At 39.6% G+C, this 72,089-nt stretch overlaps 1 protein-coding gene across 3 annotated transcripts; it reads left to right on the forward strand.

Annotated features, from left to right (window-relative positions):
- Positions 1–1,127: 1,127 nt before the first annotated feature.
- ANKS6 (ankyrin repeat and sterile alpha motif domain containing 6) lies at positions 1,128–40,159 on the forward strand. Of its 3 annotated transcripts, none has more exons than XM_067291147.1 (17): positions 1,128–1,462; positions 3,885–4,384; positions 10,346–10,390; positions 14,960–15,164; positions 17,242–17,348; positions 18,907–19,055; positions 23,862–24,072; positions 24,684–24,733; positions 25,414–25,617; positions 27,314–27,479; positions 28,234–28,403; positions 31,995–32,184; positions 33,575–33,688; positions 35,612–35,679; positions 37,070–37,186; positions 38,124–38,220; positions 39,210–40,159. In XM_067291147.1, the coding sequence occupies exons 1-17, from the start codon at positions 1,128–1,130 to the stop codon at positions 39,257–39,259; spliced, it is 2,778 nt and encodes a 925-aa protein (XP_067147248.1). In that variant the 3' UTR covers positions 39,260–40,159. The 3 variants fall into 3 exon arrangements, with proteins under 3 accessions (XP_067147248.1, XP_067147249.1, XP_067147250.1); XM_067291148.1 differs by having other exon boundaries at positions 28,270–28,403; XM_067291149.1 differs by lacking the exons at positions 38,124–38,220; positions 39,210–40,159 and adding an exon at positions 36,357–36,424 and having other exon boundaries at positions 37,070–37,148.
- Positions 40,160–72,089: the final 31,930 nt, after the last annotated feature.

The following is a 72,089-nucleotide window of genomic DNA, read 5'->3' on the forward strand; positions in this document are numbered from 1 at the left end:
AGCAACCTGTCATATTCTTTCTGTAATAACAAATTTGCAAAGTTGTAAGTCATTTTTTTATTTGTTGCAAAGATCTAGTTCTGTCCTTCCCCAGAGAACTGGTATGAGGTGCCACGAACACAGCCAGTACTCTTATTTGCTGGAGCCTTTCTCCAAGTGTATTTTGTTGGGCCCTTTGCTATGAAGGGCTTGCAGTCCATATTTGCAAGTGAATCAGAGGAAGAAAGCTATATAAAATGGAAGATATGGAAGCCACTGTCTAAAAAGTGTCTTTAAATGGCTTAATTTTAGTGGCATTTAGTGGTTTCACTACCCTGCCCATAACCTCTTCTAGTCCTCACTTCCCCAAACCCTCCACCATTGGTCCATTACAGTGTGTAACATGTTCTGCTACTGTTGTCACAGGTTTTAAGTGATTTGCCAGGACTTACAGAGACACAATACAATGTTCTAAAATGATTGGTCAACTGCACTCAGTTATTACACTGGTGCTCTGATTTTTTTTTTCCTCGCTTTAGCTGTTGTAAATCAATATAATTGAAAAAGATTTCAGGTTATCTAGGAGGCTGAAGCTAGACAGAAGACATTTGGATTATAAGGAGGTGGGGGCCAAACACATGCCACATGTCATGCCACAAGGCATCTGAGTCTTACACTCAAACTCCTTAAACTAAAAGAATAGCAGATTGGAGATGTCTGGGGGAAAATGTTTTTTTTGTTGAGGAATCACTTGGCTGCAAGTTGAGTTGAAGGAAAAATGAAGTAGGAAGGTGCAAGCACAGGCTGAGGGATAACATAACCAGAGTGGGCCTGGCACAGAACGACTGAGCTAAACTGCACAAGTCGTGTTACAAAGTGGGGGGAAAAAGGACTATGTTGGGCGAGAGTGAATGAGCTCTATAATGAAGACTTGCTGTGATGGCTAGGGGAAGAACACCACGTTACGCGGACAGGACACGTCTCGGACTGAGAATGAGTAACTGTAGCACGAAGCCGAGCCCGGCCCCCTTCATCGCCTCCTCCGGTCGGGGTGGCCCCTCCTCCCCGTCGCGCCGCAGCGCGGCCGCCGAGCCGCGCCGGGCCGCGTCGGACCGGACCGGACCGGGCCGCGCCGCGCCGCTCCGCCCATGGGGGAGTGCGGGGTGCCCGCGCCTCTGCAGCTCCTCCTCTGCGCCTGCGAGCAGGGCGACTGCGAGGCCGCCCAGCGCTTGCTGGGGCCGCCCGGCGGCGGCGGCGAGGCCGCAGGCGGTGGCGAGGGGGCGGCGGAGCCTCGCGGCGAAGGGGCTGCCGTGCCCGCCTCCCCGCCCGTGCCCGTGGACGGCACCGATGAGGCCGGCAACACGGGGCTGCAGTTCGCGGCGGCCGGTGGCCACGAGCAGCTGGTGCGGTTCCTGCTGCGGAAAGGGGCCTCGGTGCAGAGCTGCAACCACTACGGCTGGAGCCCGCTCATGCAGGCCGCCAGGTAGGGGTGGGGGTACGCGACGGGCGGACGGGCGGCCTTTCCATCCGCCTGCCCGGCCACGGGGCGGGCTCTGCTCGCCCGGCCTGCCCGCCGCTCCGCGCCTCGTCGGGCCGTGGGTTCGCGCCCACCCCGCCCCGCCAGCGGGGGCGAGGGCTGGGGGCCGCGGGGGGAAGCTGCCACCCCGGTAAGCACCCGTGCGTGCCGGACGAGCGAAATTCCCCGTTGTACGGTCCGATTAATGTATCTGTGTTTTAAAGGTGGTTATGGTAGATCTTAATAGTCACCTGTTTCTTTTCTGGAAGATGACTCTGACTTGAGAATGGGTTGTCAAGTGTAAATTTAAATAAGTGCTGAAATCGAGCGTTAACTTTTTTCTCTCCCCCCCCCCCCAATGGGTGCCTGGATTGTTAAGGTAGCATTTAAAGATGTGGTAATTAAAGCTGTAGGCATGTTTAGTTAATTCATGAGTAAAACTAGTGAGGAATCGCTGCTTTCTGAGTTTTTGAAGGTAACCTGGGCATGAAAACACTATACCTCTTTTTTCACTAGATGGAAATAAAATACATACATTACTTTATTTAATTTCTTGGGTTTTTTTATCTACCTGTTGAGAGATCTCTGATTTAAAGCATAATGAGGTAAATGGAAACGCTTCATTTCACTTGGCTTTTCCTTATTTTCCTAAATGGCTCATTAGAGCATATGGAAAATCGTTTCTTACAATTTTAATGACAAAACTGGGTATTTTTCTTCATCTATCACAATAGTTTTGGTATCACTCACTACTGTGTTACAAAAGGTTCCAGTATTGCTAATGCTTACGTTAGTGCTTATCTTCACATATATAAATACCCTGTGGATTATCATGCATATTTTGCAAAATTGGAGGACAGTGTTTTCCTGTAATAATTGAATGCTTGAGTGAGAAATGTTTTTTGGGTTTCATAACATTCATTTCATAACATGCTTGGAAAAAAAAGTTTGTTTGAAAGTCAGCATTGTCTGTTCAACCATTCACTTAAAGTCCGTAGAAAGTTCCCAAAGAATGAATCATATAGCTAGTTTTCCAGTAAGAACAAGGAGGAAAAGGTTCAATGATTTTGTTATTTTTTGAAGGTTTAAAAAAAAGGGAGGGATAAACATTATAGAAACATTATTGGATTTTTCTTCCTTAATGAAAGCCTTACACTCCTTCTCTAAAAACAATAAACCCAAATCACCATAACCCTCTAATTGTTTTAAAGAAATGAAGAAAATACAGAGTCCTTACAAACACAGGTTTCAAACTATGTACATGTTTATTTTTCTGGCTGTGTTTAGTCCTGTTGAGCAGCATGTGTGCATAACATTAACCGTGTGCACAGTAGCTGAGGATCTACCATGGTGACAGGCACAATATTAAGCTACATGGATAGACCCAAGGACTAGACAGTCCCTAGAAGGTTGCTTCTGCAACTGTGTATTTTCTGGAAGAAAGATAAGGAACTAGTCTTCTGTCTGCTGTTAGTGGTTAGTAGCATTCTGTAGCAATTCCTCAAATAACATTTGTTTTGCTGAAGTGTAGAAGAGCTGCTTTCTGGATCCAAGCTTGATTGCATTAAACAGTGCGTAAGCATATAGTAATGCACGATATCTGCATCAAGAAGCGTAAAATATATCTTATATATGTGTTATGTTTATAAAAATGTGGAATGTCTCCTCAGCTGAGGAGGGGTCAAGGGTTTCCATTTTCTCACTGGTAGCTAGCTGGTTGGGTGTGTAGCTTGCATGATTGACTGTAGCTTCCTGACAGATTACCAGAGCCTCTGATAGTCAAGTGAGTCTGGCTTAATGGTGAAATTGGAAAGGAAGGGATGGTGCAAATACAAAAGACTGTCTAACCATTTCATGAAGTGGTCTGAATTTTTTTTTTTTCCTTCAGCGTTGATTAGTTGAAATTTTTATTCCACTCATTCAATTGTGGTCAGGGTACCTAGGATCTCAGAAAATTACCTTATGCAAACAAGCTGACTTTGATTCCTGACTGTGACACAGGCCTGGAAATGAGAGGATTAAGGGTTTATGGAATTTATACTTTTGATATCCTCCTGCAGTTAAAAATGAGGCTAGCGCATTGCTGCTTTGGCCGGGACATCCTCTTAAAGCAATGTCTAGACTATGGGCATGGTCACCTATCCGGGCAAAGCAGTGCAGGAAGGCACAGGCTTCAGCTGTTGATCATGCCTCTCCAGTGAAGGTGGCCACTGTCACATGTAGTGGTGGATACATGATCCTGTGTAGTATCTCACTTCTTTCCATTAGTCGATAGGCCAATTTGGTAACCAGGTTTTCCATGTTAAGAGTATGTCAGTTTTCTGTGAGAAGCTTCTGCCACCTCAGGAGTTCATTATCTTGCTTTGCTTATCTCTGTCTGTCTGTCAAGGTTTGGACATATAAGTGTGGCTCACATCCTGCTGGAGAATGGTGCTGATCTGAATGCGCAGAACAAGTTAGGAGCCAGCGTGCTCACAGTGGCCTCCAGAGGTGGCCACGTCAGCATGGTGAAGCTGTTGCTGGAATCTGGGGCGTTTGTAGACAACTATGACCATTTTAGTACAAGCTTACTGAACAGCAGCAGAGAGGACCTACCGGATATCACCCCGCTAATGGCAGCTGCCCAGCATGGACATGAGGCAGTGGTCCGTTTGTTACTAGACTGGGGAGCTGACTGTAATTACACTGTGAAGACAGTGGGCTGGAGTCCTTTAATGCTGGCAGCTGTTAGCGGAAGGGTGAGCTTGGCCCAGCAGCTCATGGACAAAGGTGCCAATCCTGATCACCAGAATGTACTACATAAAACACCTTTTGAAATCTCTGTCGGCTTCAAACACAAAGACATGAAGGACTACCTGGAATCTGTAACAACGATCAGACCCCAGCCAGGTATGGAGCATTAATTTTTTTTGTTTTGCTTTCCTGAAGTCTTGATTATATATTTGTGAATTGAAGGGATCATTTTTTAATGAACATTATGTTAAAACATGTAACTAGACTCCTTTGATCTAGGGAGATGTTGGTGTAGAAACACCTATCTTGGGTAGGCCAGGCATACCCAACTTTGCAGATTTCCTCTATGTTAACATGACAGAATTCCTGTTCTGCAGTGAAAATTGTGTTTGAAACATTTTAAAAAGTTTTCTTTACTGTTTGTTTTTATCTTTAAAATGCATGATACAGATGCTTATTTAGGAAGAAAATGAAAAAGACCTACTTGACATGGCACTGAATTAGGGATGTCGAAAACTGGAGAGGATGTCAAAGAAAGAATATCACAAACTCGAAGAAAATGTAACAGATATAAAATCTAGAAAGCCTGCTTTACAGTGAAAGACTAAAGAACTTCAGTCTGTGTAGTTTTATAGTGAGGTGGTTAAGAGATGTGATTAATAAGGTGTCTACGTAGGCACAAAAAATCTAATAATGAAGGACCTCTTTACCTGTCAGCCAAAGAAAAATTTTGTGAGGTTAACATTAGAAAAATGCGTGCATGCATACAAATGCACATATTCTTTGCTCGTGTGTATGCAAAACTAGATTAAAAGCACATTATTTCAGTGCAGATCTCAAGTAAAATGAAGTTAAGAAATGCTGCTTTTATAGTTGCTTTAATTCTGCCTCTTAATGCACCCATTACGTGCACTGAATGAGATGAGACCAGGTAGAGAAACATTCTGTGACTCTGTGAATAAAGAATGTGTGGTGGTAGTGTAGCTGTAGCCATAATAATTTAAGGGTATAAGAAATATAAGACTTTATAGAGAGAGGTAGTATCTTTTATTAGATGATATCAAGGTTTAGGAAGAAGCGAGCTAACTTTAACTACAAATTTTTTTCATCCAGTCTAAAATAGTATATGCAGAACTGCTTGCTAAAAGATGATTATTCTGTACAGAATAGAATAATATGGTAGTACTAATTTTCTAACTTTTGTTACTAGTTTTTTTACTAGTAATTTTCTAACTTTTGAGTACCTGAATTACTAAGCAAGTTCATACAGGCATACCTCGGAGATATTGTGGGTTCGGTTCCAGACCACCGCAATAAAGTGAATATCACAATAAAGCAAGTCACATGAATTTTTTTAGTTTCCCAGTGCATATAAAAGTTATGTTTACACTATACTGTAGTCTATTAAGTGTGCAATAGCATTATGCCTAAAAAACCAATATATATACCTTAACTAAAAATACTTTATTGCTAAAAAAATGCTAACCATCATCTGAGCCTTCAACGAGTCGTAATCTTTTTGCTGATGGAGGATCTTGCCTTGATGTTGATGGCTGCTGACTGATCAGGGTGGTGGTTGCTGAAGGCTGGGGTGGCTGTGGCAGTTTCTTAGAATGAGACAGCAATGAAGTTTGCCGCATCGATTGACTCTTCCTTTTGTGAAGGATTTCTCTGTAGCATGTGATGCTGTTTGATAACATTTTACCCACAATAGAACTTCTTTCAAAATTGGAGTCAATCCTCTTCAACCCTGCCACTGCTTTATCAACTAAATTTATGTAATATTCTAAATCCTTTGTTGTCATTTCAACAATGTTCACAGCATCTTCACCAGGAGTAGATTCCATCTCAAGAAACAACTTTCTTTGCTCATCCATAAGAAGCCACTCCTCATCTGTTAAAGTTTTATCATGAGATTGCAGCAATTCAGTCACATCTTCAGGCTCCACTTCTAATTCTAGTTCTCTTGCTATTTCCACCACACCTTCAGTTACTTCCTCCACTGAAGTCTTGAACCCCTCAAAGTCATCCACGAGGGCTGGAATCAGCTTCTTCCAAAATCCTGTGAATGTTGACATTTTGACCTCCTCCCATGAATCGCTATGTTCTTAATGGCATCTAGAATGGTGAATCTTTTCCAGAAGGTTTTCAGTTTACTTTGCCCAGATCCATCAGAGGAATCACTGTCTATGGCAGCTATAGCCTTATGAAATGCATTTCTTAAAGAATAAGACTTGAAAGTTGGAATTACTCCTTGATCCATGGGCTGCAGAATAGATGTTGTGTTAGCAGGCACGAAAACAACATTCGTCTCGTTGTACATCTCCATCAGAGCTCTTGGGTGACCAGGTGCCTTGTCAATGAGCAGTAATATTTTGAAAGGAATCTTTTTTTCTGAGCAGTAGATCTCAACAGTGGGCTTAAAATATTCAGTAAACCATGTTGTAAACAGATGTGCTGTCATCCAGGTTTTATTGTTGCATTTACAGAGCACAGGCAGAGTAGATTGAGCATAATTCTTAAGGGCCTAGGATTTTTGGAATGGTAAATAAGCATTGGCTTCAACTTAGTTACCAGCTGCATTAGCCCCTAACAAGAGAGTTAGCTTGTGCTTTGAAGCTTTGAAGCCAGGGATTGACTTCTCCTCTCTAGCTATGGAAGTCCTAGATGGCATCTTCTTCCAATAGAAGGCTGTTTCGTCTGCACTGAAAATCTGTTGTTTAGTGTAGCCACCTTCATCAATTCTCTTAGCTAGATCTTCTGGATAACTTGCTGCAGTTTCTACATCAGCACTTGCTGCTTCACCTTGCACTTTTATGTTATGGAGACGGCTTCTTTCCTTAAACCTCATGAACCAACCTCTGCTAGCTTCAGACTTTTGTTCTGCAGCTTCCTCACCTCTCTCAGCCTTCACAGAATTGAAGGGAGTTAGGGCCTTGCTCTGGATTCAGCTTTGGCTTAAGAGAATGTTGTGGCTGGTTTGATCTTCTGTCCAGACCACTAAAACTTTCTCCATATCAGCAATAAGGCTGTTTCGCTTTCTTATCATTCGTGTGTTCACTGGAGTAGTGCTTTGAATTTCCCTCAAGAACTTTTCCTTTGCATTCACAACCTGGCTAGCTGTTTGGCGCAAGAGGCCAAGCTTTTGGCCTCTCTCGGCTTTCGACATGCCTTCCTCACTAAGCTTCATCATTCCTAGCTTTTGATTGAAAGTGAGAGACGTGCAACTGTTCCTTTCACTTGAACACTTAGAGGCCACTGTAGGGTTATTAATTGCCCTAATTTCAATATTGTTGTGTCTCAGGGAATAAGGAGGCCCGAGGAAAGGGAGAGAGACGAGGAATGGCCGGTCGGTGGAGCAGTCAGAGCACACACAGCATTTATCAATTAAGTTCACCGTCTTATATGGGCGCGGTTTGTGGCACCCCCAAAACAATTACAATAGTAACATCAAAGATCACTGATCACAGATCACCATAACAGATATAATAATAATGAAAAAGTTTGAAATATTGTGAGAATTACCAAAATGTGACACAGAGACACGAAATGAGCACATGCTGTTGGAAAAATGGCGCCGATAGACTTACTTGACGCTGTGTTATCACAAACCTTCAATTTGTAAAAAATGCAATATCTGCAAAGCGCAGTATACCAAAGCGCAATAAAATGACGTATGCCTGTACTCTTTTGGTAGTTTTCTGCATGTAATTTTTATTAAAGAGAAAGGTCACAACTACTCATTGTTATCTGTCAGTTTGAAAGGCTAATGAATTTAGTTTCTTAAAAATTCTTTGTGGATAAAATAAAAAGTACGAATATGTAAAAACGAATAAAAATTTTTACTGGATATCTCTCCCAGATAGTTTGAGACCTTATTCTGTATGTGGCTGTTTGGGGACATCTTTCAAGGTATTTGTGCTTTATAGTGTAGACAGATGTTGGGAGGTGCTTAAGAAAAGGGTTTGGAAAAGCTTCAGAAGAGGATAGGCATCTAGATTTTTCCTCATTGGCGTACTTGCTTTAAAACCTAAGGATGTGACTAGCCCTAAAAAGAACTTCTGTCAGGTGCTACAACTCAGCCTTGGGGCAGAAAGTCCTCAGGGTAAGTTAGTCCACTCCCAGCTCTCTGCTGCTTTACTCAAATAGGCTTATTTAAAGCTTAGGTAATTACCTCTGTATTACACTGCAGTGTGGACATAGCCACAGTCCCAATACAGCCATGCCTCTCTTGCTTAAAACTTGTAAATTTTTATTTAAATTTGGTGTCATTCTTGCCGGTCAAGCTTCCTTTTTACTTTAAGAAACAGGGACAGAAATCTGACATTTCTTTCTGCTTCAGAGAAGATTTTAACTTAGTCACATGTTGACTCATAGGTTAAGTTGGAGCTCGGACTCTCATACAGCCAAGGCAGCAGACAGAACTGGCTAACTGTAGACATTTGGCTGTGGCCAGTCTCTGACAATAAACATGAGTTAGTTACAGTGTACAGGAAAAAGTCTTCTATAATCATCCAATCCAGCTTAAACTGTTGGAGAAGGCTGTTTAGCTTAGAACAGGAGACTTTGCATTAAAAGCAGATGCATGTTCTTGTCACCTCTGCTGAGGGATAGTTTCCATCAGCAGAAGTGTAGTAATTAACTGGAGCAGGGAGGGGTTAAAAAACCAGATATTTCCACGGTGATGTTTGACCATAGCTTTATTCTCCTCTGAACTCTGGAGTATATTCTGGGGAAAAAAAATGTTCTTTCACTCAAATGTGAGGCAGCAGAAAGAGAATTTATCTTCTGATCCATTGCTATAGATAGGGTAAATTGCATCCCAAACAAAAGTGACTTTTGTCTCAGGGCTGTTTTCAGTAGCAAAATTTTGAACTGCCTGAAAAAGCCCTGTTGTTCCCTGCGTCCTGTCCCTGTCTTTGCTTTGGGTTGTGTGGTCTGCATAACCCTTTCTTCCAGCACCTCATCATGGTCTCCTGCTCCCAGAGGCTGCCTCTTGTTCAGGCTTTTCATATGCCAAGTACAAAGAATTTGGGCCTTTCCTAAACTTAGGTTTTGAAATTCATTGCCCAACAAACAGTGGGCTCATACAGTTTTTTCTGTAAGAACAGTTTTTTAACCGGAAATAAACATAGGACCCATAGCTCCAGTTCCCAGCCTTAAAATATCTTAAGAGCTTCTCATCATTTTTCAGGCTTGCCAGCAGTTGCAAATGACTTCTTCTGATGTTAAGCTATGAATATTAACCTTTTCTGCTTTATCATAAAAATGACAGATTCAGACTGAGGAGGTCCCTCTACATCTCCTTGTTTTCCTTAAAATCTTTTCACCCCGTTGGTTCTGTAGTGTCAATAATATGGGAGACAGAGAAGGATGTATTTTTCTAACTTGAGTCAGAAAAGGAAGGAGCAAAATAGGTCGCTGTTTTTTCCTCATCCTACGTTGTGCCAGCAGTTTCAAAGCACTCTGAAAGCCGGTAGGAAGTAAGATCCTTCACTCAAAATATTTTAACTTTGTAATAATTACACTTCTTATTTTGAGGATGAAGAACTGGGAGCTGAAGGATCTATATTAATGCACAAGTAGAAAACAAGCTGTGTGGCTGAAGCACCAGTATTTTTGTGAACTTCACAAATTAATCTGGCAATGCTCAAGAGAAGGGGGGGGGAAAAAAGGAACATCTTGTAAAATTCCTTTTGAGCCACTTTTCAAAGTAGCCCTTCACTTGCTGAATGTTTACGCCTGTGCAGAGGATTACACCATTCTACAGAACCTTACTGTGGTTCTTTAACTGATATTTTAGTCTCTCAGACTTGAAACCCAGAAGTTTCTAAATGCCATTTCCTGATACAGAATAGATGTTGAAAGGCAGAAACCTTTACTGATAATATATTTTGTAACGTTAACTCTGCACAGAAAGCCATACAAGTGAAATACTCCTCCCAAAGGTGTAATATAAAGTTTATGTGTGCTTTCTTTCTTCCTGATTCCATATGTCCAAACAAATGTTTTATAGTAATTGTATGTAGAGTTTGTTTACATTTTTTACTGTACAAACTTTACTAGAAAATTTTGCCTTTGTAGCAGTTGTTAATACAACTATTTGTATCTTTCCAGATACAGAAAAGAGGCAACCTGATGTCTTTCATGCTTTGAAATTGGGTAAGTACTGACAGGATTTTTCCATGTCTGGTTCTTGTAACTGCAGGGCACGCTTGTTTGCTAAAATGGGAAACTGAGACAATGTGTGTTGTTTTTACATGTCTTTGTTTTTTCTTTATTTTTCTTTTAATGTAAAAAATAGAAGTATTTCTGTAGTCTGTGTTTACAGCTCATGGTTGTGTCCTTCATGCCATAATATGATTCAGTAGTTCCAGTTATTCCAAGTCCACGCTTGCTTTAAAAAGCTCTTTTTCTTCTTGATAAATTTGAAGCATGAAAACAAAAATGCTAGTTGGTGCAAAAATATGTTGGCTTCTACTCCCTATGAACATTGTAATTGCTCTTTAAAGTTGTTTCAAGAGCAGAGTGTCTCAGAATCTTGCCTGTGCTCTCATGAGTAAGTTACTTTTCATGAGCACACAAAAAAACCTGTTCCTTGGGAAGCAGAAAGAGCCAGTTCATCCTGTTGATTTCAATTTGATCCAGACGCTGATGGGTTGCACTTGCGGTGGATGGCAAAGTAACTTTCTGGTTACCTGTTTTCCTGAATCTTCTAGCATAGGAAAAAATGCTGAGATGGTGGATTTGGCCTGAGTCTTGCCACCTGATGGCATAGGATAGGGAAACAGGACTATTCTCTTCCTGCTGAAGTTCCTTATATATCACAGGTTAGAAAACTCTGCACTGTTTGTAGTCTCTCTGACAGGCTAGAGTGGTTCAGTGTTTGAACCTTGTCTGTTTCCTGCCCTTACATTTGCTGTTTTGCTATTTAAATGTGTTCTCAACTGTATTATAACACCTACAGTCTACTGTCCTAGCTGTATAGACAGTCAGGAGACTTGAGTCACTCAGTAATAAAAAAGTTGTTTCTATTTTTAGTATTTTTTCAAACATTGAAAGATACTGTTCTCATGTGAGAATAAATTTTATGCTCAATGAACTTCTGAGAGGTGTCCCATGAGACCTATGAGAGTCTCACAAAGGGTACCCTGTGTGCTTGGGTTCCCTCTCAAGTCAGTTTGCCGTTACTTGGGACTCAGATGCCCCAGATGGTGAAGAAACATTTGTAATACAGGTCCTGGAGAATGATGCATGGGCATCCCAGTGCCTATGCAGTTAGCAAGTTTGCCCTGCTGGGCCTGTTAGGTCCTGCTCAGCACCTGCTGGGCTATGTCTGGAGTGGCTTTTGCAGAGCCACCTACAACATGTTTCTCTGCAACATGCTCCCAAGTGTTGTAGGTTCCAGTGGACTTATTTTCAAGTCGGCCAGGGATGAATGCACAGCACTGGCTCAGGTCTGTAATCTGAGCTAATATGTCCTCCTATTGCAGCACTCAAGAATGCAATACAAGCTCTGCAGCATCTCTGCTGAGCTAGTACTCTCTCCTAAAGCCTGAGGAGTTAGGCAGTGAAGACAAATGGAAAACACCATGGTAATTAGGTGTCCAAACTGTGACCATTTAGTAAGTCCAAATGGACCTGGACAGACTTTGTATGGAAATGCTTTGATGTTTTAGCAGTCCATCCTACTATACTACCAAATCCAAGAGTGTTGTGCAGAGCATGTAGCACAGAGTCAGAGCAGGTCCAGAAGTCTTACTGGCTTGGGCTTCATGCTATGCAAAAGTGACTGTATTTCGTTTGCACTTAAACAGACTCTGGATGTGGTAAAGCCTTGTATATACAGTGGATCTAATAATCTCTACTGAAAGCATGCTTTCTGTGACTATGGCACAGAAAATCTGATCACATATTGCTGAAAGCTGGATTTACACCTGACTGGGAGGCATGCATGGCAAGCTTGTCCAGGTGCCTACTCCTGACTGTGACATAATCATGAAGCCTCTGCTGTGGTTCACCCCCTCTCTTTCAACAGGGAGCTGCAACCTGAAGAAGAACTTTGAGTTAGTACCGTTCTCAGTTACTGATGGATTTTAGATTTTTTTAATTGTACATGAGAAATGTTGTGAAGGAAGATGTCATTGTTTCTTGACATCTATCCAAATAGATTACAGTTAGGCATCTTTAAATCAACAAAAAATACCTTCTAAATATTATTGTCATTGCATTCCTATTGAAAAGTTAGAGGTATATTTTCAAATAGTCACGCTTTGCCTTAGCATTCACATCTGATCCTGAGTTTGGTATGATAGCTTAGAAGTTGCTGTTCCATTAATCACGGAATGGTTGAGGTTGGAAGGGACCTCTGCAGATCATCTGGTCCAACCCCCCTGCTCAAGCAGGGTCACCTAGAACAGGCTGCCCAGGATGTGTCCAGTTGACTTTCAGATATCTCCAAGGAAGGAGAATCCACAACCTCTCTGGCCAAACCGGTTCCAGTGCTCCGTCACCCTCACAGTGAAGAAGTTTTTCCTCGTGTTCAGACAGAACTTTCTGTGTTTCCGTTTGTGCCCGTTGCCTCTCATCCTGTCACTGGGCGCCACTGAGAGGAGTCTGGCCCCATCCTTGACACCCTCCCTTCAGATACTTGTACACATTGATAAGATCCCCCCCCCCCCCAAGTCTACTCTTCTGTGGGCTGAACAGTCCCAGCTCTTGCAGCCTTTCAGTTCATTAACCAGCATTAACCAGCTTCAGTTCACCAACTCAAGAAACTTTATGGCTTTTTAAACTCCCAGAACTGGAAATGGCTTACATAATAGTGAGGAAGAAAGAGATGATAGGTAGCAGGAATGTGAGTCTCTCATAAATGTTAACTCTTTAAGCTTAAGCTACCAAAACTTCTTTCTCAAGTCAGTTACAATTCTAGGCAGTTCAGCTGCCTTTATCATATCTATGTGACTTTTAGTCTGAGATTTTAAGATGTCAGCACTGGGTAGGAGTTTTAGGGGAGCCAGAGGAATGCTGGTCACCAAATTCCTTTTGGTTCTCCTGAAATTCTTGGCTACAGATAGCAACATTGTTTAAAAAAAAAAAAAAAATTACTGGGTTAAGAAGTGTCCAAGCCAGAGTTCAAAATCAACTCTGGAGTCTCTGTAGACTTCAAAGTTTCTGTTTAACAAAGTCTGTGATACAGCTTGGTATTAAAAAAGCCATTTGCTGTCTTTTACTGAATTGGGACACAAAAATCACTTCTGTGCTTCTGTATGTTTCCTATTCCGAGAAATAAAATGAGTACTGCTGGCGGATGATAGTTTTCACTTGAATGAGTGCACTGAAGTGCCCGAAGAGGTTATCTGGGATTCTGATTGTCTTTTCAAGGAAGATATTTGTGCCTGTGGTTGAGTTGAAGGCAGCCTGTGTTCATAAAGCAATTTACTATTTGAAGATATTTTAAAAGTGAAAATATTTCCATTTGTGTTGTAGTTGATGATCTGCTTCTTTTTGCCCCTATTCCTGCAACAGTACATGTTCAATCACAAACATCTTTTTTTTAATCTTGGATGCTTATTCCCTGGTTTTGTCTGCCATGTATCATCAAAAAAGTAAAGGAGGATAATGTTAGAGTCAGAAGGGTGAGCATAAGCTCTCTGCTTAAGATGACCCTGATTACCTCATATGTTTTTAAAAGGGCTTGTTCCTACCTGCATTCAGATTTAGGAAAAAAAATAAGTTCTGGTTAAAAGGTGTTCAGAAGCATATTTTGCACTGTTTTTCATAATCTAGATGAGGAGTCAGTGACTACTCGCCTCTTGTGTGCTGAATAATCTCTTACTTTTGAGCAAGAAGTAAAGGATGTTAAATTGCAGAGAAGGGGATTCAGTTTAAATTTTCAAGGAGGAATTAAAAAACCTTTTTGAATACAAGAAGGTTAAGCACTGGAATAGATTGCCTGGGAGGCTGTGGAATCTCTGTCAGCAGAGATTTTTAAGAGCAGTGAACTACCTTTGTCAGGGGCATATTGACATAGGGTCAGTATGACATAGGATACTGTTCTCACTTCTTAGGGGCAAGGGGTGGTCTCCATCACCTTCCAAAGTGTCTTTTTCCCTGTTTTCTTTGATTCTAGAATTATTTCTTTCTGTGATTTCAGTCTATGAACATAAGATGCGGATTCTAGTCCTGCTGAGGACAAATCATGGTGTTTCAGCCTCATCAGTTTTCTTTGTACAACGTTGTGTTTTATGACAATTTTATAGAAACATTCCCTACCAGTGTCTTCACATGGGTTGCACTGCAGGTTATACAGCCTTTATGATTTAGTGGCTTTATTTTGAAAAATGATTCTTTAAGGGGATTGTTCCAAAGGTACAGGTAGAGAAAAAAGGAGGGAAAACAGTGCCTCCTGCTTGTGCCACAATTTTATGTAGCTAGGATAGATGTATTGATCAATTAAAGAAAAGATTGGTCCAAATATTTTGCATTGGTGTTTGAACCTCTAGTATTTCACTTCTCTAGTGCTGATGGACCTATAAGTCTACTCTTAATCTACTCTATTGTTTCACATTCATGATATTTTAAAGTACTATATATTTTAAAGTAATGTATACTTTTTCTGTTTTAATTCCACTAATTTTTAGTCAGTGTCAGCAAATTAAAATAGGTATTAATTCAGTGGCTAAGCAGTTATCTATTACTTGTGTACATTGTTTTATCACTATTTTGTAGGAGACTTTCGGCTGGTTAAAGAGATTGTTGATGAAGACCCAAGTCAGGTCAATATTACTAATGGTGATGGCGCATCTCCATTAATGATTGCTGCTGTAACTGGACAGCTGCCCCTTGTCCAGCTCCTTGTTGAGAAAAATGCAGATATTGACAAACAGGATAATGTTCATGGCTGGACAGCACTAATGCAGGCCACATACCATGGGTAAGTTGTATGTTTTCTTGAGGTCTAGCAATAAAGAAGTTTCATTCTTCTTCCTACATCTAAATAGAAAGATCTTTTGGATATTGACTTAGGAGGCAGACAACTCTTATAAGAATTTGAGAGACTCGTGTGCCTCAATTTTATAAAACTCTATAGCGCTCTCGGGACAGACAGGAACACCATTTTGGATTTAATAAATGAATGGCATGCCTGGGTACTTAAACCTTGCCCTGGAAGTGCTGAGAGCCTTGTGTTCCATGCAGGCACCGGGAGCTTTTGTGCAGATTTCAGCTTTCAGTCTTGGATTATTTTTAGTGTTTTGCAAGATAATGTCACCTCATATCAGGGTTGTAGGCCTATATCAAGTTGCGGAACTTCAGTCACCTTTTCATGTGCCATGCTTTCCAGTCTTCTGACCATTCTTATGAGTCCCTATATAGCCTTCAGTTTTCATTGCCTTTTCTGAGATGCGTCCACCAGAGGCCTGACTCTTGCTTTCTCTAAGGCTACTGAGAAGGTTTTATAAATGGAGGGTGGCACTTAAGAATCAGGCCCCAGAAACAGGCCTGGTATTGTACACGTGATCTCCGTCATACGCCTGGTATTGTCTGGGTACACGATCACGCATTGGGGAAGATGAACTTTTCTCCATTATTACGGATGAGGCCATCGCAATAGCGAAGATTCACTTCAGTGCCCACTAATTTTTAAAATGCAGCTGTTTTGCTCCTGCTGTGGTGTTGCTCAGTTCCCAGTGTTCAGGCACTCCTCTTGCCCTGGAAAGCAGGGAGTGCAGCTGAGAGCTGCACATGGTCAGATACTGCCCTTTCTGTTTCTTGGGGAACGGAAAATCATCAGCCTCCAAGAACTTTCCAAGGCTTTAGCCTTCTCAGGAGCAGCAGCAGTGAGGGGAGAGGGTTGTGTCCCTCCATGTGCCCTGAGGGTGGAGGAGTGGAAAGCAGGTTGGGTGACAAATTTTTAAGGAGAAGATAAAATGTAATAGGAAGTACGCAGAGGAGCTATAGTAGGGATAAGAAGAATTTTTTGCTGGAAAAAGGGGAACATTCTTCCTTCATTTTAGGTTGTTTTTATCTGGAGTCTGTTCAGAAATGAAGATTAAGTGGGATTAGAAGCAGTCTTTGGAAGTGGAGAGATTGTGATCTATTTGTCAGCTTCAGTATTAGAGTTTGCAGTCTACTATTGCTAGTTAACATTTTTTCTTTCTGTACTGCTTATGCGTGCCAGAGTTTGTTTTTGTACAAGGTTGGTATCTGCTTTGGGTTTTGTATTAAATATATTCACCACAGCTTCATTGTCTGTTGGCTTATTTTGTAGGCTGAAGTACATTGGTTTTTTTGACCTGTAAGGCATGCCCTGTTTATTTACTCAGGTGTAGGAGAGAGGACCGTTAATGGGAACAGGATGGCGAGTTCCTTTTATGGGACTCATTTTTATGAGCTTTGTTGGAAGGTGTTTGTGTTAGTTGTCATTTAATTCTGATTGTTTTTGCATTTTAAGTACCTCAAGGAACTGATTATGTGCCTTCTCAGTTATTTAATTTATATCTCTGAATTAAGTATTGTTTGGAATTTAAAAATTATCTCCAGTCAATTTGACTTCAAATATACAATTTCTTATCTGTTCTGAATATGAAGTTATGTTAAAGTGTTCACAATGGTATATGATGACTTCTGGGTTGACCTTTGTCTTTCTACCTGTTTTTTTACCCTAGGTAAAATAGGCACTAATGGCCTTTCATTGGGAAGGTGTTTGGGGAAAAAATTGCAAAATCATTGTCAAAGGGTCAGTTTAAGAAACTCGCTATTCAAATTAGCTTTTTTTAGGCTGACTTTCTGCATGTCAGTATAATTCACAGTGAGGAAATGGTGACTAATGAAGGAATCATGGGAGCTTCTGAATAAGTTCTGGACAAATTTTATACGTGGTTAGCTATTGCAAAGCTAAAACTCTATGTTCTAATTGAAGGAACAGTGGCATGGAAGGGTGGGAATGAAATATTAGGATTTTCTCATTCTGTTTTAACATAAATGATTTTTTCTTTTTTCCCCCCTTGAAGAAACAAAGATGTTGTAAAGTATTTGTTAAATCAAGGAGCTGATGTCAATCTGCGTGCAAAAAATGGATACACAGCTTTTGACCTGATAATGCTGCTGAATGATCCAGGTATGTTTTTTCAAAGAGCACCGAGGAAATGTTTGTAATCTCAACGCAGACAGAAGAAAAACATCCCTTCCAATCTAGAAAATACATTAAAGTTGCTAGGAGTATCCCCTGATGTCCATGCAAGACTGGACCAGAAAAGGTTACTGAAAGCAGTGTTTATTGGGTTAATTGCTTAGATGAATACATACGTTTGTGGGTTAATGGATTTTGCACACTTCTCCTGGCTTATTTTTGAAGGTGCTCCAAAATACGTTGTCTGGCACCAGAGCCAGTTCAGTGGCATTTGGTTGTGGTGGCCCTGGTATTCTGTAGTGTCATTGGCACAGAACTAGGGAAATGCCCAGTTCTGGAGCTAGAAATTTCTACTTAGTAGTAAAGGGACAGGACAGAGAGAGTGCAGTTGTCTGGAAAGCAGTGAACTCCTGGCTGAAGCTCCCACTAGGGACAGAAAGGCTGAGAATAAATCAAACTTTGGGATTCCAGGCTGATTTTCATGGGAAGCGCTTTAGAAAAAAGCAACAGACTTCAGGTGGGCTTTGGTGAAATGCATTTAGGTTTTGCTGTAATTTGTTTAGATTGTATAATTTGGCACTTTCTTATTAACCTTTCCTGGTACCTGAATTCCTTTTTCTGAAGCCAAAACTCACTACTTCTGATGGAATTAATGTTCGTTTTCTCCGTATTTACTGATGATGGTGTTTTTAGTCAGTAGCAGATACCTTTTCTTTGTCAATGGTGAAGCACTAGTAGTATGAAATTTTAGAGGCTACATATAGTGAATATGTTTTTCTTATAGTTAATTATTTGTAGGACAGACCAGTTAAGTTGTTTCCTGTTCAACAAGGAGAATATGTAGGTCATTTTGCCTGCCCTTCTGACAGTCTTTTTCTGACTTCTGTATAAAAAATGTTTTACAGAATATTTTTTGCTTTCCTGTCTTCATCTCATATTTTTTTCCTCCTTTTCCTTTTTTTTTCCTCCCTATTTTATTTTTCTCCACCCTTTTCCTTGCTGTGTCTTTTCAGTCCCTTCATTGTCCAGGCTGAACATGCCCTTTCTCTTTGGGATTTAATTTCAAGCTTCTTTTCTGCAACCTATGCTTGAAGAAGGAATAGTCATTTTTTCTGCTCTCTTCTGGGTCAGGTGAGAAAAGGATGCATCCCGGTGTTGTTCTTGCCCTCTACAAAAGTGTGAGAGGAAGCAGTTCACTGCATCACACACAACTGATTCTGGCTGAATAGCACGCTTACTGAGAAATACAATGAGAGGGGTGGGAGTAAGCCTGCAGTGGCTGTGTGGGGAGAAGGGGTGGGAAACACAGGCCAAGAAACAAGGTTTTGGGGACTAATCTGCTTTTGTGTTTGAGAGTTATTTTAGAATATTCTTCTGAAAAAGATGGAAGGAAAGCAAGTACAAGACCTTGGCATCAGAATTTTAGATAGATTGTCTGATGTATTGTGTTACGCTCATAGGGGAAGTGTTAGCATATCAGTCATGATGTGTTACATTTTGGGGGAGAGCAAAACAGACCAAAATATATTAATTTGTTTTCTTTCAGACACAGAACTTGTACGGTTACTAGCATCAGCATGCATGCAAGTAGACAAAGACAAGAGTAAGCTGAACAGCAGATCATCTTTGCCTTGTTCCAGAAGTAGGCATTCCTTAAATGTTCCTATGTTGCCAGATGACAGAGGAGGATTAAAGGTAAATATACTTACTCTTTTTGAGGATTTCTTAATAAATAACCAATATATGGTTTCCTCTAATGTATGAAGCAGAGAAGGTCATTGCAAAGTAGTACTTTGGATCTAATACGTGACTGTTTCTCTTCATTAAGAGTCTACATCAGAGCACTTCAGGGCCTAGCAATAAATCTTATAATGAAGTAGTGGAAGTTATGGTGTTGATAAGTTTGGAATTGAATTTCCATTATGATCTTAATTTTAATTCTCCCTTTTTACAGTCCAAATTTACTCCAGTTTTAGTAGACTCTTCCTTTTCATGGTTGAGGGTTTTTTTTGTTTGTTTGTTTTCTTTGAAATGGGAGTGGGCAAATTGCGGGGATTTAGTTAGTTATCTGTCAGAGTCCAATACTCTCTGACCAGGTACTTTTAGATATTCCACACATGGAGGGTGTAATGTTTAATAACAAAATTTACTTCTTTGGAGATATTTGATGTTACGTGGGATTTTTGATTCAGCAGAGTGATCAGCAATATACTGAAATCACAATACAAGTCACTTAGCAAAATATAGCAATTGCAATATTCAGTTCAATCACAATACTAATGTGATCCCCATTACTGGTCTCTGTAATATGCTCACTGCCAGGATGCTGGGCATCCTCAGTCGCTGGGAAGAAGTACATGGGTTGAGACCAGCTCAAGCCCATTGCTCTCTTCAAAATTCTTTAGTTCAGGTTTTATACTCCATGTTGGGCTGAGCCACGTATACACTTCCCCTCCCATGCTGGTCTGGCTAACTCAGGGAAACATTCACACTCTTTTGATGAACTTGGGGAGAAACTTTTACACCAGTTGATCCACACTGACATAGCTGTTTATCTAAAACAAAGGCCACCCTCTGGTCCCCAATCCCTCGTTGTGTTGAGATAAAGTCAGCTTTCAGTGCTACAGCCGTGGTCAGTCACTCCCTACGTTCGTCCCTGAGCTTCATGGGCACTTCACCCTTGCCCATCTCCTCTGAGCCCTCTTCCCTTGTAGAGTTTTGTTGGTCGGTCACAGTATCTCCTAACAAGGTGAGAACCTGCATGTTTGTGTGTGTGTTCTATGCAGGAATTGCATCAGTAATTCTTTGTTTTACTTTTATGGTATGTAATAGACGTGATGCAGGAAGGAAACTAAAGCTTGGGATCTCCAGGGGGAGTATATTTAGAAATGCTCCTGGAACTAGGTGTGGGACAGCTAAATCTCTGTGTTAGAAGTGGCTCATCATGAAGTGACAAAACTTCTGGGACAGGGGTAGACTTCATTTAAACCATGAATGGGAACAGGCTATTGGCACTGCAAATTAAGAAGATCATAGGAGACTCTGAAGAGTGGAAGTGTGCATGAATCAGACTTATTGTCCTCTGTGCAGTCACTGGGATGCTGTGTCCTCAGCTAGAAATTGGCAATAGTCCAGTAGGAAACAACATAGAGTCAGAACAGGTATGCCATTTAAACAAGAATACTGTGAATTGTCACCTAGTCTTCTGTGCAAAAAAGAAGAAAAAAAAATTATTTTATTGGTTTTGCAGTTATTACTTGTTTTGGTGGATAATTTTTCATAGTGATGTACCTCAGAATTTGCTTGAGTTTGTGATCTCGCATGTTTAGCATAAATATTACAAGGGTCTTGAAACACACAGGCCAATTTCCATGCTACTGTTGATGTGCATTTTAGAGACTTTTTAAAGTTCTGCTTTAACCCAAGCCCATTTTGCAGTTTTTACTGTGAAGTGTTTCATCATTCCTGTTAATGAATATTTCCAAACTCCTGTTTAACTCTGCTAAATATGTGCTTCCAATTTGACAGCGAATTGTTGGTATTTTGTCTCTTAAAACATATGTTTTGACTATGGCACTTCCCCTACATTAATTTTATTTGAACTGTATATCCCTCGTTTGTTCAAAGAATGTCACATGGAATAGTGATAAAAGCTTTAATAAAGTCAAGATATGTCACAGCTTGTGCTCCCTTCTGCCAAACAGATTGACTTGTTCTGTCAAACAAAGATTGATTTGATGCAATTTTTTCCTGACAAACCCACGCCAACTGTCTCTTATGAGTTGTAGGTACACAGAAATTTTTTTCACTGATGTTCTTTCAAGTTGAGCTGATTGGTCTGTAATTTTTCAGGTTTTCCTTTTCCTCTTTAGATAAATGTGTGCTTGCCTTTTGCTTAATTTCCAAAACTTCTCCATCCTCTTACCAGTTCTTGAAGATGATCAGTATTGTTTCAGAGACTGTTTTGACTACAGTTAGTCTAGGGTAAATTTAATCAGTCTTTTCTTGTTTTAATTTGTGTAGCTCATTTAAATATTTGTAGTGTGTTATTTCTGTATTAATATGTTTCTACCTTCCTGCTATTAATGGTATTTATACTAAAATACCTAATCACAAATGATCTTGTTCTGAAGTTAAAAAAAAAAAAAATGGCTGCATCAACCTTTTCCATGTCCCCTATTGGATCATCTTTGTCATTAAGTAGTAGACTTTTTACTTTCATTTGTTTTTCTTTTATTTCTAATTTATGCATAGTACAGGCCCTTGTTCCTTTAACTATTGACTATGTGATGAATGACCATTATCTTTACTCTTTCCCCCTGTAACTTCGCCTAGGAACTCCTACTAGTTTGTTTCTCACCATTTTCTGGACTTGAAAACAAAGTTGTGCCTTCTCCATATACAAAAGTTTTATTTCCTCTTTTCTTCCTGCTTATCCTTCTGCAGCAAATTTTACTCTTAATATCAGTATTACAGAAGTGTGAATTATCACATTCGGTCTCTGTTTTAGATTTCGTTTTGGTTGAGGGCAGAGATTTCCAGTTCTTCTGTTACCCTTTTATTCCTAATATTCATACAAATATCTAAAGTATTTCTCAAGTGGCAACACCATTTTTCTCTCGTCTGATACCACTGCATTTCCCATTACTACTAGATTTCAGCCTTTCACAGATGATATTTTTACCCACCAAAGCATTTTTGTTATTTGGCTGCTTCACTCTAGTTTAAAGTCCTTTACCGCAGCTGTCGAACGTTTGTGATATTACAGTGTTTGCAGATTGGTCCCTGCCATCTGCAGCTGCACGCTGCAGACGCCGCACCTTGGACCGCCCTGCTCTGAACCGCAGAAGACAAGCTGCACCTCCCCACAATCACTCCTCGCTTTTCAAAGGGTAGTGGTAGTTTTCTGTATGGTAGTGTAGTGACCATACTTCATTTCAGGTGACTTTGTGGTGAGTGTATATATTAATAAATCAGAAGCACTATAAAGAGGAGTAGCAAAAATGATAGGAACTTAGAAGTCGTCTCCTCCTTTGCTGAGGCTAAATGACTCTTGCAACAAGCAGACCGCATTATACAGGCAGTCTTGCTTGTATGCTCATTGTGTTCCATATCAAAGCTAGATTTTTTTTGTCCTTTCAGTTCCCGTTGGAATGTGAATAAATGCTGAACTGTGTGCTTTTTATTGCTTTCTCAGAACTATTCGTCTCTCTTGCCTTTTTTCAGCAGGTCTTTGTTGCTGAGAGGAATGTAAATCTTAATTAGATATGGCTCCACAGAGATACAAGGGTCTGAGAACTCTCTTACTAATGCTCTGTGCAGATTTTAAATTTTTTTTAATGATCATCTGCTAGAAGGATTGATTTACAGGCAGTAAGTTTACAGTTTATATTACTTAGTATGACAGTTGGGAAGACATGTATCTATAAGGAGTTGAAAAAACTTAAATGCCAAGGAGAGAGAGGAATATGTATGATAACCAGGAATGGCCAAGAATAAAGAGTAAACTAGGAAAGTGCATATCTGGATTGTGTATCCTGCAAAACTACCTTGATGAAGTATCATCATTTAAAAATGCCTTAATATTTTAAGTGTTCTGGAAAGAAAAAGCTTTACTAAAAATAACCAGAGAATATTTATAATCTGATTTATTTACCTCCAAGCCATGTAATGCTTAATATTGACTGCATAGGTCATCTTAATATAGGCTATAGGTCTTTTAAAGTTTGGAGAAATGTAACGGGAAAATAACAGAGTATTCCTCTTGAAGCATCCACTTAAAAAAAACGTGGGAAGTGTGTAATCTATTTGGATAAACTTTGTTTTGAGCAAAGCTGGTCCCCTCCTGTGACAATCTCCATGGGTACTATGTTTGTATGGATGGATGCTGTAGCTGCAGTATTCTTAAGGATTGTGTCATTTTTGCTGTTCGTATTTCCTTGACTTGCACTTACTCAGTATATATTTTTTTGCATGAACTGAGTGGGCAGGATGTAAGTTATCTGTCTAGCAGGACTGTACATACCGTGGATGGACAGGAATACTGTCAGAACACTGCCAGCTTGCCACCGATTTTCCAAAACCTAAGGACAGGCTTTCATGCAGATCAGATAACTTTTATGCATGTCTGGAAAAAGCTGGAAAATATACATGCCGGTTCCTTGATGCCAGAGATTATAAGAATGGATGATGAAATTGGGAGTTTATTGAAAGATTAAATATTTGCCATGTAGTTGTCAAAAGTTCCTATTCAAATTGCCCTAATAAATTCATCTACGTTGTCTTTCCAGATAGTGTGGAAAAATATTATAAACCATTTGCTAAGTGAAAAATAGGGAAAGACTGTGGTGAGGGATTCTGCTGATAATTGCAAACCACTTTAACATTGCTTTTGTAGTTTATCTCTAAAACTCCTTGACAGATGAAGTGAAGGTTACTTAACTGTACATTTCTTCTTTTTTCTTTTAGTTAGAACTAAATTGTTCTATCTTATCAATCTAGTCGTGGTGGAGCAGGATGTCCAATCGCTTCCGCAAGCTGAAGTTGACTCAGACATTGCGTCATGGATTTTCTTCTAATCAGTTTGTGCCTTTTCCTGATGAGCCTGAATCTTCATTAAATGCCACCATAAAAGCAGTTTCACAGAGTGATATGGACACCTCTGGAAATCCTGATGCTGCTGCAGCTCAGATCACAAATAACAAAGATAGTGGTAAAGCCAGAATTGTCTTATGGGAAATGCTCTCTTATGTCAAGATGATACTATTTCTAATGTACTTATTTAGTGTCTATTTAGTTTAATATAGAGGAAAAGATGCATAATGTATATATAGTTATAGAAGGAGACTGGTCACATATTAATTCTGTCACGTTTGTACTTCTGACTGTTGATTGCACTGCATGCTGAGTACCACGTCATTTAAGTAGGAAAATGCTAATGTCACAATGTTATTGTTTTCTAGCAAACACCATTAAATTGGACAGTAGTGACAGCTCACTCAGAAAATGTTAATATCTTTGGTAAACTAATTTATATGATGAGTACCCAATTTATGTATAAAAACCTGAGAAAAGCTATCAGAAAAGCCCAAATCATAAAGCACGTGTATTGCAATTGTGTGGATCTCCATGCAAAACCCCAGTAGTCTGTGTTGTGAAATAAGAGTGGTGACCTGATTTTTGGTACATAAACAATGTTGGTGAAAAATTTGGCTCTGTGCGCTTACTGAGAGTAAAACTAAGACATTTGAAAGCAGTAAGATATTCTTGAGAATAAGAAGTAGGAGCATGTAAACAATAAACAATCACTTATCTGTTTTTCAGGTGTAAGCACTGTAAAAGGAGGAAAGGATGATGAATTATTGACAACCATGGTTAGTTGCAGTGTTCTTGATATGTTCAGCCCAACTCAGAAGGTCACACAGCTCCATCAATTTTTACCTTCCTACGAGTCACCATTAAAAAGAGAGCTGTCATTTACTGAGAGTCACTAGACAGGAACTGACAAGCTGTGACGCGTTTGTTGTTCTTAGACTAGGAAATACTACAAATAATATGGTGTGGTAGCTGTTGATGAATACTGACTCTTTTAAGAAAGAATAGTCCATACCTTTATATGATCAACAATGAATTTGTAAAATCAGTTGAAAAGCTTTTGATATGATTGACTGAGAGAACTCCAGAAAGTCAACATTAATTGCTTCTTTTTTACTTTGCTTGATCCTGCTTTGTGTGTTCTCCAGAAATGTTCAATGTTCCCAGGTGTCTTATCTGGGAATTTAGAGGACTACCTGGCCAGGTATCCTGTTTGTCACTTCTTTGGAAGTGGATTGTTAATATTCCTGTTAAAATCAATTTGAAGCAGGATTCAGCCCTTGACTTTTGTCTCATTTACATTTTATTTCGTTTAAAAGTGTACTTGCCTCCACCTTTTTTTTTTAATGATACTGTGTGCCTTTGTTTAGCTTCTGATTTTAAACATGCATCATTAGCTCCCAATAATCTTTCTAAAATGAGTCTCTGTCTTTTTTCCTTTCTTTTTGTCCTCTCTCAGTTAAGAAGTAGTGCTCCATTTACTAGGCTGCCCAGTGATAAGCTGAAAGCAGTGATTCCCCCTTTCTTACCACCTTCAAGTTTTGAGCTTTGGAGTTCTGACCGAACACGAATCAACAAAGATGGTAAAGCTGAACAGATGAGAACTGCCTGGCCACAGAGAGCAATCAAGCATGATTTTAACAGCAGTGGAAATTCTGATATAGTAAGTAAATGGAATGTATAAGAAAATATTGTGTACTGGTATGTCCAAAGCATGCTGGCTGGTAAGCCATGCCAGTTTTGTACATGCTTTCTCCTCCTCCTTATGTGTCGTCTTCCTTCTGTGTTCTTTTAATGGTGAGAGCGCCATATAATTCTGATTAGAAATGACTTTAATCCCAGTGTCTCATTAATGGCTTGCTGTTTAGGAAGAATACACTTCTCTGTGGAAAGAAAGTAAATGGAATAAAAGTTTGCATGAAGTAAAAAAATTTTATTGCTGTTTGCCAGAATATCTAGCACTGACAAACTTGCTGCAAACTGCTAAAGTGACTGTTGGTTTCACCTATATATTTTAGTTGCCCAAGAAGGCACAGTCATCATATTGTGGCAGAAGCTGCTCTTGTTTGGAAGAAGACAGTGGGCAGAAGAAAAGTTGCTCAATTTTTAGGAACTGGGGAAAGGGAAGAAATACCTAGGAGATATTTTATATAAATAGGCATAACATTCTGAAAAGGTTAATATGTGATAAAATCATAGCAATTGGTGATCCAGTGGGCTTAGAAGAGTACAAACTCTCAGTTGAAGTGAAGGTATTGTAAAAAATGAAAAGTCTGTGTAAATTCTAGTTTTTGTAGAAAGAACTTGCCTCTTTCTACAGTGTTTTTAGGGAAAGCACAAAGCAAAAGGAAACTATCTTGCTTTTTATTGAAACAGGAAGCAAAGCATCCTTGACAACTGCTTTCATGGTTAGTAACAGACAAAAAGAGAAATTCTTACTCTCCTGACTTTGGGCTGTAAGAAACAAGGTTAAAGAAGAGTTTATTTTACTAGTCTAGAATTGCATTTCATGTCAGTTCTAGAAATGGTACAATAAAGACATCAGGAATTTTTTCCGTCTTTCTATTTGAAGTGAAGGTTGAATGCTGGATACATCTAGAAGAGATGAGGTGGAACGGGGTGGTATGTTGGAAGGAAAGTGATAGATAACAGGAAGGTAAATTTTGGTTCATCATCCTAAAAATGATAATTGTAGTTACATATGTGGATAATTGGCACCAGCATACAAAGTGAGGGGCAGGTTAAGTAAGGGAGGACTAGCTGCAGATTCTTTTGTGGAGAAAGAAGGGTTTCAATCAAGGAATAGGGAGAAGGAGAGAAACCTGCAAAATTAGAGATTCAATGACTGATTTGAGCAAAAGGATAAGAAACAGAAAGCATAGCTCAAAAGCCAGCTGTAGTTGGCGGTGGTTAATGGTGTAAAAAGCAAAAGATTTCAAAGAGGATGTTGGATGCAGTTGAGGATTTGACTAGCATTTGGCTAGATCATTACGACTCAATTATCATCTACCTGCATCATTTTGCTGAGTATTGCATAGACTGAAGAGGATTGAAAATGCAACTGGAGGAGAGAAAGTTCATGTCACTAGTTGCAGTTCAGTTAGTAAGAAAGATGAATATGATAGCTGAGAGGTAGGTGGTACAGTTTCTGTAAGATGTGAGAGAAAAACAGGATTCTGTATGAAAAAATGTGATTTTTTTGCACAGCATAAGTATAAGGATATATGTAAAATAAGATTATTATTATGTCCTTTTCTTCAGAGGAACTGAATTTATGATACGTAAAATGGTGGTTGAAGTTTGATCTTTCTTTTGCTTAAATAATGAAGATAAACATTATTTTCCTCTTTCTTTGTCAGATGTCTGTTAGCAAAGGAACTAGACCAGTCAAATTGCCAACATTTGCAAGAAGACCTGCATCTCCCTCGAATTCTAACAACTTCAATCATTCTCCCCATTCTTCTGGTGGATCCAATAACATTGCAGGAATTAACAGACATGGGGGAGAACTGCATAACAGATCAGGTACCATGCTGCTTTTATTTCTAATATAGAAGTCACATAAGTCTGGTTCAACTAAAAATTAATGTTCATGATTAAGGCAGAGGGTATTAAACTTTCTTTGAGGGTTCCTGCTGCTGTATAAGACTTTAGGCGAAGCTTCCATAAACTTTGTTGGAACGGGATTGAACTCGTGGACACATGGACATTGAACACATATATAAGGGAACAAAGGGAACAAAAGCCTTGGACCTGTTATGGAAGTCATGTAGGTTAACCTCTGTCTCAGAAAGACCTCATTAATTTTATTGTGTCCACCCACAATGGCTCAGGTGGATGCTGATGTTGTTCATTGCAACATATATTTTGTGTAGTTTAGTCTCTTTTTTTTATAACCATCTTGCTTATTTTTTGCTTTAATGTTTTATGTCAAAAACAAAGCTGCAAGCGTTGTATATGCCAACTGTAAAGAATTTATGGTGAAACAACTTGTGAAACCTGGCTTCCAAGAATATGAAAGCCAACTGTATACATGTGTGTCTATAAATAAGTTTGGCTCTTCTCCTCTCATTTGATTGATTTTTCAGGATTTGGTTGATTTTTTTGCCACCTCTTCTGAAAGCTGATGAATAGCTCTGAACCTTCTAATTCTCTCTCTCAATTCATGCAGTTAGTTTTTAAGAGAGAGTGAATGGTAGAAAGAGATGAATTGAGAATTAACCCATCTTTTTAAATGATGGTTTGCTTGACTTTGTTTTTATTTATTTTTGTTTCTTAGGTGGCAGTGCGGATAATGTTTTGTCTCAAATTGCAGCCCAAAGAAGAAAAACAGCAGGCTTACCTGAACAGAAACCCAGCCAACAGCATAGTCCAGTCCAGTCAACTCCTTCATCCACCCTGTCTGATTTGCAGTGTACTCAAGTTGTTGGCAATGAACATGTTGTAAAGGTATAGATTAATGTAAATTTTTCTGCTCTTAAAATGGCTAATCTTAATAGAGCATGTCTCAGTCATGGATGACTGGTAAATACAACTGCATGATATTGCACAGCCTAAAATGAGTGAATTCCTGTTATGGTAATGGAAGCTTTTCAGCTCCACAGACCTTGCTTTTAATTATAAATCCACAAAAGAGCAGGTCTAATCATGAAACATGTTTTTTCTCTTTTTATTATTTTCCCTTGGTTTTAAAAACAGTAAATGCAGTACTGGATCTTAGAGTGTATCTTTGGTTTACTCATTACTTCTCTCTAGGACCCTTATTGTCCCCAGTGTTTTATGTGTTAGTTCCTCTTGGGGTCTCCTCTAAAGTGGTCTAGCTACTTTCACCCCAAAGGGACAACCTGTGTGCAGAACATGAGATTGTTTGTACCAGGATCTGCCCCCCATAAATGCTACGTATGTATCCAGTCTGCTCCGCAAGGTGTTAATTTTGAACTATATGAATTTCAGGTTGTCGTCACCAAAGTCAGGTTTTCCTCCTGTGTACAGAGCGTAACATCAGCATTGACTTATCTGTTGATTTCCTGAAGTAGCTTTACCTTCCTGACTTGCCTGTTTATGTGCATGTAGTTTGAAGCCAGCACTGCTCAGTAAGAAAATTTTAAAGATGAAGATTTTAAATCTTCAAAATCTGCATATAGGGAAGTTAGAAAGCAGCAGTATCTTGAAAACCTGAAAGAAATTATATATGAAAATAAAATTAACTTCCCTTATTCATAAGGAAAAAAAACAGTAAGAGATGTGATATGTTATTATGAAATATATGGGTTTATTCACAAAGGGAATCTTCAAATTTCAGAGTGTGGATGACAGAGAACACGTAATTTGGGGTGTTAGTTCAAAAGTCTGGTATTCTACAAATGTTAATATACATGATCAAGAGCAAAATTTCTCAACTTTTCCCTTCTGTATTCTCCAAACAGCTCATTCTTTTTGTTTTCTTTGACTCTGTTCATGAAATCTTCAGCATTTTGGCTGAAGAAGCAAAAAATTGTCATAATGTAAAATGATTACACTTGCTGTCTCATTCTGTGATGTCTTATATGGCAACAGTAAGCAATCAGCTTAAATATGTATATTTAATCAGTAAATGCCAATGGTAAATGAAGTTAAAAATTTGTTGAGTGATTTAATCAGTGAAATTGCTGGAGGACAACAATCAGAAAAAGAAAAGCCTGCAACTGCAAATGCTGGAACATTTTCCATGAACAGTTGCTTTGTCTCTGATCTGTCAGTTTTCATCCACAAGGAACTACTGGTCACTTTTCAAAGATGAGATTGAGAACTAAAATCTGTAACTCTGCTGGACCCCAAAAGCTGTGGACTCATACTGGTTCTTTGACACACTATAATCTTTCCTCCCTTTCTACCCCTGCATAGTTGCTCCATAGGTTATAAATGATCCGTCTCCTTCTTTCCTGTAGACATAGCTACTTTATTATCCTCTTCCCTCATTAGAGTCTCCTTTACAGGTACCAAATGTTTTTTCTTTCAGAGGTGGTCTGACCAATATGTTTCTAATTAAGCTCTCAGCAGTTGCTCTCAGCTTGTTTTTACCTTGGAAATAATTTCAGACATGAAGAAATGGTTGTGTGCCCCAAAAGTCTGTTTTTTGTTTTTTTTTGTCCCCCCCCCCAGTTATAGTAGTTAGTCTAATAAGAGATAATGCCTATACTTACGAGCTTTGATCTACAAATTTAGGGCCTGTTGCTACAATACTGCCACTAAGAAGTCAAATTACTGTTCCCACTCACAATGGAATACATTCAGGGATAAAGAAGCAGTGAAATGTAGTGCCCTGCAGATCGCTTTTTGGGAAGGCAGCTCATAATATTGTTAGGCAGATTTTAAACAGAAATGATGACAATCTGTCACAAAGGCAACAGCAGCACTTCCTCTGCTCTTACGAGTCTAGATGGACTTCAGTCTACCCACCAATGACACATCTTGTAGTCAGCGTGGACCTCGTCATAGATGTTCGTGTACCACATGCTTGAGATTAGTGTTTCCTGGACAGCAGTGTCTGTTTGAAATGCGCAGTCACATAGAGATCCATACTGGCTGCAAGAGCGTAAAAGCCTACTTTGTTGTAACCAACTATCTAAATAAATGCTGAGAATTTAACCTCTGTATCCATCATGGAAACACTTGTGCTCTTCCATTAGAATCGTGCAGTCTAAACTTGGGCATAGCTGATCTAAAAAGAGCAGTGATGTTACCCTGATTAATTTTGCAAAAGCTGTCTTTGAGGGAGAGATTGTACAAGCCTTAAAGGAAGGAAAAGAAAAACTGAGTAACAGTTTATAGGATGATGTAATTTAAACACAGACAGTGCATTTGAAAGGGAAGAGCATTCTGCAGCACAAATGACAAGTAACACAATACAGAGAGAGAAATTTAGGAATGTAGTAAGAGAGAAAAAGAAACAGGCTTGAGTTCATGGTGCTCTGCCAAAAGACTCTCAAAAAATACTGTATCATGCTGTGTAACTTTTAGTCATTTCAGAAACAGGGCTTAAGGAGGCAGTACATTCTGGCAGAGGAGAGAGTACTGGAAGAATTTTACCAATGTTCATCCTCTTTATCTTTTAAATCTACATCTCATTCACTAACAAGAAATGTTCTCTTTATACCATAGCACAGAAACAAAATTGTAGAGAGGCAGGAATCACAGTCCCTCTCTCTTCTTGACTTTTTGCATGCCTCAGCCTTTTTCTTCTAGCTTCTTTATAGTAGTCTGACTGACACAAAGATATTTTAAGTTAAATGCTAAATTCAGAAATCCAGGAGAAAGTCATCTAGACTTCTTTTTTAGGTTATATACCTAATGCAAATGTTGAAATCTTTGAAGTGGTGGGTAGATTCAGGAATTTAGGAGATGAGATATTGTCTGGTTTTGGAAGAGGCAGATACATACACATGTAATACACACATACATACATATTCTTGCTCCTCATTTGTCATTCATCCATTTCTCCCTTTTCCATGCTTCCACATCTGTTACCTATTTGTGAAATGAATATGTTCTGAATTGTTTAATTGATATTCGGTAATAACAAGCTTAATGATTAACTGGAAACTTTAAATTGCAGTGCTGCAAGGTGTTTAAATACACCTGAAATGTGAAGTTTGTGTTTATTGCATATTTGCGGTTAATCCAGCTTGAAGTGCTACTTCAAATTGGGGTCTAATACACTTTGAAAAGTTTAGTATTTAATTAAATCTGTGAATGAAAATGGCCTGTGTTCAGAGACAAAATAATTTCGGCTTTTATAAACAGAATATTGTTAGTGCATGTATACAGTACTGCTTTAAGAAAAATTGTCCGTAATAAATGTGTTTTTCTGGATGCATTTGAAGGGGACAGATTCTCACCTCAGATAAATTGGTATGGCTCTAATTATTTCGACATGAATAAAGCAGAAGCATATAGTTGTGACTACATGCTCTGCAGAAATAATATGAATCTTAAATAATATTGAAGCATCATATGTAGTTACCAGTTTTTTAACTCAAATGATTGTATTATTACCTGTAGCAAAGGCTGGAAGTGAACAAAAGACCTCCATCTGGGACTTCATCTACATCTAAGAGTACATCACCGACTCTCACACCTTCCCCGTCACCCTCCCCATCTCCTAAGGTTCACAACGCAGAGTCCTCTCTCTCTTCTTCTCACAGACAGGCCAAGAGCAATGGTTCCAGCAGTGGTACAATTACTGAAGATGGTGAGTAGGGCACAGTGGTTATGTGAGATTCCTCGAGAGCACAAAGAGTTAGAAGCTATAATTTTACTGGATTATTGTGTATCTGTGTGGCAATGAGAACCATTTTCTTTCCAGAAAAAATATTTTAGTGTTTCTTCCTGTGAGATTAGCATTTCTGCAGTAACTGTAGCTTTTCTTCTCCCAAAAGCTGTTGTCCCCTTCCATTTAGAGGGAGCTTGTTACTATCTCAAAGCTAGTGCAGAACACGTAGGTACATCACTGTCATATCACCTCCTTCCTCCCTCTCTGGCTTGAGTCCTATTTTTTTTCACCATTTACACATTATAACTGAGAGTAGAACGTGTACTTTCTCTGCATTTGAAATGAAAATATACTTTTAATAAATTCAGTGAAGTACATCATTACAGTAAGACAGCTTTGATTCATGATAGCAACATGCAACTGATTATTTTAGAGCTGTATTGCATTATTTTTTGAATTGCAAAAATAGCCTTATTTTAACCTTATTTTTGGTTCTAGGGGATAAGAAAGGATAATAAAAATGTTATTACTTTTCCAGTGAGTCTGCTGTTCTTTCCAATGAGATAAATTGAACTTCTAGATCTAAATTACAATATAAAAAATGTCCAGTTACTGCACTGGAGACAGGATATCACTTCATGTTTTTTTTCTGTAAATGTGTCAGAAAAGTGAAAAAAACCCCATGATTTAGAATCTTTTAAATAAGCAATAGAGGTACCTTTTTTCTAGTTTCTGCAAGAGACACTTGTCCTATTTTTGCTTTTTGGAAGTGTCAGGATTGATTTTGATTTCCACATATGCTAACTTTGTACTGTCACTGTACTTCAAGTTGACACTAAAGGGAGGTGGTATTTGACCTGCTTTCTGTCCTCTTATCATGGTTTAGCTGTAACATATTGTAGTGACTGCTGAAGAAAATGTTAGCACCATTTTATAGTGATGGCTTCATAGCGTAAGAGTTGTTTGTTTAGAAATATATAGAGGGAAGAGAATTCACTGTCAGGTAACAGAGGGAATTCCCCAAGCTATCAGCTATTACAATCTCACCTTGAAAGGTAGAGCTTTATGGCCTCACCAGCAGTGCATACATTAGTGTGTACGGTAAGTTTCCTCTATAGCAGAGGTGTAAGTTGTAAGAAACCTAAGCAATTCTGGGTCATTGTGCTTGTAAGCTCTCGTAGTTAAGTGGCCCGTTAATTCGAAGTGAGTTCCAGTAGTAATCAGAAAAATAAGTACAAAAGGCCTGTGATGTTAGCTTCTCTTTTTCTTTCATGTAAACTTAGACAAACTAGAATACTGACTTTCATTGACTATCACTGTGAAGAAACAGTAAGCAGCATGGTTCAGTGGTGTGTATTGTTTCTTTTAGGTAACCAGTTGGACCACCAGCAGCTTATCCCTGTTCTGAGAACCAGTGATGTAGAGAATCATGAAAGAAGAAACCATGTGAGAGTAAAAGGAGGCTGTGAAAATTTGGAGAAAGGTAATCTCACTCTATTAGTATTGAAAAGTGCTAAAGAGGTGTTAAATACTAGTTATGTGGAAGTAGTAGTAACATGGCTCTGAGAATCTTTGCTTTCTCCAGGGATGTAGCTAGTGAGACTAGATATGGGCATAAGTAGAAGAAAGACCTAGTTAAAAAGCAAAGGAGAAACAGTATGGTATGCAAGAGTTATAAAACTAAGTGGTTTCAGATTTTGTTCAAACTTAGTACATGATCCAGAAAGTGGGAGGAGAAAAAAGGAAAAGAAACCACAAGAGGCCTGCAGGTGAGGGCGTTGTCTAAATGTGTGAAACGTGTTAGATGTTATGGTTGTTTATGACAGCAAGGCTCTAGACTCAGAGACCCTGAAAGATTCTTCCAGTACCCTGTCCTATGATTTAGGTGTGATAGTGTGCTGAAAAATGAGAGGGCTAACTAATAACCTAAAAGGAAGAAAGGTTAATAAGATATATAAGTGCTTCTAATACAACTTTTATCTTTCTTTCTATTTCTTTTAAGAACAAACCTTTCAGTAAGATAGTATTTCTTGACAAACCGCATGCAGAAGTTCTCACATTATGTTTTTAAAGCTGGCTACTTTGCGCTAGACCTTTTCCCATGGATTAACCTTGGGGAACTAAAGCTTTTAGTCTGAATCTGTGCCAACCTTTACAAATCATTTTAAGCATACCAAATTAATTGACCTTGAGGTAAAAAAACCAAAACCCTAGCAAAACTAAGACTCAATTAGAGGTAACACTGCAGTTTTCCATGGACTCTTTTATGTAAACAAGGAGGCTTCCAGAATGGTGAATAGAAGTGTCTGTCTGTTTCAATATACTTGCTGTCTTTTGGGAAGTCAAGAGTAAATCTCTTTCATATGTTTCTACTGAAAGTGAAAGAAAAGGGACAATCAAAAGGGGAAGAAGTGAAATAAAAGCAAAAATTGTTTAGGAATGGAATAGTGCTGTCTTTACAAAGTAAGGGAGTTTATATGAGGAATATTAAATATATAGATGTAGTTTTGTGGTATATCATTCATATTGTTCATTTTTACTTTGACTCCTCAGTTCAAATGACCGCTTTGGTACTACTGGAAAAAGAAAGCATTAGTCACATGTGATTGCAAAGCAATGAAAATAACCAGAATCATGTGTTCAGGGAGGTAGTGTGTAGTTAAGAGAGGCAATGGTGAGTTACTGTAAAAATGCACTTTTGTTTTTAAGTGGCTAATCACACTTTAAATGTGTGTTAAGAAGAGTGCCTATTGAGTCCTCCAACTTTTAATTTCCCCAGTCTTTGGGAGGAAACCAAATATCCAGTGCTGAAGTAAATTCTGCCCAAGTTTCATCTTAAGTAGAATTCAGCTATCTGTGTTCAAGACTGGATGTCAGCCAGTTAAAGAGAAGAGGTTCAGATATACACTTGTATCAGTGTTTTGAACGAGTGACTAGATGGTTGCTTGCTCTGCATTTTGCCTTTCTGGATCATGATATGGATTCAGTTCATTGCCTGCTTGAGGAGTTTTGGTGTCTAACCTGGATGATCTGGGTCAGCCATTGGGGGCCAAGCACCTGCATTTTAGGTGTTGTAGTGCCTGGGTTGTCCTAAGTGTTTTGGCTCTTTTTTTTAAGATCCTTTTCATGAGGAGGAAAGGGGGATGCAACATAAAGATTTTATACTATCAAAGTAAGACTAGATAGAATTATAGTTTACTGAAGCAGGTCGGAACACAGTAAGAATGTTTTTATTTCTGATGCAGGGTCAGAATAAACATAATTTGTTTTTTGTTATCATATGTGACTATGTGGAATGCATCTTTTAATAGTATGTCTAAAGCAGTTAATACTATACATCTTCCAGAGAGATAATTAAAATTGATCTATTCTGATCCATCTCTCTTTTTCTTTTCTGTTACTACAGATGAGCTGACTGGCATCCTTAAAAAATTGTCTCTCGAAAAATATCAGCCTATTTTTGAGGAACAAGAGGTAAGTCTTTTAAAGAAAAGATTTATTTTCTAGTGTTACAGAAAACGTAAGTTGTGAGACACATTGCATCAGAATTGTGATCCAGAATCTCAACTTTAATTTTGAAAGTTTTCAACCATTTCTGATTGCAGAGAGGACTTTGAAATGTGGACCAAGTGGTCCAATATACAATGTATACGGAGAGGTCTACCTGACTAGATAAACAGTATCTATGAGGCAATAAATCTGGCAATTGTGAGTGTCCATTTCCATCTCAAGTATTAGTGACTGGTACTGTGGCTGCAGATTTTGGCATTTTAGCAGTTTTTTTACATTCAAACTGTGATATTATCATAGATTCCCCAGATGTCTTTATTTTTATTTTTTTATTATGTACTGCTTTTTCTGTATGTGTTTGTATCAGCCCAGAAATCAAAACTAGAACCTCATTTACAAGTTGAGAACAGCAAGGTGGGAGTTGCTAAGGTGGCTGCTTTCTTCTCCTTATCCGATATGAATAAGAGGAAGTAGATTTAATATGGGGAACCTAAGCATCGTTGTAGACAAGGCCTGTGACATAGGCCTGCCAGAAGGATGCAATGAGAAGAAACAATGCTGAAAATAATTACAAATAATTCATTACAGTTTTTAAGACAGTATCAGTTGTGAGCAATAATTGTGTGTTTGTTTGCCCAAAGATAGAGAGCAGTGAATGGACATACAATTAATTGACGTTGCTGCAGAGTTCAGAATTTCTTGCTGAGAGGTATGGTCCCACTATGTTACAGAATATTTGGCACCCGAAACAAACATTATTCGGCTGCATCACAGCACATTGTGTTTATTATTGTTCTCCCACATGATAGGGGGGAGAGCATTCTGTAGAAATGAGTATGCTGTGTGCAGAGGTTGCATCAATGTGAAAAATTAGATATTTGTTCTTACCACAGCCTTATGGATGCATTGATATAATAAAAACTGATGTATGAACAAACCGCAAGTTTTCCTCAGGAGACACTGGAAAAGTACATACAATATTCTGAAAGTCCCAAATACTAAAAAGGAGATAAGGAAAAGAAATGGAGAGAAAAATCTTAGGCACATCAAACGACTCTTAAAATACAGAGAGGAATTTTTGTGAGGAGTATATTTTGTATTGACTGTCCCTGTCTACATAAAAAAAAATCCAGAAATATTTTGAATCTATTATCATAATTATTTGAGTTATTAACAACAGATTTTAAAACCCAGCAACAGAGTGGTAAAGTGGGTACCATTTGGTGCTGGCAATTCATTAAACATTTTTTTGTGCATAATATTTACAGTAAATACATACATTCAAAGAAGTTTTATTCTTTAGGAGAGAATTTATGCCTAAGTGAATGTCTTTTTTTTTTTTTTTCTTGTGTAGGTGGATATGGAAGCCTTCCTTACACTTACTGATGGTGATCTGAAAGAGCTGGGTATTAAAACTGATGGGTCAAGGCAGCAAATTCTGGCAGCTATTTCTGAACTGAATGCAGGAAAGGTACATTCTGAAGTACTGTACTTAATAAACTAATTCCAGGTTTGCTTGTATTGCTAATTCAACATGAATTTGAAAATTCAATTGCAGATATTTGGAAAATTCAGTTGCAGATAGAAAAACCAAATGTATGTTTTCCAAACAAAGTATTTTATGTATTTGATCAGTGAAAAATATCTTCTTTCTTGTTCTCTTTCATTAACTCTTCCCTTGTTCAGTAACTGTACAGCTTCTTTACAGATTATTGTCAATTATATCAGAAGCTAATTGTAACATGAATATTGGCCATATTATTGTTATTGAAATTCAATTTCAGTGATGCTAGAAAGAATCTTATAGTCCAGCTCCAGGATATAATGTGAAAGATCCCCTTTCTTTTTCCTAACAGTTTTTGATTTCTCTCTGATTAGATAAATAGCACTTTTCTCATTCCTTATATCTTTCCTGCCTTTTAATTTTGTATTGACATGTACAAATGAGCTAAGAATGGCATACAATAAGCCACATCCTTGTTGGAGGCATTATGGTCTGGAGCATATCTGTAATTAGGCCTGCTGACACTTCTCAGCTGCTTCTTCAGTTTCAAGATCCATTCTCTCTGATATTGGAAGCTCAGATCACAAAACCCATAAAGATAATAGCTCCCCAGAGTTAAGATCAACAGGAGCAAGTGATCATGCTAAAAATTAGGGGAGGTGGATGATTCTCCATGCGAAACAGTTGTGAAGAAAATTCTGAAAATGCTTGCACTGCTCTCTGGTAGTTTCAGGAACAGATTACTACAATGGTTTCTACATATCTTGGATGTAACTATTCACTGTTATTACTAATAGTGCATTATGAGAGTTACTCTGTATTTTCACATTTTTTGTTAACTCCTAATTAATTTTTGAAAGAGAAATTTAAGAATGCCTTATTTTAATTTATATTGTTTTTACAGGGACGAGAGAGGCAGATTTTACAAGAAACTATACACAACTTCCACTCTTCCTTTGAGAGTAGTGTTAGTAACACACGACCTCCTGGCAATTCCCAGTGTAAGTAGCACCTGAAATTGTTTGAACAACATATGAATACTTTTAGTTAATACTGGCTAAAAGACCAAATGTGGCAAACAAGCTAGCTAACAGTTTTCTGGGTTAAGGATATATGCATGTCTGTGTCCATTGCTGAGACTGTAGGGAAGATTTCAAGGTAAAATACACATCCATAGGTATGCAACTGTCCTGTGCCCCACCTACCATAATACTTTTTTTCTCTTGTTATCCACGAGTGTTAGAAAAGAAAATAGCTTGTTATCTAGCTGCAGAACTGAATAAAGGTTGGATTTAGGTACCAAAAGTGCAAACCGAACGTTTTCCAGATACAAGTTAAATGAAAAGTTAACTATGGCAATGATGAAAAAGCAATATGATGTCATTCAATTCGTGATAAATGTAATTCTTTGCAGTTATTCTGATCTTGCAGTTTCTTTACATATGATTGCATGTTACATATTCATATATGTTCACACCTGTGTATCTGCAGATACATATATAGGTAAATAAGAAGACATTACAGAATAACTGGAAGAGAATGGGGAGTGGTTTGTATGTTTACTTTCCACCTTTGGATTTAAAGTGAAAAATATCAAATGGAGCTTATCTAGAGGAGAGTTAGAGAGACTGGAGATAGAGAAGTAAAAATAAAAGAAAAACAGTACAGACTTGCAAATAAAAATCATACAAGATCCACGTAGTCACTTGTTGGAAAGGTACTCATGGAATAATGAGAGATACTGGAAAGGTTTGTGGTAGCAGATGACCTCTTCACAGGTGAGTTTGACTTTTCATACCTTCTCCATACAGGAGAGGGCTTAAAGTGAATAAAATGCATTAAAGGGTCAAAATGTTGGAGTCTGGTGTAACAATGAGATTACAAAATGTGAGCCTGTTTGCAATAGTTGTGGAGTTGGACTGTTTTCTTTAGAAGTAAAACTGAGTCTAGCTGAGTGCAGGTTGTCAGATTTTTTTTTTTCTTGTTACAGCACCTGGTTGCTCTGTAAAACCACAAGAAGCTGTTCCTCCTAAAATGTAGCTACTGGGAAAAGATTTTTTCTTATGATGAAGTCTGGGGCCTGGCTAAGTAAGTCCAAGTGTACAAATGAAAATTTGAAAAATTAATGCTAACTACACCCATAAAGAACATGCAAGGACTTTCTGCAGTAATGTCTACAGTTCCAATCCCAGAAAGCCACAAAGAAAAATAAAATGAGATTGCTTATAAAGTTCAACCTAAGCATTGAAGTGTTTAGTGCTTCACTGGTTTGGATTCAAGGAGAACAAAGAAAGAAGAGCAGGAAGAATGAATAACCTTATAAGAAGATACATTCTTTTTCATTCTGATCTTTAGAGATGGCCATAGACGATGAAACCATAGGAGACCTACATGGGTCTACACTCAAGAACAACAAAAGCATGGAAGAAGACAGTGAAAAATCACTGCAAATTACAAGGGCTTCTGCATGTGAATATCTCTAAACTGAATATGCCTGTGAAGTTTTCTGTGAATACAAATAAAAGTCCAAGTTTAAAATGTAATGGTTTCGTGAAAAGGAATATAAAGGAAAAGTAATGCTGTATTCCTCATTAACTAAAATATACTTTATCTAACCAATATTAAGAGGTTAGAACAGCAATAAAAGTAAATATGAAATACTTATTTGTAAAAATAGCACTTTATTTAAGCATATGCATAATCTGTCACCATTATTTAAACAGAAATAGTGTTAAAATATTTTATATTGTTGATCTGTTTTGAGAATAAAACCATTTAACTGATTTCAACTTTTTCTGAACAGTAAAACTGGCAGGTCATCAAAATATATTTGTGCAACTTTATTTTTGTAGCAGATAAGTCTGAGTGGAAGTAATTTTCTGCTTAGTATATACAATTTGTTGTTGAGCAATTAAAATACAAGTCATCAGAAACATCTGATACTATTTTTTGTCTTTCTGAAAACTCAGAAATATGTAACTTTACTACTGGTTGAATTCAGTGCGAGTCTGGGGGTGTACTAATGCAGATAAAGTCAAGATGATCTTAGAGCTCCAGTGCAGAGGAATGATCTCAATTCTATATTCCTTGACCCTCCTTACTGTACTGGTTTTAGTGGAATTTAGCAAAAATAGGGATAGCAGTGGGTGTGGTGATAAACAGAGGTAATAGCAACAGTGAAAATATGTTGCCTCTGCTGTTCCTTAAGTTAGTCAGGTGTGACAACTGATTCTTTAATGGTTTCATTCACTTGGCTTTCTGAGGTACTCTTCCAAGATGCCAACAGCAAAGGGCAGAACAGCTGAACTATGCCAGGTAGCAGCCAGTGAAGAGTGCTGTGTTGTTTGTTTGTTTTTAATATTAAAAATATCAAAATAATTTTCAGAAACAAAACCTTTGTAAAAATATATGTTTAAAATAACTATCAAGTGAGTTAGCTAGAGAGAGAAACAATAAATGTTGTTAGGAAGTAAAACTAGTCTATTATTGTTAGGAGTTTGGAGGGATATAAAGTGAAAGGTGATGTGATGCAGTACCTTTGCAGGAACTTCATCACAGAACCAAAAGCAGAGAATAGAGGAAGAAAAACATGAGGACTGTGTTGGTACACCATGTCAACCCTACTTGTGCATGAGTGAAACTGTAAACTGTCTTTGAAAATAAATAATGATTAGATAAATTCTTAAACAACAAGCACTTTCCAATGTTTGCATGTGCAACTAAAGCTATCAGTCCTGGTAAGTTATGTCAGTCTTTAAATATTGGTGGATTGCTAAGAGTTTCTCCTTTGCAAACTTTCTCTGCAGCCAAAAAGCCATGTGATTTGTAAGCTCTAATTTTAGCTGTCAGTTATCATGAATCAGTGGTCAGAGGGGTCTTTCTGGCTGGAATAGGGCTGCTTTTCAAATCTCTGACTCATTTCTCCAGCATGCAGCAGACAGCCACTGGCCTGGCCCCAGAGCCATGGTAAGCTCTGGGGTGCTCTTTGGCATTGATAGACACCAGAACACCCCAGCTACCCACCACTGACTTTTTGAACCATGGATACTGCAAAGTACTTGTAGTTTAATTTTAGTAAAATTATAAGAAAATCAGCTTCTCTGGTATTAGTCTGGTTTTAGTTGGCATTGTAGGCATGAACTCCAGTTTGTATGCTCCACAAGCTTAGGCTTGGCACTTACCCATCTTGAGATTGAACTGAAATTGTAATAGCCTTCCAGAAGTAATTTAGACTCTGGTATCCTCTCCTGACTTCCCAGTTCAGGCCCTCTCCTCCTGTAAGATAGGAGCAGAGGAGGTGGCCCTGTAGCCAGGTTCAGGCAGTAGTCCAGTGATTGCCAGACAAAATAGTCACAAGGCAGTTCTGAAGTCAAGTCAGGCAGTGAAGTCAACAAGGCAAGGTCAATCAGCAAGGTACAAGACCAGGCACAGCATACCTGCATCACAGCTCAGGCAAGGGCTTAAAAGCTCCCAGGCCAAGGGGAGAAAGATGCATCAATGAGGCCCCAGATGAGGCTTCTCACAGCTCTTTCTTACAACTTAGCTGTTTTCACAGCAGTCTGATCCAGTGTTCCATGGCTGTGCCATATCAGAGCTGACCTTGAGCACAAATAGCTAAATCCCTAGGAGGTTGGGGGGAAGAGGTTGCAGAGGGGCATTGCAGAAAATATGGTTATATGCTGGTTAATGCAATTATAGCCTATTAGTGCATGGAGGTCTCTGGTGGTCATGCTATTTTAACATTTCAGATGTTAATAGTACATCCATGTTTGAAACAATTTTTGTTCCATTTTATTTTTCAGTGCTTTTCATCAGAGTTATCTTGGTGCACATATGTCAACAAATCTATGGCACCATCAACATTTAGCATGGTATTTTATGCTCATGCTTAGCATGTCTTAGGGCTAAGGAAGTCATTTCTCATGCACAGTTATGCTTTAGGATTAATTTCAGCTTTCACTTAAAAATATGTAGTTTGTTTTTAAAGCTTTTGATAGCTGCTGCTAGAGATAACTAAGGTTGGATAGATACACAAAAATGGTGGGTGCAAACAATATAATATTAAGCTGTTGGCCCTGTCCTTTCCTGAACAACCATACAGACAGTTTTGGTTAAAACATTTCAAAATGAGCACAGAAGTAATTACAGCTTTTTGTAAAAACTAGGAAACCGTTCAAGGTTGCTTGATACAAAAACAGGAAAACTGCATTGAGAAGTGACATATCCCTGGAGCTGTGATGTCAAGATGTAGGTGACAGTGGCAGGAACTTGCAATAGCTATATTGGGACATCAGTGGTGCAGTGTACGTTGCTCCTTTTTGAGGTAAAAACATGAATTTGTGCATTGGAGCCACTTGTGGATTTGAGTGAAAATAAGCGCTTCCTAGTCTCCTGATAGTGCTTGAGCCAAATCTTCTTGCCTACTACTTTGGAACTAGCAACTAAGGCCCAGGGGACCTATGGCAGCACGATTTCCCAGTGTAGTTTTATGTTTCTTTTCCAGCAGTTGGCAATCCAAATAACCAATATACCATGCAGAGAGTCACCTCAAGCCAGCTGATAGGGAAACCTTAAGGTGAGAGGGCTTCAGCCATTCCTGTTCAGAGCTTATGTGCCTTACTTAGAGCCTTTTTCCTTTGAAAGGAGAACCACCCACCTGCAGGAAATTTTTCCTTTTAAAATATGGTTGGTTGAGGTCCTTTTCAGTAGGACACTGAATAATAATTCAGCGTGAAAAACACTCAGCGAAGATGAGAAATGCAGATAAGAATTCCTTCTACTGTTTAAGAGGATTCAGATTCATACCTACCACTGCCCAGAAGACTTCAGTGACCTTCAGACTATAAGTAAGGTAGGGGCATGCTTCATTTCTCTTGCTGAATCTGCATCACTGTGCAGAAAAGTTGTAAACATTAGGGAAAATGCATCAAAAAGTGAACAGCAAAGATATTTAAGTGGAACTCAAGTCTTGGCTCTGTGTGTCTACACAACAGGGGAAGAAGTATCCTTTAGACTGTTACTAACAAGTCTTGGTGATCTCTATCTAAAGAATTACCTTGTTGCAGGACAACAGACTACCTTACAGTCCCGGACCGTGTGGGTTTTGTGTGGCGTGAGGGAGGGGAGAAGGGGGAGAAGATTTACTGCATGACTCCACAACTTGTCTCAAAGATCAAAATTTACTACACAAGTTACAACAGTACAAAGCAACAGTTCTTATTAACAGAAACTTAGCTCAACTAGAATACTTATTTCTAACTACACTAAAAGTTATGCTAACAGTAACTACTTAGTAAACAGAGAAAGCTAGCTAATTTATACTAACTGTAACTACCCAAACGAATGAACTAGGCAAACCAATTCTGATTGATCTTACCCACACATTGTCTCAGCAGCCAATGTACACTCAATCCCAGGGAAGTAACTGCAGGAGGGCATCCCAAGGGGCTCTGCAAGTTAACAGACCCACTGTCACCCACAAAGAGCCAAAGATGGCCTCTGGGACCAACCTATTTATACCCTTCAGGGGAAGGTGGAGGTGAAGTTGCTAGGCCAGTTGCAGTTTTCTTCACGCAGGTGCAGTCCCTAGTTCTTGGCTGCTGCAAGGTTCAACTCCTCTTCATCCTTGTTATGAACATCACACCCACAGTCATGGGGTGGGGGGGCGGACAAACACCCCCCCAACAGCAGGCTAACTGCACAGCACTGAAGAAAGGAGTCTGTGACTGCCAATGACTGCTTTACTCTTGCAGTGGTGGTCCCAAAGAGCGATGCCATAGCTGGGGTAAGAAGGAGTTAATTCCAGCCTGCAATGATTGACACTGCCCCAGCTGTGAAAGCAGGTGTTGTCTCTCAAGGTCCTGATGATGAGGAGACAGTCCTGACCACAGCAATTAACACTGCCCCAGTAGCGAGAGGAGGCTTCTGTTTCTCAAGGTCCTGGTGCCCAAGCAGGCCTTATCTGAAAGTCTTGACATCCTCCCTATTGGAGTGTAAAACACAGGAATTCAGACTACTTGTAACTGGCACCAAATGTGTATGTGGAGGGGAGCTGGGAGCATCCCCCCACATACCTTTATAAACACAGGCACAAAAATACATGGTTTTGGAGTATGGGAACCTTTCATATTTTCTGCTGAACTTATTTCTCAAAAGTTGTTCCATTCCTTCCATCTGACTCAGCTGCCATCACAAGTGGGGAAACAAAACAGGTTGCTCACCGCAGGTGAGGCCTTTTTTAAGGCCCCAAGAGGAATTAAGTTTGAGACAGACACCTACATTCGTGTGCTTACGTATGGGATCTGTCATGAGGAGCTATATAAACTTCATTATAGTCAGCGGAGGTCTAGTCAGTACAGTCACTGGGGCCTGAAAAGCTAATCATCTGACCAGGAGCTTGATTCAATTGTCTAGACATTTGGATGCCCTCAGGCATCCAAGACATCTGTAAGGGTTGACAAAATGAAGGTTATGATCACCCCAATGATCCACCACTTGGTGGATCCACTTGGTTATGCAGCCACTTGGAGACACAGACCATTCAGAGTAAGACTATCATTTCATTGACCTGTTCTGATTTGTCACAGACTGTTCAAAGGTGAAAGGCTCTGTTTCCCATTTACTGTTCATTTTTTTGTGGTCTCCCTTTTCCTTTTTTAAATGGAAATATTTGTTAGCAAAGTTTGTACTGCTTACCTCACAATTAAAAATGATACATTTTGAGTTTTGCAAAATAAGTAAACACTAGAACAAGTAGTTTTTCTTCTGATTCAGTCAAGAATTATGGGCTTTACTAATCTGTAGTTATTAATCCTACTATGTCTTGTGTTACTGAGGAGCACTGTTATTTTACAAGATGCTTTTATAAGGTTCTTGGAATTGGGTGGGGGGGTCTGCATTTTGAACATAAATCAAGATCAAATTTTAAAGAGAGACTTCATTTTTTGGAAATGATTCAAATAGTCATCTGTAGTATTTTTCATGCCTCAGCAAACGCTTCAGAAGCAAGGTAGATTCTCAGGGGAACAACTTTGGTTTCCAGAGTGAAGGGGAACATAAAAGTTCTTGCAAACAGATTTCTTTAATAGCAAGATCACCTCAGTTTAGAATTGCTTGGCTTGCCTGACTCTGACACTAATAGCCCAAAACTTTCCATTTCTAGATTTTAGTGTATTTCAAAGCCCTCTTGGGAGTACAAGGGTACATTTAGTGTGAACAAGCTTTGTCCATTAAACCTGAAACCTCTTATGCTATGATTAAAGCTCATTTGGAATACTTAATTTCCAGTCTTTCAGAAGTTTTTATTATTGAAATAAGCTGTTAATGCAATGTCCTCCTTAAAATGCTGCAGCAAAGAATTGTTTCAAAGTAATTTTTGCCACTTGTCGTTCCCAGCATTCCAGTGTGCATTAAAACTTAATGGAGTTAACTCACAGTCATAAGAACAAAAACAAATAGATTTTTGAAGTATAATTGCCATACTCCCCAAACTGCATCTATTGCATTTTAGCTCTCCACTCAGTTCTCCTTAGTAGCTTTATACAACACTCTCAAATAGATCTGACTGGTCTTGAGAGGGCTGTGTCATGGCTGCCAAGAGTGACTAGCGCTGTATTAGGGCAGGATTCTTGAAAGTGATAAACAGGTAAATGTGAATGTAGAAAAACCAGCCCATTCCAGGAACTTCTTGAAAATAGTCTAAAAATATTTGTGTTCCAGCAGGTACTTGTTATATGGCTGTGAGTTCCTGTTTTTAATAAGCCTAAGTGATTTTCAGCACCACAGAATCAGTGGCCTGCAACTAGCACTAGCAGAGATTTCAGTTGTGCTGAGTTGCACAACAAAATCACTTCTCACATAGAACAGCCAGCAAAGTGCAATGGATTGGATCACCGTGGTTCTGCTTTCAGTTGTTCTCAACAGATTTCTTCACATATTTTTTTCCAAACCACTTTGCTGGCAGTTTGTCCTTGGAAAGGGAAGGGAATAAAAGGAAATAGTGAAGATGAATGGACTGAAGAAAGTTAGAGATAGAAGCATGGATAGTATTTTTACAAGAATGGGCTTATGAGCTTTCTTTCCAGCCTCTCCTTTAAGCTGTTTTCTGAATGGTCAGTAACTAATACTCACTGCAATGGAGTTCACTTTCTTCACGAGTTCAGACTTCAGAATACTCACTTTTAATCACAGTCTTTGTTCAAAATTCCTTGTTCACATTCCTTTATTCAGACATAGAGCAAAGAGAATGTATTACATTCTGTGCTGGTAATTAAATAATATATGCAGAGGTCCAACTTTCCAGAAATCTGAGGCACATAATACAAAAAAACCCTCCAATGTATAGATGCTCAAATACATTGTATCCTTTGTTTCCTATCATACATTTTAATTAATTTTATTTGGTTACTTAGTGTACATGTCAAGCACATACCAAAACCATAGCTGTTAACAGTGCCACAGGTTCATTTCACAGAATCACAGAATAACAGAATAGTTGGGGTTGGAAGGGACCTCTGGAAATCATCTGGTGCAACCCCCCTGCTCAAGTGGGGTCAGCTAGAACAGGCTGTTCAGGACCTTGTCTAGTTGGGTTTTGAACATCTCCAAGGATGGACACTCCACAACCTCTCCGGGCAATCTGTTCCAGTGTGTTTTAACAACTGCCAGTAAAAAAAACTTTCTTATATTCAGGCAGAATTTCCTGTGTTTCAGTTTGTGCCCATTGCCTCTTGTCCTGTCACTGGGCACCACTGAGAAGAGTTTTGCTCTGTTATCTTTTCTTCATCTGCCCCTCCCCCCCCCAAAGGTATTTATACACATTGATAAAATCCCCCTGAACCTCACTTCTCCAGGCCAAACAATCCCAGCTCCCTCAGCATATCTTCATGTATATTGGATGCTCCAGTCCCTTATTCATCTCAGTGGCCCTTTCCTGGATTCACTCTAGAAGGTCTGTGTGTCTTGTGCTTTGGATCCCAGAATGGGACACAGCACTTCAGGTGTGGCCTCACCAGGGCTGAGTAGAGGGGAAGGATCACCTCCCTTGACCTACTGACAATGCTCCTCCTAATGCAGCCAAGGATACCACTGGCCTTCTTTGCCATGAGGGCACTTTGTTGGCTCTTGTTCAACTTTCTGCCCACCAGGACCCCTAGGTCCTTCTCTTGCAAAGCTCCTTCCTAGCTGGTTGCATGCCCTGCCCCGGTGTGAGGTTATTCCTGCCCAGGTGCAGGACTTTGCACTTCCTGAACTTCATGAGGTTCCCCTCTGCCCATTTCTCCAGCCTGTCAAGGACCCTCTGATTGGCAGCACAGACCTCTGGTGTATCAGCCACTCCTCCCAGTTTTGTATCATCAGCAAACTCGCTGAAGATGCACTCTGTACCATCATGAATGAAGATGTTAAACAGGATTGGACATCCCCAGGACAACATCACTGGTGACTGGCCTCCAGCTGGACTTTGTGTCACTGATCACAACCCTCTGAGCCTGGCAGTTTAGCTGCTTTTCAGTCCCCCTTGTTGTCCATTTATCTAGCCTGTACTTCATCAGCTTGTCTATGAGGATGTTTTGGGAGACAGTGTCAAAAGTCTTACTAAAGTCCAGATAAACAACGTGTACTGCTCTCTTGTCATCAACTAGACCAGTCATCTCATCGTAGAAGGCTATCAAGTTGGTCAGGCATGATTTCTGCTTCCTAAGTCAGTACTGACTACTCCCAAGTAACCTCTCGTCATTTATATGTTTGGAAATAGTTCCGAGGAGGATTTGCGCCATCATGTTCCTTGCAATCAAGGTGAAGCTGAGTATTCTGTAGTTCCCTGGCTCCTCTTTCTTGAAGACAGGGGTGACATTTGCTTTCTTCCAGGCTTCAGGAACCTCCCCTAATCACCATGACCTTTCAAAGGTAATTGAGAGTGTCCTTTGCAATGACATCAGCCAGCTCCCTCATTACTTGTGGGTATATCCCATCAGCTCCCATGAACTCATGTATTTCATGCAATATCTCTAGGAACACCATGTAAGGATATTTTGTGGTCTACATGTCCCCCTCATACAGCAATGTAGATGTTCAGCATAGATCTCTACTAGACCTTTGATAGTTTACAGACCGTCATAGTGAATTTAACAGTAGTTTATCATCCATGATGATAAAGCATCCCAACATTTCAGTTGCACATCTATAGTATTCCTAGTTCCTATTTTTCAGGTTTGCTGTGTTGCTTTTTAGCCTACACAGTGATCCTTCAACTGCAAGGCCCTCCTCCCACTTTTGGGAACAAATGTGTGAACAGGTTCCAGCCAACTTTTGCCAACACTTCTTTGTGTTATCGGCATTCAAGCAAGCCCAGCATCATCATGAAGTAGGTGAGAGCTGCTTTTAAATGCTGAGACTTTGGCAGGCTTTGAATATTCTGAGAAAAACCTAGTACATACTGAAGACTGAAATACCCTGTATTTTCCAGACTGACCTAACATCACTCTTAACATTCACCACATTGACACTTACAACAAAAACAAATTTATTCAAATAAATGCACAGTTAGGAAGCTAGGTACTAGATTTAGAAACAGAAAACAATGCCTGAAACAATAGAATGGCTCTTATTTTAGTTTAGCCACAGGTGTTTTCCCTTATTTCATCCAGATAACATACTGTGAAGTCATGCTGACTACTAGTATGATTCAGCCAGCCAGCAGAACTGGGTCCAATTCTCAGGGAAGACAATTGCTTCAGGCATTGTTTTCCACACAGAAATAATTACTTGTAGCCAAGCCCTTCCTTATTTCCCTTCTCTGAGTGTAAATGCATCTTTTGAAATATCCTGAAATTTTAACCTTGATAATCAGCCAAAGATATTGACTTACAACATTCTTTATTGCCAATTTGTTGCCCACATTCAGAGGACAGCAGTGTCCTCAGACTAAGCAGTGCCCTTGTGACAGCTACTGAATTTGAGGATTTTTGTGATAGCACTGATTAAGCATAGTAATGTTTTTTTACTTTTGGTAAATATGATTGCTGAGAAGGTCTAACAAAATATGAAATGTCCCTTTGTACCTTCCAGTAAATAAGTGATAAAACAAAGAGAGAAATATTGACCTAATTCGTATTGGTATAAAACTACACTAAAGTCAAGCCACTCTGAATTTAAGTGGATAGAACTGCAACAAAATCTAGGCCAAGAAAATCTAGAAATGGAGCATGCCACTCACCATTTTGGAAATGCATCACTTTTGTGTAAGCACAATGTATAAGCAAGGAGATTGGAGGTATGTTTTTAGACAAATAGCTGAAGAATGTGCCTGTCATGTTCCTTTAGATATTGCTTTAATTTGTTGGAGCTCATCTTCCTGTTGGCATTCACCCTACCATTGTTTAACATCTTGGAAGGCTCTGCCACTCTCTAATCTGATAAACAGTAATTTGATAAAACAAGTATTACAAATGTTAATAGCTGTCTTGTTTTATATTGCCTTTCTTTTCTATTGGATCAGAGCAACATAAAGAGCAATTCAAATGCAGAGATGGAGGAACAAAGAGGACAAAAGAAAACTTAAAGAAAAAAAAAACAGCCTCAGACTTGGCTGGATATAGCAACAAAACTAAGCAACTGATTTATTGTTCATTACCTGTGAATTAGCAGTAGCCTTTTCATACATTGGCTGGCCATGATGTACATGTGTATATTTTAAATTAATTTGGGAAAACAGTGCATAAACACAGTGTGATTAACACCTTCTTTCTCTCCTTGAGACAATGTGTGAAATAGGAAGGGTTGCACAGCCATTTCACATAAGCATTTTTGGCTTTCTGTTGCAACTTGCTTTTTTTCTCACAGGCTGGAAAAGCCAGAACAGAAGCAAATACAGAAGCCAGAGCTGATGATGGGATGCAAATCCATGTTATAGTTTTCTCACCTTCTGTGTGTGGTTCACCGTGTTATGTTGGATTCTTTCTAGTATATTGCCACACAGACAGGCACACAAAAAAAGGATGCTCCGTTTCATGCCTTTAAGAAGACTTCATGGCAAAGACACACTTGTGATTCCTTAGATGGAGCAAGGATGATTCAGAAAGGGAAAAGGGGGGGGGGGGGGGGAAACACACCCTGTATGCTTCCTGCATTTTCAAATGAAAAAGTGCACAGAAAGTTTTAAAACATGAATCAAAGTTCTACGCTTACATTTCTGTTTCTATTTAATATTTTAAAAATCAAAACAAAAAAACACATTTAGAAATTTACCATAGAAACAGCAAATAAGAATTTTTTACATATGATTTCCAAGAGAAATATCTTTTGACCAGCTTTGCTGTTTTCAGTCCATGTACCTGCTCTATTCAGTCTGTTGTCCTAGTTTTTTAACATTTCCCAGTGAGCTCGTGTTCTCTATCAAGTGCTTACTGTTAAAGCCAAGTGCATGTTGCAATCCAAATAATTCATTTCACCATTATGTTGCTTTCTCTGTTTGTACATTAGACATGTATATTTATAATGCAGTACAGCCTCATGCTGTAGTTGCTGGGTGGAAGAAGTATTTATGTCTCAGCAGATTTGAATGGAAGAGTATGTTCGTGGTGATAGCTGTCATTCGATGAACTTGGGAATGAATATGTTACCAGGAGGTAACATCCTGAGTTCTGCTCTGTCTTGACCTGTTGTGTGATGTTGGGTAAATCAGTTGTTCTGTCTGAGTTTCCATTCAGTAATAGAAAGTTGGTAATATTTCATCCTTAGCTGCTTATACAGTGATCAACACCAACAACAGAAAGCTCCAGGAAGAATTAACATTGGCATTAGTGGTAAACAGCTCTTTGATCTGTATAATATTTTCTGGGTGTTGAAATGAGGCAGTAGAAACACTGTAAAGACCTTTACAAGCATGTTGGTGACCAGACAGAAACACCACAATGCCCCTGGCTTTGGATCTTGGATCCTTTCCACAATTCATGATGGAAGCTGGGAGAAGAAGGTAATTGAGAACAGTCAACATGAATTTACCAACCTGATTGCCTTCTATGACAAAATGTCTACGTTTGTGGTTGAGGGGAGAGCAGCTCAAATTTAGCAAGGCTTTTGGCCCTGTCTCTCACAATATTCTTTTATCCAAGGTAGGATGTCGGCAAAAAACTGGTTGGATGATTGGGCTCGGATGGTAGTGGTTAACGGGTTATGCTTTGCCTGTTGCCAGGAACAAGTGGAGTACTGCAGGGGTCTATCCTGGGACCTGTCCTGTTTAACATCTTTATCAATGACCTGGAGGAGGTGATGAAGTGCTTGGTCCTCAAGTATGCAAGTGACACCAAATTAGGGGAGACCACTTGATATGCTCAAAGGCACGGCAGCAATTTAGAGGCACCTGGACAGGCTGGAGGAATGGGCCAACAGGAACGTTATGAAATTCAACAGGGCCAAATGCAAAGTCCTATGCCTGGGAAGGAAGAACCCCATGCAAAAGTATAGGCTGGGGACTGAGTGATGGAGGAGCAGCTCTGTGGAAATGCACCTGGGGGACCTGGTGGGCAGCAAGCTGGACATGAGCCAGCAGCATGCCCTGGCAGCAAGGACAGCCAACAGCACCCTGGGCTGTACTACCGGGAGGCTGAGGGGAGTGATTATCCCCCTCTGCTTGGCACTTGTGAGATCCCATCTAGGGCGCTGCTTCCAGTTTGGGACCCCCAGTTCAGGAAATGTGGTCTGACTCCCGAGCTGACCTTGCTTTGAGCGAAAGGTGGACTGGAGGACTGGACCTCCTGAGGCCTCTTCTGACTTGATCAACCCATGGATCTGTAAGGAAAGACTTCTCCCAAACAGACCCATCTGTTCCCCCTTCCCCCCTGCCCATTTTGTGTCAGCTCCACAAAAGAAAATGTTGACATTTGGTGGGGAAAACACCACCATGTCGCTCTCCAGCAGATTCACATACCACAGTGCTGCTGGCACCTGCCTCATTTTGGCCTCCGCAAGGCAGTTTACTGGGTTGCCAGTAAAGTACCACCACCTCTTCCTACAGATTGGTGCCAAGTACTACAGAGCATCACTCTCTGCTGTTAAAAACGTGTATCTTTTCAGCTATATTTCAGGAAAGGAAAGAATGAATTAGAAACCTGTATTAATTTCTAAACACTTCAGAATTTTTCTGGATGAAAGTTGAGTGAAAAGCACGTGATACTCCCAAACCATACATCAAAGATCTAGTTTAACAGTTTCCCCTTTCCTTTCCAAAAGTTTGAGTCTCATTTGATCTTTTGATACCCTTATCATGGGCACCTCAGCCTCGGCGACATCATCCTGAACTATTCGTGGTTATTGACAAGCAGAGAAATTAGTATTCCCTCCGAAGAAGGGAGACACAGCTCAGCACAAACCCGTGATAATAATGATCAAAGATTAGCTGAGATTACTAATGGCGCTTTAGGTACTTGGTGGAGCTCAGGGTTGCCCTGCCCGGCCCCGCCCCACCCCACCCCACCCCACCTCACCCCACCTCACCCCACCCCACCTCACCTCCCCAGACGCCGGCGCCCGTCTCCTGGCGGGGGGGCGCGGTGGCGGCGGCAGGCCACCAGGGGGCGCTGCCGCCCCGGCCTTGGCTCCGCCGCCGCCGCAGCTCCCCACCCTACGCCCCCAGCGCCCTCAGAAACCGGCCGAAATACAGAGTAATTTGTTCCCGGCGTACTCGTTTCCTCAGCAAGTCCGGGATGCCGCCTGCAGGGTAACTCTGGAGTTAAGCAGCGGCCCCGGGCGGGAGGATTTCCCCGGAGGAGCGCTGCCCACCCCCGCCTGGGCGGCGATCTGTGCCGCCGCCGCGCGGCCTGGGTTGTTCCCCGCGGCCTTGGGGTAACGCTGAATAAGAATACAAATCAAAACTGGCATTTTCCTCGGAAAGCCACTTTGAAGATCAGCTGTCCACTTGGAGTGAGTGAAGCACCTTTGACTTAAGAAGATTCCCGTGCTGCAGGCGCTTCCAGGCTTGGAGTACCCTCAAGCATCTCAGAGCAAGAGAGTTCCGCAGTATTAAACAGTAACTGCTTAGGGTCTTTAAAGTCTGGGACAAGCTACACTAGAGAAAAAGACAAAAACTTTTTTTTTTTTTTTTGTAGGCAAGGGTCTTCTCACATCTGAGGGTTTTCACGTTTTAAGAATCTCTGTCACATGAATTCAAATTAATGTAAACAACACAATACTTGTTTGACTTTTCATGTGTTAAAATAGAGGCCTTACTTAATTTTGCCAGTAAAGGCAGAGTATTTGAACAGATTATACAGTGAAAAAGGCATCAAAAACAAATAGATCATTTACCTATGCCTGCAAACATTGGAAACTCAATCATTCAAACTATTTAAGGTACAAAAATATGCAGATAGATGTTTCAGGAGATTATGAAATACATCTAACGCCCCTTGAAATCAATGGGTAAGTCAGGAAATGCTGCCTCAGTCTTGCCTGTTTTGGTGGTATCCACAGTACAACAATCATGAATAAATATATATTTTTAGTCATGGATGTATGATTTAGCCAGATATAGTCATGGCCAGAATAACTACCCAGAGACCAAACTCTTTGCTGTTTACTGGGATTTTAGGAGCTTGTGTAATGTTAACAGTGGTAAGAATGATAGTAATTATGCCATGTTATTATTTTAGATATGAAGATAGACTAAATAAAGAATTCTATTCTGTCTTCATAACTGAATAGCTGAATCAAAAAGTGTAAAATTGAAGTGAGGAAAAGAACAGCAGAGAGGCAAGACAACAACTTAAGAGACTACAACTCTTAGGCAGGCATCTCTTAAAAATGCACCAGTGCTTTCATTTTCTCATTTTGGACTTACTTTGAGTAAGATAACTAAAGAATATTGAAGCAATAAAGAATTAGATACCAAATGTGTTCACTACTTTCAGGGTAACAGGAAAAAGCAAGAGGCATAAGAGGGGTCAGAGGGAAGAGATGGTTATTTCCAGAGAGGTCTTGGCACTGTATCAGGAATTCTTACCTGTTGTAGCCAGTTACCAGAACCACTGCAGATCTTTCCCGATATGCTGATGGAGCTGTCCTTAGCTGCTCACGGATGCAAGTGCTCCTCCCGTCCAGGATTCTGGAGCAACCGGGAGGCAGGGCAGAAGTCCATGTGTTCACTCCTCCCGTTTGTGTCTTGATACTACTTACAAACAGGACTGTAGTCTGTGTTTTCATATAGAAGAAGAGGTATGGAAACTGGCATCAAGAGGGTGTTACTGTAGCTGTATTAATACAGGAGCACTGGAGCTACATCAGTTTGCAGTCCATTGTAAAGAGGGCCCCTGACTGCAAGCTGGATGAAACAGTTCTGTGCGTATGGGGGTATATCTGAATTCTGAGGGAACTGAGTTTAAACATCTGCCTCAATTGTGTGGAGCAGGGAGTGTAGTAAGGAGCTTCCCAGAATGTTGTGGGACAAAGGAAGGGCATAGAAAAAGGATTTTGCAAGGAGCCCCTCTTCCTCTGCACTGTTTCTTGAAGTCAGTAGCTCCTTGCTCCTCAATGTGTTGGCCAAGAATGGTCTCTGTTTAGGGGTGGGAAAGTTGATGCAAACAGTTAACACTATGTGTCCAGGCCCTTTTTATCTCCCTGAGTATAAACATCCATGGATATTAGCATAGTTTGTAAATATTTTTCCAGTTACTGTTGAAGGGAACATTGCTGCACTGTAAGCATTTTCATCCATTTGCCTTTTGGGTAAAACCAAGAAAAACAAGCAGTTCCAGAGCATTGAAAACATTGCCAAATCAGTCAGCGTTCAATGCAGGTAATACAGATGTCCTCTTTGACCTATTGTAATGCCAGAAGTGAAGTTCTTGGAGAGTATTTTGGCAGGGTTTGGCAGGTCTTTTACCTGGTTTCATTATCATTTTAATTAAATAAGATTTTGGCTGTGGTTCTAATTTATTCATATGTATATTTTTTTTGCATGTACAGTATGAATCTGACTGGAAGGATTGCAGCTTTTTGGTATATCCAGTAAACATGCTATGAATTGTTTTTATATGTGAAACAGTCCAAATATGATTACAGATATGAACAAAGTCACCAAAGCATTTCCTATTCCATGTGACCGACAGGGCTGAATTGGCTATCAGTGTGCCTGATGACTGAAGCTTCTGCTTTGCATCTTACATTTTTTCAAAGTGTAATGCAGTTTCTGTTTCCCTGTTATGATTGTATGAGACAATCCTGGCTTCAGAAAAGGCAGCAGCAAGTCAGGGCATTAAAATTAAAGGGGAAGAAATCTACACAAACCACTTAAGCACACTCATTATTATGGTGCTTGCTACCTCGGGCCACTGGAGAACTTATAATTTAGTCAACATTATGCAGTTTGAAGTGTTTTATGTTCTGCATGGGAGCAGGCTGCAATTCAAATATCAGTGGCCATGAAAAATATGCACATACGTTTAGTATGAAAATCTCCAAGGGCATAACAGAAGAGACAGGCACATGTCGCTGCAGTGTGATGGAGAATTTCTGTGAATTAATCATTTTGACATAGTTTATCACCATTTTATATTTTGCCAGAGACACTTCCTCACCATTTGTTGGGAAAACTTATTATACATGCACATCTTAGAAAGATAATAAGGCCAAAGCCTTTGATGCTTAAAGGCAACAGGCTTTGTTACATTCTGTTATGACACAGACGACTTCTCCACTGACAGCGCCATTCAGATAACAAGAGTAATTGCTTATTTTATTGAGTTTAGGGAATTGTGCCCCATTCTCCCTTCTTGCCTATTACATCAGCTATTATGACCCATCTTCTGTTATAATTTAGGGGGAGTGGAGCATGTGAATTTTGAAAGTATTTCTTGAAAGAATAGAGTGCTGTATTTACATGTTTCTGTCATTCTCCCAAAGTGCAAATACTGTATTCCTTCCAAAGAAACAGGACATGTGTGCATGTGTGTATCTGTTTATGTGCCTAGGTGTTTGTGTATGGTTTACCATCTCTAGTTTGCAGAGGAACAAAAAGGATTTAGTTATTTCTCTACTATACCCTCTTCTGACTAGAGACAATAGCATTGTAATTGGTATTAGCAAAACTAGAGCAATCACTTCTGACACTTTAAAAGAACTTTATTGACATCCCCAAACACATGGGGAATTTTAAAGTAGAACTTTTCCATCTGTAAGATTTGGTATGATCAAAGATCAGATAGCAGCTCCAGATTACTGAAAATGAGGCTACAGAGCAGTTTTCTGCTCCTCTTGAAGAAAAAGCCTTAAGCTTGAGTCAACCTAATCCTCACAAAACTATGAGAAAAATAGCATCACAAGGAAAGAATTAAAAAAAAATTTAGGTGCCTTCAAATTTTATATGCCATCAAAAGATTTTAAAAGGTACAAACCCAAACTGTCAGTAGGATTCAATATCTTAGAATGTTCCTATGCTGTGTAATTTTATTACATAGAATGACCAGTAATCAATTTTCCCCACTTCTGAAATGGCCAAAGGCTGACTTCTTAAATAATACAAAACAATTGTGAGTTAAATGGAAATGAAAGAAAATTATACCTGTTTTACTATTTAAAAATACAACCATTTTCCAAAAGAGTAACAAAATACAGTGGCTATTTCTGAGCAAATTCTGTCAGGTATTTTTTTGAAATTAAAGTTTGTGATTTTCTTTCCCAAAAATGAAGGTGCACTTTTGCATTCCAGAAGCACCATGCACTAGCAAAGAGGCTGAGACATCAAAAGCTTGAACTTTGTTTTCACTAGCATTTATTTTCCTGATTCAGGTGACTGTCCCTATGGAGTATGTGAACTCACTCACCTAGTATCATTGCCGTCAACTGGGTAGACTGGATGCCAATTTCATTTCCCTGATGCTTGTTCTATCTTTGTTTTGATGAAAAGGTCTTGTTAATACATCCCCCTTTGTGTTTGTCATTTGTTCCCCGCAATGGCAGCTATGACATTCTCCACCTCTGTGACCACTTTGGCTGCATGGCTCTTGGGTCAGGAATGTGTTGAAATTCATGGGTAGGTTTGTGCTGTCTCCTAAGGGCTGTCCTACTGCTACCCTCAAGTCTATTGTATGTAGGCTCACAGTTTGTGGTCTTGCTGTGGCTGCAGTGCAGCTTGGACTTCAAGTTGTCCAGCAGCTTAGCACCCAGCTGTGCGCTTGCAATGGTATGCACACGTAATGAGTCTGACATGCAAGTCATGTCAGGCTTACTGTGCATTCCAGCTCTGTGTGTGCTGCAAATCTGACATTGTGAATTCACTGAGTTTGCAGTGCGTGCCTTGCAGTTGTGTAGTAAATCCAGAACATGCTGTGCATTCATTGTGGTCATCTGTGCAGGAGTCCTGGGCATCAAGCAAGTAGTCAAAGCTATTGCTTCTGCCCTGACCAGATGTCCGGAAGCCCAGGACAAATATCCAAACTCCTTTCCACTGTTCCAAGTAGAACAAGAGGTCATGTCTGGGGAAGCTCAGACACATGGCAACTTTATGGGAGATAAGCAGGTAACACACACAAGGAGTGGCTGACAGCCACTGTTCAAGAATGATGGACCTATCTTTTAATGATACATTGTACTGTGGCCAAATTGTATTTGTCCTAGTTGCTTCTTGACAGCACTCTGAAATAGTTTCTGACAGTGGCAAATAATCTGCATTATACTGCTGGCTCCAATGCTTCAGCTCCCGGGTAGTCCAGTAGCTCAAGGACTATGAAGAAACGGCATCACTAACTTTTTAGGTTTGCTAAGAGTTCTTCATGGCTGCTGTATAAGGATGTCATTTTACAGCAGAGCTACTTCAAGATTGTCTGAAGCTTTGGCAGTGCTTTGCTGCAGCTACCATTGAATTGCTTGAAGTTGTTTGGAGCACATGCCTCACTGGCTAACGTGCTCCTCCTTCCCACTTCAGACCCAAGTCTGTCTCTCCTTTCATGTTCCTGTTGATCCATACTCCTTCCTGTGTATGATTCTTGCTGGCAGTGAGAATAAAAGAACAATAGTAAATGAGTATTTGGTCAAGTAGCAAGAAGTGTTGGAGCTGCTGGAGTTGCCCTTCCCAGGACTTGGGGAGGTGAGCTGGACAGAATTTTTGATGAAGAGTCCAGGACAATATTTCCCTTTGCAATGCTTCTGCAGTGCTGGACGGTGTTTCAGGGAAACCACAGTCTGTGGTCTTTCTCTTGTGATTTAGAAATTCTTCTTTTTAGAAGCAGCAGTCAGTGAGTGTATTTCAAACAGAAGCCACTGCCAGTTTATTGATTTTTCTGGATAGCCACATCCTTTCCAGTCTGTGTCACTAGAATCTCCCTGTCTGGAATGGATTCTCACTCGCTGAGTTCATTTGTCTCTTCTTTGCTGCCCTGTTTCTCAGTGTTACTTTATTCTGTATTGGTTTGGACCTGGCTCTAAACTATTTTATTGTCTCATAGTTACAAGTGTAGCATTATATGGCTGTTTCTTCTTGTCTCCAAATTAACTAATTCCTACATTATAGATGCTCTGAAAGGTTGAAAAATACAGTTCACTTCTTTAGCCTGAGCATAAAGACTGTGGTCTGACAGAGCATAAGGCCTAATAGAGCAGAAAGCCTGTGGCCTAACTCTATTGCTTAATCGAGGTATATTAATAACAGAAAATGCAAAGGCAGCAGAAATTGCAGGTAGGGACAGACAAGACCAAAATGGAGAAGCAAGGCTGTGGCAGAAGTTATTTTAGACGGGTAGGGTTTTTTTAATTGCTCGGGACAAAGTATGAACGCAAGCTAAAATTGCAAGAGCAAATAACCCCAGAGCATGGCAAGTTATACTTAGCTAGCATTAAGGTAGTGTCATGTAGAGGCAGAATATCTGTGGTTAGCTAAAGTGACAGAAATACAGCTGCACTGATATTAATCCTGTATTAATCTTGTAAAGAAGTGGGATTTAAAGAAATAGAGGTCTTTGGCAGGGATGTACCTGCTTCTTCTGCATAGACCAATTTTCTCTTTTTAGGCGCTAAGTGAACTTGTTATTCTGATTTTGTTGTTGATAACTTAGTTAGGTAGAGACCTAAGCTTTACTGATCATCTGTGAGTTTTATGATTTTATTTGCAATCTTTATAACAGCCCTTAAATTGTTCTGGTCATTACAGCTCACAGTTTGGGAGGTTTACTGATATTTTAATAGCTGGTCAATAATTCAGTGTGTTTTTTAAAGATGTAACTGCTGGCTAAATACCTTTCCACAGCAATGTGAAAATCTGAAGGGATGTAATACGGTTTCATAAACCATGGTTCTAACTTGGGTAAAGATGAAACTTATGCTTAAAGTTATGTGGGTACATTCCTGAGATAGCAGTTGAAGGCCTATAAATCTATTGTACAGATTTTAAAAACATACCCTGGCTTGAAAGAGAGCATTACAGATGGTATAATTCCATTCTGCAGAGGCCACTAGTACATATACATATATCTAATATTTTAGTATGAACAGAATTAGAATTATTCATTATGAAGTCACTGTCACTTGAAGAAAGAATGTGAGAGGTGAATCACGTAAATAGCTGTTATTCAGTATTGCTACAGCATTTGTTTTTCCTGAGATATAAGCAGGGAAGATGTTAATATTTAAAGTAATTTGCTGTAAAAGTAGGCTTAGTTGAATCTGCCTGTAGATAGTCAGCCCCTACAATTTATGTGATGCTGATATGTGATGCGCAAATCAGATTAGAAAGGTAAGGTATTTGCAAGCTCTAGCTTTTCTTTTGTTGGCAAGGTGTAATAAACTGACCTTGAGAAGGGACCTTACACATTTGAACCAGAACAACAACCAGTATGCTTTTACTCTTTACTAATAGCTAATAACATCCCTTTCTATTTTCATCTCTTAGCGTTTATGCTAGTTCTTCATTTCCCCTTTAAATGCTTGCATGAGAAATGTTTTTCAATACTGAGACTTAAAAAAGTCTTTTTTTGAAAGGGAGACAGCTTGAGTAGCTGTAACACCCCCTGAACTTACATTATTGGACATTTACCTTGCTAACTAAATAACTTCTGAGCAGCATTTCCACTCAGTGGAATTGTTTCCAGTGGTGTAAGGGGAGGAATCAACATCCACGAGGTATTCTTTTAGCTTTGGCTTATGCCCTTTTTCCCTTTTCCAGTTTCCATTCATGTCACTATGCCTTTGGATCTTTTACCTACAGACAAATGCAGTCTCCAGTATTTAAAAACTCTCTGCACCATAGTTCTTCGAAAAACTGCCTGCTGTTTGCCCCAGATCTCTTCTTATTTTCTGTATTACTGGATTCTTAGTTATTGTGTTACGGATTACTATAAGACTGATCATGAATCCTGGGGTGTTCATGACTTTCCCCCCCAGGAAAATACAGTGCTAAAATGTGATTTCCTTTTAGCAAAGCAAACGTTTCAGGTGACTGGTCAGTTTTCAAAGGGAAAACACAAAGAAAGCAAATTTGCGACCTCTCATGCTTACACTGTCATTTTTAAAGTTGTAACATTGATATCCAACATGGATCTTCAGATTGTATCTAAGGTATGACTCCTCAAGGAATTAATGTATTGCAGAGGAAAATGCTATTTGATTCGGAGTTTGTTCCTTAGATTGTATCCTCTGTAATTTAAGTGAGGTATTTGGTGGGAAAATACTGTATGGCCAGTTGTTTCACATTGCTCTGCAGCCTCAGAGCTGCTGAGCACTTAAGGGGAGGGAATTTTCAAGATGCTTCTTGCTTTAGCAGGATGGCAACATATTTTAGACAGTTGTAAAAAAGAAAAGTATACAGGAATTTTAGGTTTTGGTGCTGTTACTGCCACTTTCTGACCAACTAGAGCCATTGATATTTCCTCGAGTGGAGGCTTTCTAGCAGTAATCTAATTGATATCTGAGTCAGTTTATTGGCTGTTCAAATGTCATTAGCATTTACTTCTGTAATGGAAAAACTCCTGTGGTGTCCATGCTCACTTGGTTTTCACTCACAACAGTCCCCAGCACAGTGAATGCACACTCCAATGGATGGATGGTTTCTATGAAATAATATGCAAATTCTGGTCAATACAGAAATATGAATCTACTACTCATTTTCAATCAGATTTTTTTAATCGATGAAAGGAGAAACTGGATTATTCCAGGTGTCTTGAAAAAACATTTTCAGAACAGTGGATATCATAGGAGAAGTAGAAAAACTCTGGTAAAATGGGAGGAATATGCAGACTGCCATTTGGGCAGCTGTATTCCTCTATTTGCTACATTTTTAGTTGTTGCCTGCTAGCCACCTGCTTCTCCACAGGGTGAGGGAGGGAGTTTCTCTCTTGGCTGTGTAAGCCACAGAGGCAGGAAAAGAGGGTGTTGAGTGGCTGTACATTAGTCTTGGAGAACAGATAGCGCAGATGGCTTCCTTCTTGTAGAGCCATTCCGTGCCGATTAGGAAAGGTGAGATACTAAGGATCAGCAATCAGCAGTCTGCAAATTGACTGGGTCTTCTGGAGGAACCATCCGTTTGGAGTGAGAAAATTATTCATGTTCCATCTCCTTTGTATAACTACAAGATAACCAAGTAAGGTGTCACTGGTGCTGGTCTTGCAAAAGAAGCATTTATTTGAAAACTGAATATTTACATGGTTAGTGAGCAATGATAAGATATTGTTGATTTTTTCCTACAGTCAGTCAGTCTGAGCCAGATTTAAGTTATATGTTTAATGTATGCATCAAAAAATGAATTTGAAAACCAACTCAGATATTAAAAATAAAAAATATAATAAAAAAAGGAATCTGCCATTTAATGTTTCTTGTCTTTGTTTATAACACAGTATCCCAAGCTGAAAAACAATATGATATAGTATAATATAATTGTAATAATCAAATATAATGCATTATCAACACTTTCAGGTTATCGAGTAAAAACATACCAATATCAAATAGACTGCATCTGTGATTATGTGTTGCAGAGCTTTTAGTTGTTGGCAAACACAGATTAAATCACAATAAATTGCAAGGAAAGTAAACTGAGTATAAAGGAGAATTATTAAAGAACAAGATACAGTAGCTTTAGAGTGGATAGCTTGCTTGGAGGCCCAAATTGCTCAGTGGTCAAAGTTTGCTTGTTTGTGGCAAATTGCTCCTTTCCTTGTGCTTAGAGGTGCTGATTTATGTTTTTTATATGACATTTTATATTCCAGGGTGAGTGAGTGGGAAGGCCTGATACCTTCCAGGTACTAACTACATGCCAGCCGCTAGAAGCTGCATGCAGTGTAATCCTGTTGCAGCCATCTCATTATTGGAGTTTTTATGTGAGAGTGAAGCAGAGATGTAAGGCAGAAAAAATCCTATTGACTTTAGTGGATATTGGCTTATTCACTCAGTGAGAGGTTCACTGTAATAAACAGAGTCAAAACCAGAGAAAACAACAGAGAAAAACCTGGGAATGAAACGCTAGTCGCTGCTTCCCTGACTCCAGATCATATAGAAGACCCATGGAGTGCTGACCTCTCCCTGCATATTAGCCATTCAAATTTGATATAAAAGCCTTAGCTGAGGAAGCTGAGGAGATCTGTGAGGCCATGGTCCAGCCTGCACCTAGTCTGTAGCTAAAAAGAGATGTGCTTTTCTCAGGGCTGTCAAACTGGTGTCGTTCATAAGCAGTAAATTCATACAAATTAATTTTAAGAGATGGAAAAAGTGAGTTTGCTCACAGGTAATACATTTAGACTTCAGCAATGTGAAAAATTTAGGAGCAAATGAAAAGAAAAAGAGAGAGAGAGAAAGCAAGCCATATTTTTTTCCTGATATTTAATGAAGCACTGTGAATTTCTGGCTCTTTGGGAAAGGCGTATTAATAAGAATCATTAATGGAACCTGGGCTTATACATTCAGTTGAGTTGCTGAGTGAAGAAATGTCTGTGTAAAACTTAATGTTTTCCTTTTTGTGAATATTTTAGAATCTTTAAAAAAATTTTAGAAGAAAAAAAATCAATCTTACTTTTTTTACCATTTGCTTTAAAAAGGTTTTTCACTTGCTAATTTCCAGAAGGTCATCTCTGAGATGTACAAGATAGCCCTTCATTTAGGTCTCCTCTTACATTCATATTTAACTTTCTTTCATTCTGTGGCCTTTATTAGCTGAGCTCAAGGAGCTTGTAGCACGTTTTAAACAGCAACACTGGGAGGATGTAAATGCAGAATAATGTATCAGCACTCAAATTTGCATGGTCAAATGTCAAAAAAATTAGGCCTTCCCCAGAACCATGTCAAGAGAAATAACGTAAGTGGCCAGCTCAACAGCAGGCATGCCATTATCAGTTAGTTCAACCTGTCATCACTGACTGGGAATGGAAGCAATGGTCATTAGCTTTAACTCTTCCAGGGAAGGTTGCACTTCTTTTTATTTTATTATATATATTTTACACCATCTGACAGTATTTCACAGAGCACCACAATGTTATGGTTTCCTCCTTGTCAGGGGAGGGGGGTGTGCAGGTGAGGTAGAAGAGAAGAACACTTATAATCATCTGTTGTCAGCTGGAGGGGGCAGGAATTGCATTGCCTATCGGATAAATACTCGTTTAGAGTAATCACTTTATTTCAGCCCTGTAATGACATTAACAAGCTTGGAATACAGGGAATTACATGAGTCAGAACAAATAATTGAATATTCCACTGCTGGGGAATGCAGCGCAAGTCTGACTTAATGTCATGCCACCTCTGAAGCCAGCACAAGCATGCAATTAGGTAATAAGCTTAAACAGCATAAAATTGGCACTACTAGTACAAAAAATACACTATTAATTGTTAAATTTTCACCTGCTTGTAGCTTTCATGAAACAAAAGTATCTTATGTGTCTTTTCATTTTAAAAAGAACATTTTCATTTTAAAAGGAAACATTTCAGCAAGTTTTTAAGAAAATAAGGGTCTGTAGGAAGAAAAAGGGGAAGGATTGGAATTCAAGACCTAGACAGAAGGATATCAACAAAAAAAACTGGAAGGCTTTTTTTTTTAGGAAAGCATTTGTTTGAGAACAGGGTGAGAATTCTAAATTATTCAATATATGATATTATGTGCTATCATATTTTCATATCCAAAGGGAAGGTCTTTTTTTTTCCTATTTTCTTCAGTATATTTTGTCAGTTCACTTTTCTTCTGCAGATATTGTTGCCCCACACACATGTTCAGTTAGGTAGGAATCAACCTGTGATCTTACAATTCTGAGCATTTTCTCAGTCACTCATTGCTCTTGGGATATGGTTAATAATGCAGAGGCCTTTTTATAGAAGTATGCCAAAGCATCCAAAACTGGCAAACAAGGAGGGTGATCTTGAAGTGAATCACTAACACAGAATGCCTTGCTATCTGTCGGATTCATCAGCAAACTTGAGGTTTAATTTTTGATACATTGTTAAAATGACACAAGTCTGTGTTATTTGGCAAGTTCCATCATTTTAAGCATCAACTAACCTGATTTAATTAATCAAATTATACACTCTACTGTAGAATATTAATAAGATTCAGCTGCATTATGTACATTGAATGATTTGGTAGCAGCTACTGCAGGCAGCACAATTCCTCAAATATGTACCAGTTTAAGTAAAGACTGATGGCAGAAGAATGTTGGAGAGACAGAGTGTAAATGCAAAAGCAATGTCTTCTCCATCACATGCCTAGATTAGCTCTGAAAAGAACAGTCTTATCCAAAAGATACACATTAAATTTCAAGCACTTGAACTGAACATGGTGGAGAATTCACATTTATTATAAAGATGAAAGGATTAGGCCATCTTAAAACTAAAAGCCTGTTCTGGATCTTGGCCATCAATTTCAACAGTGTCTGAGCTTACTTATAGCTAAAACAGTAATTGGTCCTGCAGTTGTCATCTTTTTCTCACCAGTCCTATCATCAGCCCACCACTGGCCCTTCTGTTGAGACTTAAGTAAAGTACTTTGCTTCAGGAACATGGTAGAACTAAGGAAGAACTCCTTTTTCACGAAGAAATTTTTTGGGGAAGCACAGGCCCTATAAGGCAGTTGAGGTTAGCAGGAAGGATTCTTCTTGGAAAGGAGAGAGTGGGATCCAAGCTAAAGGGGAGTTATGGGTTCTGATAACTGAAGTTTTGCATGTCTAACCAAGAGAGAGAGCTCTAAGATTTGTAATGTTGAACACTTGCTTCTGTTTTCTTAAAAGAACAGAATGACCCTACCTCTTGCTTTCCCAAAGATAAGGTATTCTGGGTGATCATGCTTCAGATTATCACTGACATTTGAAAAACATGACCCATGTGTTTGACAAGTTGGCTTGAAGAAAAGCCGACTGTAAAATAGCAAGTGCAAGCTTTAGATTAGAAGGTCAGGTGAAATATCTACTATAAAGGGATATAGTTGACCCTTGGATGGAAACAGGGCTTGTGGCTCCTGTAACAGTGTAACATGTGAATTATGTGAAGCATTTCTTAAGGAGATATTTGGTACATTTCTACTAATTTGTAATACAGTTTTGATCAGATTTACGTTATGACTTTTACTCAACAGGAAGCATATGCTCAACTACTTCTATTTATTCTATCAGTAAGAATACCTGCGAACCTCATTGCTCTTAATTTTTAGCATAATATTGCAACTAGAGAATGCATTTGCAAGTGACTTACTGAATAATATTTAGCTGACTAAAACAACATTAACATTTAAAATGGCGGTAGTTAGTATCAACAGTCCAAACATTCATACTCATTTGCTATAATTTTTCTACTTCTTTGTAGGTGTATTCATTCAAAGAATGCAATATTTTTAGTGTATTAGTATTATTCTTGTATTTGTCAGGACTTTATATTATTATGCTGAATCAGTTGTTTCACATTGGAACTGCATTAGCACCTCTGAAGAGGCAACTAAAAGTGTTAATTTATACCAGAGTAAGAATTGGCAGAAAATATTTGTAAGTAGCACAAAAATATTAGGAGTTACCCACTGAGAAAAGATAAATGTATATGAGCACTGTTTTCTGTGTCACATCCTAAGTGTTTGTCAGGTCTTTGAGTGCAGCCACTCCCCTCTGGAGGTTTGGCAACCTGGGCTCAAGGTCAATGCTGATACAATGCAGCTGCATGGCCTTGGATCCAACTGCTGTGAAAGGAGTTGTATGAGAAAGAGCTGTGAGAAGTCTTTTGGGGGTTTTCTCCCCTTTTACCTGGGAGGTCTATTTAAGCTCAGACCCTTGCCCTTGGTTGTTGCCTGACCTTTGTTGCAGCTATGCTTGGCCATGCACTGAGGCACATATCCCACTGAGCCAGATGCTTTCTTATGGACTTAACTGCTTGGCTTGGTTGTGGACCAGCCCCATCATTACAGACTTGTCTGGCAATCTAGACTCTTGCTGAACCTGGTTACTGTCACTGGACCTGCTTTGCTCATCTTCTTGTTTATATACTGTGAAGCTGCACCCTTGCTGGTGAGGCCTCTGCCTGCCCTGCTGTCATCCTCATCTCCCAGCTCCCCTACCTTTGTGAAGCAGCCAGCCCTTGCTGCTCCCTCAATATTAGCTTGGACCTTTTTGAGCCCTTAGTCAAGCACCATGAAGCATGGCCTTTGGGCTGTGCAGAACCTTTTCCCCCGTCTGTGCTCAGGCCCCTGGCAGAATTCCCTAAATCCTTTACAAAGTAGATAATAATTTACATAGCAATGTAAGGTCGGGAATGACTTCAGAAGGCCAGCTAGTGCCTCTCCATTCAACATGGTAAGATAAGTATACCTAGATCATCCCTTATAGATACATGTGTAACATGTTCTTCAAAATCTTCAATGACTGAGATTCTGCAACCTCCCAGGAGCCTTCGTCCACCGTGGAACAATTCTTAAAGCTGCAGTGTTTCCCCTGAGACCTAACCTAAATCTTTTCTGCTATCATTGAAGCTGATTAGTTTTTGTGCCCCTCTCACTGAACGTGAAAGAATATCGATCATCTTATGTTCCACTACAAATCTTGAAGTATTTTTAGAGAGTCTCCACAGCATTTTTTTTCCTAGACTAAGAAAACATAATTCCTTCAACCTGTCTTCACAGGCCATATTTCCTAAACATACCACCATTCTTGTTGTTCTTCTTTCTCTCAGTTTTCTGCCTTCTTTGAAGTATGGTGTCTGAAACTGGCCACTACATTCCAACCAAGGCTGATTGGAGACAGAATGGAAAGGTCTTTATCACTTAGGGCATACACAGGACAGTTCTACCAGCATATGCTAAATAAGCTTTTCTTTTTACAGCAGCAACGTCACAATGTTAACTCAATTTATGGACCACAGTAGCTCCTCGCTGCTCTAGCTGTGCTGTTATTCTTTACATCATATTATGCAGTTCATTTCTTCTTCAGGCCACAGTTTTTTGCATTTGCCTGTTGAAGTTCTTCCTGGCTTATTAGGTTTATTTTGAATACTATTGCTATCTTCCTCACTGATGTGAGATCTTCCAGCTCAGTGATATCTGCAAACTGGTAATGTGTGTTTTTTTTTCTACCATTCAGTTTTAAATGAATGTGTTGAATAGAGTTTGGCCAAAGACAACTTCTACTCTGTTTGAAATGGCAAGTACCACTGGTATTCCTAAAGTGCTTGTTTTCTGCCAACTGAGTAGTCACTCATGATAACTTAATCTGCACTGCCTTTCCTAATTCACTTAGGAGACTATCATGAGAAAATATCAAAGTTTTAGAAAAACAAGTATATAATATCTGCTGCTTATCTCTTTCCATTATGCCAGTTATACTGTTAAGAAAAAAAAGTAGATTGATAGGTTCTTGACATGTTCTCAAATTCTTTATTTTCCAGGTGCTTAAACACTGATTGCTTTATATGTGGTTCTAGGATCTTGAAATTAGGCTGTTTTGTACTTCCCTTGGTCTTCCTTTTCCTTCCTTTTAAGTGCACTGTTTCCCTTTTGCTGTTCCTCTACGAAGTCTCTCAATTTTCTCAAAAATTAATGGTTTAGAGATCATATCGGCAGTTTCCTAAATATTGCTGGGCACTGGTTCCTAATCAGAGAAACCAGTCTCACCTGCGAGGTGATGTGGATAAGGTGTTGATTCCAAGCTAAGAAATCATTGTCAGGTCTGGTTTTGTGGTGCGGGAGCACAACACCAACCATAGAATCACAGAATGGTTGGGGTTGGAAGGGACCTCTGGAGATCATCTGGTGCAATCCCCCTGCTCAAGCAGGGTCAGCTAGAGCAGGCTGTTCAGGACCTTGTCCAGTCGAGTTTTGAGTATCTCCAGGGATGGACTCTCCACAACCTCTCTGGGCAATCTGTTCCAGTGTTCAACCACTCTAACAGTAAAAAAGTATTTTCTTATGTTCAGGCTGGATTTCCTGTGTTTCATTTCAGTGGTGTCACTGGACACTACTGAGAAGAGTCTCACTCTGTCTTATTTACTCTCTCCTATCAGGTATTTATATGCATTGATAAGATCCCCCCCAAGCCTTAGCTTCTCCAAGTGAAACAATCCCAGCTCCCTCAGCCTCTCTCCATATGAGAGATGCTCCAGTCCCTTTATCATCCTTGTGGCATTTTGTTGGACTTGCTCCAGTAAATCCATGTCTGTCTTGTACTGAGGAGCCCAGAGTTGGACACACCACTCCAGATGTGGCCTCACCAGGACTGAGTTGTGGGGAAGGATCGCCTCCCTCGACCTGCTGGCAGTGCTCCTCCTAATGCAGCCCAGGATTCCACTGGCCTTCTTCACCACAAGGGTGCATTGCTGGCTCACGTTCAACTTTTTGTCCACTGGTACTCCCAGGTCCTTCTCTGCAAATCTCCTTTCTAGTCAGTCGGCCCTCAGCATCTTCTGGTGCATGGGGTTAGTCCTCCCGAGGTGCTTTGTTGGACTTCATGACATTCCCCTCTGCCCATTTCTCCAGCCTGTCAAGGACCCTCTGATTGGCAGCACAGACCTCTGGTGTATCAGCCACTCCTCCCAGTTTTGTATCATCAGCAAACTCGCTGAAGATGCACTCTGTACCATCATGAATGAAGATGTTAAACAGGATTGGACATCCCCAGGACAACATCACTGGTGACTGGCCTCCAGCTGGACTTTGTGTCACTGATCACAACCCTCTGAGCCTGGCAGTTTAGCCACTTTTCAGTCCCCCTTGTTGTCCATTTTATTTAGCCTGTACTTCATCAGCTTTTCTATGAGGGTAACTCTTCCATGCTCCAGACTTCACATCAGATTTTAGGGGCCTGAAATTCCTGAAGGCCAGTCATACCACTAACAGCTGAGGTGAAAAAGGCATTGAGTACCTCTGCCTTTTCTGTATCCTTTGTCACCAGGGCCTCTGCCCCATTTAGCACTGGGCTTGCATTTTTCCTAGCCTTCCTTTTGCTGCTTATGTACCTGTAGAAGCCTTTCTTGTTGCCGTTCTTGTCCCTCACCTGATTCATCTCCAGATGGGCTTTGCTTGATCTTAGACGAGGTGATCCTTGAATATCAGCTGATTCTCCTGGACTCCTTTTCTTTCCAGGGCTGTATCCCATGGGATTTTTCCAAGCAGATCCCTGAAGAGGCCAAAACTTGCTCTCCTGTAGTTAAGGGTTGTGATCCTGCTTTTTGCCCTACCGCCTCTTCAGAGAATCCTAAGCTCCACCATCTCATGGTCACTGCAGGCAAAACTGCCCTCGACCAGTCCTTCTTTTTTTGTAAGTATGAGGTCTAATACAGTGTCTCCCCTCGTCAGCTCCTCAATTGTCTGTATTAGGAAGTTGTCATCAGTGGACTCCAGAAACCTCCTGGATTGCTTGGGCCTTGGTGTGTTGTCCCTCTGGCAGATATCGGGGTGGTTAAAGTCCTCCATGAGGACCAAGGCCTGTGAATGTGAAGCTTCTGCCAGTTTTCTGAAGAAGGCCTCATCTACTTCTTCTTACTGAACAGGTGATCTGTAGCTGTCACCTACTACAACATCACCCATGTTGGTCTGCCTGCTAATCCTGACCAGCTCTCGGCTGGCTCTCCACACATCCCAAGGCAGAACTCCATGCATCCTGCAGCTCTCGCATAAAGGACAGCTCCCCTTCTTCATCTTCCTGGCCTGTCCTTCCTAAAGAGAAGGACATTCTCCATCCATCCATTATCCATCCATTGCAGCACTCCAGTTGTGTGAGCTATCCCTCCATATCTCTGTGATGCCAATGGTTTGTGGTCCCATGCTGAGACTGAGGTAGCAAGGGCAGAAGGGGTGAACATCTCTCCCTGTGGAAGTCCAGAATGTTGCTACATTTCTCAAATATGGCTTGATTACAGAAAGATTGGCAACCACTTCCCAAATGATTTCTGCCAGGCTCCATAGGCTTGAAGGCATCTTCTTACTTTTATTCTGTTCTTGGGTTTGGTCTTTGGTACTTTCATGAGAATTAATTGTATTTAAGTTCTGGGAATGACTGACGTTATTATGAAGAGGTAGACCATGCTGCCATTAGGGGAACTCAAGAGAAGATTCCCAGAGAAGAAGATGTATATTTTTTCATCCTTTTCTTCTGCCTTTTTTCAGAGGAGAAGCCACCTGCATGTACAGTTGTTGCATGTTCTGATTTCCTACTACTTCTCCATCTTCTCCCCTGCAGTAAGCAATCAGAGCAGCTTTGCTTCATGCTTATCCTCTGATAACTCAGCATTCAATGGACTAATAATACAGGTATTGAGGAAGCATGGAACAGAAAGTCTGCTTGCTGACAAAGCATAAATAAACTTTAGCTCAGTATTTATAGACAGATGTGTATAGCAGCTGGACCTGAAAGAAAATTTGGAATGCTCAGCACTTGTTTGAAGACTTCATGCATATTTGGTTTTCATGTCTGGATGAGCAGCATTTTGTGTTGCCAAATATTGCTTGGAGGAGTGAGGGAGATATTATGGCATCATTTGGTGCTTAGTTGTGAGAAAACAGTGATGCCAGAAAATATTTCAACCTCAGGAATAGCTACATTTCTGTACAGGTTGAATAGGACCCTAAGGGGTTAAAACATCACTGTGGTTTGTGGAATAAGTGGAAAAGGAACATCAAAAGAGGACCAGAGGAGTTTTAAATTTATACATTAAACATTCTCTGTACTGGAAGTGACCTTTACCATGTAGTAACAGGCATGATTCATTATGAATCTTCTTTGGCTATTCAGTTGCTAATTATTATATTAGCATTATTATATTCTTCTCATATATTAATGAGAAGAAACTTTTCCTTTACATACTTTGTTTTTTGCTAAGGTATCCATGCCCTCACAAATACAAGTATCTAGACTGATCACATGCTACAATATATGCAGGAAAGTAAGAAAACTTTATTTCATATCAGAAGATAAGATGATTTTTGATGCAGTTGTGGAGAAGTCTGTAAGAATGTCAGCATTTTAAATTGAAAAATATGTTATCTTAGAGTGTTGTTGTGGTTGAAAGAGCCAAGCTTTCATAACTCCTCTTTACCTCAGAGGGAAGTGACAGTAGTCTCTTTTCCTTCTTCCTTTGCCTTCTGGATGAATGTAAAACCACCACTTCTTTATAACTCTTTTAGATTGTCTTAGCAGTTTGTTCATCAGCAAGCCTTCACTGTGAAAGAATGGGAATGTGATTCACAGACCCACTTTCCATTGCTAATCTCCGAAGTATCATTCTGATGGAAACTGTTGCAAAGTAGTTCTGTGTATCTGTATCCCCACACAGTAAGATGGAGATCAGGGGAATATGCAGTCATTCATTGATCTCTATTTGGCATTAGGAATTCTGTGACAGCTGACTTCCCCTATCAAAAAAGGAATTTTATGGATCAGTACTGCTGTCGAATTATGAGGATTACAAGAACAAAAGGAAAGCTTTTTCTGGAGGTCAGGAACAATGATTC

The sequence above is a fragment of the Apteryx mantelli genome, chromosome 2, assembly GCF_036417845.1.
Source record: "Apteryx mantelli isolate bAptMan1 chromosome 2, bAptMan1.hap1, whole genome shotgun sequence".
Taxonomy (NCBI): Eukaryota; Metazoa; Chordata; class Aves; order Apterygiformes; family Apterygidae; genus Apteryx; species Apteryx mantelli.

Bases quoted from the DNA above. Each gene is read 5' to 3' on its own strand.
- ANKS6 (XM_067291147.1), top strand. From the start codon at position 1,128: ATGGGGGAGTGCGGGGTGCCCGCGCCTCTGCAGCTCCTCCTCTGCGCC. The intron at 24,073-24,683 runs GTAAAGCCAGAA...TCTGTTTTTCAG, and splicing joins CACAAATAACAAAGATAGTG to GTGTAAGCACTGTAAAAGGA. The intron at 35,680-37,069 runs GTAAGTCTTTTA...TTTCTTGTGTAG, and splicing joins CTATTTTTGAGGAACAAGAG to GTGGATATGGAAGCCTTCCT.